The 72,089-nt window shown below is 41.4% G+C and overlaps 2 protein-coding genes across 6 annotated transcripts; both read right to left on the reverse strand.

Annotated features, from left to right (window-relative positions):
- Positions 1–1,829: 1,829 nt before the first annotated feature.
- On the reverse strand, positions 1,830–26,265 carry LOC115154354 (protein Wnt-11-like). Of its 2 annotated transcripts, XM_029700506.1 has the most exons (6): positions 25,985–26,265; positions 23,478–23,673; positions 20,217–20,461; positions 17,969–18,246; positions 14,746–15,038; positions 1,830–3,715 (listed from the first exon to the last, which is right to left on the reverse strand). In XM_029700506.1, exons 2-6 carry the CDS (start codon positions 23,558–23,560, stop codon positions 3,541–3,543), a joined length of 1,074 nt encoding a protein of 357 aa, XP_029556366.1. In that variant the 5' UTR covers positions 23,561–23,673; positions 25,985–26,265; the 3' UTR covers positions 1,830–3,540. The 2 variants fall into 2 exon arrangements, with proteins under 2 accessions (XP_029556366.1, XP_029556367.1); XM_029700507.1 differs by lacking the exon at positions 25,985–26,265 and having other exon boundaries at positions 23,478–23,810.
- A 19,748-nt stretch (positions 26,266–46,013) lies between these two features.
- On the reverse strand, positions 46,014–64,655 carry LOC115154355 (uncharacterized). 4 transcript variants are annotated; one of them, XM_029700511.1, is made up of 11 exons: positions 64,322–64,655; positions 57,430–57,550; positions 56,678–56,788; positions 55,856–55,892; positions 53,775–55,582; positions 53,504–53,537; positions 51,566–53,370; positions 51,377–51,425; positions 49,309–51,119; positions 49,046–49,082; positions 46,014–48,901 (listed from the first exon to the last, which is right to left on the reverse strand). In XM_029700511.1, the coding sequence occupies exons 1-11, from the start codon at positions 64,420–64,422 to the stop codon at positions 47,136–47,138; spliced, it is 7,680 nt and encodes a 2,559-aa protein (XP_029556371.1). In that variant the 5' UTR covers positions 64,423–64,655; the 3' UTR covers positions 46,014–47,135. The 4 variants fall into 4 exon arrangements, with proteins under 4 accessions (XP_029556371.1, XP_029556370.1, XP_029556369.1 ...); XM_029700510.1 differs by having other exon boundaries at positions 53,775–55,585; XM_029700509.1 differs by having other exon boundaries at positions 55,844–55,892.
- Between the last annotated feature and the right edge of the window lie 7,434 nt (positions 64,656–72,089).

Genomic DNA, 72,089 nt, shown 5'->3' on the forward strand with positions numbered 1-72,089 from the left:
GTTTATTATCTGTCACTTTATTCCTAGTTATACTCTATGTACATACAGTATCTACCTCAATTACCTCGTACCCCTGCACATCGACTCAGTACTGGTACCCCTTGTATAATGCCAAGTTATCATTACTCATTGTGTATCTACTATTACTTTATTGTTACGTGTTTTATTTGTCTATTATTTCTCTTCTTTCTTTGTCTCTGCATTGTTGGGAAGGGCCTGTAAGTAAGCATTTCACTGTTAGTCCACACCTGTTGCTTACAAAACATGTGACATATAGAATTATATAAAAGTCCCCCAGACAACAGTCGTGGTTTCAATACCAAGTGCATTTGAGTGATTGGCATATTACTTGGCATATTGTTTACATGTACATGTACATGTGTAGTATAATTATTGTCAAGTGTTTTACCCAGTAACTTATGCTATCACATGAGTGCTTTGTCATTCATGTGATTGAATAAAATGCTGTTCTTTACATGCTTACTGACAAAAGCAACAAAGGTTGAGAATTAAAGAAATTCACTGCAGTCTATAGTGATGATGACATGCAATCAATTACCATACAGGAATAATCTTTGTGGACTCCATTTAATCACATCTGTTATAATTCCATGTTGCACAATCACAAATAGTAATGAGGAAGGTACAGGCATGAAGTAATGGCAAGTAACAGGGCAGGTTAGCATTTTTTGGTGGGTATGATATTTGTGCGTCTGTAACTTTCTCACTCATCATTATTGACGATTCATTCAGGACTATCCATAATCATGGTAGCATCCACATTAATGTACATGTTTAGAAGTGTTTAGAAACATATGCTATTCTTATTTACAATGTAAATGATTCCAAAGTGACACAATACATTATTTACCATTAATTTCTATTGGGCACAAAATAATCTGAAACACAACCAAAACAAACAGCAAATGCATCCAACAAATTTGTAGTGTCACAAGCTTGATGCAATCATTGCGCGTTAGGAATATGGGACTAAATACTAAACTTTTGATTACTTTAATACACATGTGCAGTACCAGTCAAAAGTTTGGACACCTACTCATTCAAGGGATTTTCTTTATTTTTTACTATTTTCTACATTGTAGAATAATAGTGAAGACATCAAAACTATGAAATAACACATATGGAATCATATAGTAACCAAAAAAGTCTTAAACAAATATTTTATATTTCAGACACTTCAATGTAGCCACCCCCTTGCCTTGTTGATAGCTTTGCTGTCATTCCTAAATGGTTGACCCGATATGGATGAAAATAACCTCAAATTAAAGCTGACCGTCTGCACTTTAACCTCATCGCCATATAATTTCAAATCTAAAGTGCTGTAGTACAGAGCCAAAAGAAGACAAAATGCTTCACTGTGCCAATAATTACGGAGGGCACTGTATGTTCTCATTCTAGTAGCCTGTGCACTCACTACCTGCTAATATTTTGAGAAAACCATCACAAAAATATAAAACAAGTCCTGTGAATGTTAGAAAGAGCTTGGCATGGTATCTTATTTCCTTATCATCAAAATATTAATTCCTTAGAACATGTTGATCATGTTTAGCTTTGTGTAGAAGTGTAATTTTGATATCAACTGTATCGACAATAACAAAGGCGATTGCCATGTCTCCCATTCTAACGTTTCCCAGAAACAGCAGAAGTTTTCCGACTTGCTGTCAGTGCATTTGTACCTCCCCCGACTTTACTCGTCAACTTCCGGACTTTACTCGTCAACTTCCGTTTACAGTCGGCTACTTTCGCCTTACCACTCAAACGCGCCCAGTGTATCTGGAATCCACTCCGCTGTACATTTCTCATAATTCCTAAAATAGAAAGACTTTAATCAGTTAAAACATGCCTATCAACCAATTTGTTAGCAGTTATTGACCGAAGCAAACACAAACCGAGCTCATAAAAGGCCTTCCAAAAGCTCATGTAACAATGATTGCGTAAAAACATACTTCCCCTGCTGTTCTATATTGCTGTAGCTGTGTTGGCAGCCCCTGTGCCCCCATGGGCAGGCTAGGTCAATTGTGGTACATGTGTCTGGCTTGTGCAGGTTGGAGCCTCAATGTGTCAGAGCACAGAAATTGGCCAAGATGCTTAGCTTCAAGCCCTCGCTAGCTATTTGTGTCTGTTAAGAATCATGAGAACCACAGGGCAACACAAGGTTTGGTCAGAGGGTAATACGTCTGACAGAGTTCCTTTTAGTAACAACCTAACCCTTTGTATTCAAATAAATTCGATTTATTTTGTTTTTTAATTGGAGGTTTAACCATTTCCAAGATCTCACCTAATTCATATGAGCATTAGGCTAAACCTGTGATAGAATTAAAGCTTTCTTACAGTGGTCTTTGTGACAGTGAGGAATGTCCAAACAAACAGTTTCCCAGGTATTTTGTAATTGAGAGGTTGATCCCAATTGGCCTTGAGATGAAACACTTCAACACATCACAAGTGTGTTAATTTATCATAGCGTCACAGATGATTGTGTGAAATGTTTATTTTCTTAACACTTGGAGATTAAAACAGTAGTGCTTCGAGGGGAAGAAATATAGCTAGTCTATTCCAAAAACATCAGCTTGTGAGATTATGTAGTTCTCTTGACAAGTTTTTTCTAAATGACCAACAAGTTTTTCACCATGATGATGATGATAATGTGCAGTCTTGGGAAATTTTTAAAGAGCTTGGTAAAGATTCTTTAATTAGTTTATAAATATTTAATTATTTAATTCAGCATACAAAAAGACAGTATGTACATCCACTCAAGAGTGGTTCATAATAACACAGGATTATATGAGACCGATGTGTTCTGTTCACATGCTCTGAGTGTTAGGCTGTGGACTACCTGCATGTCAGACATTATAGGGATGATGTGCTGTTTCTAACACTGGGAGTTCTTTTTCCGAGGATGCACACAGAACTTTCTGTCTGCAGGCGAGTCCCCATTCGAGTTCAGGTGTCCTCAGTTCAACACCAGTTACTAAAAAGTTCCATGACTGAAAGTACTTGAAGTTCCCTTTGTGTGTTTTGTACCTTTTTCCTCTCTTTCTTTGCGTGTCTTTCTCTCTTGAAAAAACGAGTACCATTTGAGCAATAAAAAATAGGGATCCTTCAGAACCCTTTGCATTCCGTGGAAACGGTGAACGTCAACATCAGAGCGTGACCAGAAGTACAAAAAAACAAACATCCAATATAATTTATTTGAATAAAGGTATATGAAAATAGACTTTTGATATCCAAGTATGGCAAGTGTAAGGAAAGTGTAAGGAAAGAAAAAACCCTTGAGGACGGTGGTCTTCACGTAAACCGATAGGCATTGTCACAACACCCATTTGTCCACGTTCGTAAAAATGTTTAACTTTTTAGTCCAGCTTGTGGGTCAGGGTTTAATAAAAAATTATGAACAAAAATAAACTGTTTCTTGTCAAAATATACATGCTAAAGCTTAAGACAAAAGTAAGCCATCTTGGAAACGTAGTGCTTTGGTCGCCCCAGCCCAGAGACTGGATGGATGAAGTAGACAACATGGACTCATTTGCAGACGTATCGCTCCACAATCCTCTCACACTTCTTACATGTGACATAGCAGCACCAGTGGTACTTGCAGTGGCAGCGCTCCACCAGCTTCTCTGTGTAGGGGTTGTAGCCACGCCCACAGCACATCAGGTCGCAGCTGTCGCTGCCGATGGACGTCTTGTTGCACTGCCTGGAATGGACAGGGAGAGCGAGAGAGTGAGTTAAAACTAGGTTTAATCATTGTTTGCATCCATAAATGACACGGTCTGTCCCCAAACAAATGACAGAGAAACAAACCATTCTATACACCAAACCATTCTATACACGTGGTCCCGTGTGGCTCAGTTGGTAGAGCGTGGTGTTTGCAACACCAGGGTTGTGGGTTCGATTCCCACGGGGGACCAGTACGAAAAAAAAATGTATGAAATGTATGCATTCACTACTGTAAGTCGCTCTGGATAAGAGTGTCTGCTAAAATGTAATTACCTCTCCTTATAATACATTTTGGTCAATGGAAAGCCCTCAAGGTCCCTAACATATTTACATGCATGCACGCACACACACACACATACACACAGTCTCCCCAATGAATTCCCCGCTCAAACAACCCCATTGATCTTAGAATAGTTCCTCTCTGAAATATCAACCCCAAAAAAACGTTTCGTCCAACGTTTTGGACAACTCTGAGTCCAACCCAAGCCTCACAAATGTATTTAAAAGGGAGAGCTTGTCACGCCCTGACCTTAGAGATCCTTGTTATTCTCTATGTTTGGTTAGACCAGGGTGTGACACGGGTGGGAAATTCTATGTTTTCTGTTTCTTTGGTTTTGGGCCAGTGTGGTTCCCAATCAGAGGCAGCAGTCTATCATTGTCTCTGATTGGGAATCATACTTAGGCAGCCTGTTTTCCACCTGAGTTTGTGGGATCTTGTTTTCTGTTTAGTATCTGCATGACAGAACTGTGCGCTTTCGTTTTGTTACTTTGGTATTTTGTTGAAGTGTTTTTTGTGAATAAAATTATCATGAACACTTACCCCGCTGCGCCTTGGTCCACTTCTACCACCAACGAGAGTCGTTACAGAACTTGACAAATGCTTATTGTGCATTCACCCAAACATTCTCCCACGTGTTTTGTCTGAGGGCAGCAGATGCTTCGCTTGGGACCCTTTAATTTCTTAAGCCCAGGGGCATCTTCAGTGAGCATAGAATAGCTCTATCATAAATCATAGTGAATACACAGGGGAGCCCTCCCTTTATTTAACCCTCTCTCTCCACATAATTGCATTGATTTATAATAGCAGAGTGTTAATGGCCAGCGTGAATGGCCAGCGTGGTGGGAGACAGAGACACTAGGAGGATGGCTGAAGGCTGCTGACACAGAGGAGGAAAAGGAGGGAAGGGGTGGTGGGTAGGGAGGGAGGGAGGGAGGGTGAATCATTGGAATAAGTAGGACAGATTCCTTTTTTTTTTTTTTTTTTTACCTTTTTCTTTTTTGTTTATTTTTAGGGGGTTGATCAGCTTTAATGTTGAGGATAGATTGTTGCTTCCATCAATGTAATTGTCTAAATCATTTCCAATCCCCCATATAATTTTGGGGTAAATATATATATATCCATATACATACATACATACATACATACATACATACATACATACATACATACATACATACATACATACATACATACATACATACATACATACATACATACATACATATATATATATACGTAAACATTCATACACATACAGTTGAAGTGGGAAGTTTACATACACTTAAGTTGGAGTCATTAAAACTCGTTTTTCAACCACTCCACAAATTTCTTGTTAACAAACTATAGTTTTGGCAAGTCGGTTAGGACATCTACTTTGTGCATGACACAAGTAATTTTTCCACCAATTGTTTGCAGACAGATTATTTAATTTATAATTCACTGTATCACAATTCCAGTGGGTCAGAAGTTTACATACACTAAGTTGACTGTGCCTTCAATTAACTTGGAAAATTCAAGCAAATTATGTCATGGCTTTAGAAGCTTCTGATAGGCTAATTGACGTCATTTCAGTCAATTGGAGGTGTACCTGTGGATGTATTTCAAGGCCTACCTTCAAACTCAGTGCCTCTTTGCTTGACATCATGGGAAAATCAAAAGAAATCAGCCAAGACCTCAGAAAAAAAATTGTAGACCTACACAAGTCTGGTTCATCATTGGGAACAATTTCCAAACGCCTGAAGGTACAACGTTCATCTGTACAAACAATAGTACGCAAGTATAAACACCATGGGACCACGCAGCCGTCATACCACTCAGAAATGACGTTCTGTCTCCTAGAGATGAACATAGTTTGGTGCGAAAAGTGCAAATCAATCCTAGAACAACAGCAAAGGACCTTGTGAAGATGCTGGAGGAAACAGGTAGAAAAGTATCTATATCCACAGTAAAACAAGTTCTATATCGACATAACCTCAAAGGCCACTCAGCAAGGAAGAAGCCACTGCTCCAAAACCAGCATAAAAAAGCCAGACTACGGTTTTCAGCTGCACATGGGGACAAAGTTCATACTTTTTGGAGAAATGTCCTCTGGTCTGATGAAACAAAAATAGAACTGTTTGGACATAATGACCACCGTTATGTTTGGAGGAAAAAAGGGGATGCTTGCAAGCCGAAAAACACCATCCCAACCGTGAAGCACAGGGGTGGCAGCATCATGTTGTGGGGGTGCTTTGCTGCAGGAGGGACTGGTGCACTTCACAAAATAGATGGCATCATGAGCAAGGACAATTATGTGGATATATTGAAGCAACATCTCAAGACATCAGTCAGGAAGTTAAAGCTTGGTCGCAAATGGGTCTTCCAAATGAACAATGATCCCAAGCATACTTCCAAAGTTGTGGAAAAATGGCTTAAGGACAACAAAGTTAAGGTATTGGAGTGGCCATCACAAAGCCCTGACCTAAATCCTGTAGAAAATGTGTGGGCAGAACTGAAAAGGCGTGTGCGAACAAGGAGGCCTACAAACCTGACTCAGTTACACCAGCTCTGTCAGGAAGAATGGACCAAAATTCACCCAACTTATTGTGGGAAGCTTGTGGAAGAATACCCAAAACATTTGACCAAAGTTAAACAATTTGAAGGCAATGCTACCAAATACTAATTGAGTGCATTTAAACTTCTGACCCACTGGGAATGTGATGAAAGAAATAAAAGCTGAAATAAATCATTCTCTCTACTTTTATTCTGACATTTCACATTCTTAAAATAAAGTGGTGATCCTAATTGACCTAAGACAGGTAATTTTTACGAGGATTAAATATCAGAAATTGTGAAAAACTGAGTTTAAATATATTTGGCTAAGGTGTATGTAAACTTCCGACTTCAACTGTACATACATACACATTCATATATACATACATACATACATACATACATATGCACACTTTTTTAGAATATACCTTTATTATTCTCCGCAAACCCTACCACCCCTCTCACAATTGGAGTAAACTAATAAACAATAACACTTAGGCTTCTACCTTCAGTTTATACATATTATACACATTTACAGACACAATCTATTTTACAATAGTTATATATATTTGTTTAGTCCTTCCTCTATTTCTGATGTCCATCCAGTTTGATTTCTATTTGTAACTGTGCTATTTCAAAATTTCTGAACCTATATACATTTTACAGACCCTGTATGTTTTACGTTGGTTATCTTGTTGTTATTAGTCCCAACCAGCTCCATTCAACCCCTCCCATCTTTCTCTTAACACCATCCATTTTGGATTTCTATTTGCCATATATTTTTCAAATGTGCTGTGATTCTTCAGAAAAGTACTGAACCTTTCTATTCTCATAGCTTCTACAGATTGTAACTTAAAGATACAATTTTTGCTAAAATAATTATTGTATTATTGATCGATTGACTATGACTTTTCAAATCACCCAGTATTGCTATCTGCAGCGTTAGTTCTAGGTAAATGTTGCAATTCTTCAGCCATTCCTGGACCTATGACCAAAAACGAGCTACATATGGACAGTACCAAAATAAATGATCTAATGACTGCCTCCTCGTAGCAAAATCTGCAGAACTGGGAAGATTGTATCACCCATGTATATATAACATTATATTGGTTGCAAGAATTTTGTATAATAATTTCAATTGAAAAATTTGAAGTTTTGAATCTGGCGTTGTTTTGCGTGTCAGTTCATAAACCATGTGCCATGTAATCGGTACATCGAAAATCTCTCCCAAACAATTTATATGGCACAGCTGTCAATTTTTTGGTCCTTAAATGAAATTGGTATATATTTTTATTTATCACAATTTTCTTTAACCATTTATGGTCTTTAATGCAGGGTCGACAGACAAGTTCCTTACTTTTCCCCCCTTCTACTTGCCTCTTCCATTTTTGTGGTAATACTGCAATTAGTTGGTTGTAATTTTGGGTAGAGCAGACATTTCCATATGTCTGTGTTAGCGCATGTGTGACATAACTCCACCAGTCCTATTTATGATATAATTTACAAAAAGTATACCTTTTTTAATCGAAAAATACGTTTTTTCTATCAATTAGTATATTTGAGTTTAACCACAATATTTGTTGTATTATTTGTTCTGTCTTTTCAGGTGGATTAAACTGAAATTGCAACCAACTTTCTATGGCTTGTTTAAAAAATAACAATATTTTGGAGAGGATTTCATTTTCAAATAACCAAAAGTGAGCAGTTGTAATCTGAATAAAGGGAAAAAGGCCATTCTTGAACATGGGGTGAGACATTCTTACTAATTTACTAGAGAACCATTTCGAATTTAAGTATTACTTTTGTATGACTGATGCCTTTAGTGAGAGGTCTAATGCTTTAATATTTAATCATTTCTGCCCTCCAAATTGATATTCGTTACATAAATAGGCCTGTTTAATTTTGTCTGGCTTGCCATTCCAAATAAAATTTAATATTTTTTGTTCGTATAATTTAAAAAGCAGGTCACTAGGTGTAGGCAAAACCATAAGCAATTAGGTAAATTGTGATATGACTAAAGAGATTTTTTTCACAAATAGACAGGTGTTTTCCTTTCCATGGTAGCAAGATCTTATCTATTTTTGCTAACTTTCTATTAAAATATATTGGAGTGAGATCATTTCTTTCTTTCGGGATATGTATACCTAGTATGTCCACATCCCTGTCAGACCATTTTATTGGTAAACTACACGGTAATGTAAAAGTTGAATTTTTTTGTGATGCAATACATAACACTTGGTTGCAATACATAATTTGGTTCTAATCCAGAGATGTTAGCAAAAGTATCTAGATCCTCTATGAGGCTGTGGAGGGATTCTAATTGTGGTTATAAAAGAAAACATAAATCATCAGCGTACAATGACACCTTTGTTTTTAAGCCACAGATTTCTTAACCCTTAATATTATTGTTAGATCTAATTTTAACAGCTAACATTTCAATGGCAATAATAAATAGATATGCCGATAGTGGACAACCTTGTTTTACTCCTCTTGACAGTTTAAAACGTTCTGAGATGCAGCCATTATTTACTATTTTACACATAACTTTAACCCATTTTATAAGAGATTCTACAACATTGAAATATTCTAGGCATTTATATATAAACTCCAGTTGTACTTTATCAAAAGCCTTTTCAAAATCAGCTATGAAACCAGGCCTGGTTTCCCCGATATTTCATAGTATTCTATTGTTTCCAGTATTTGTCTTATATTATCTCCAATGTATCAACCATGTGAAAAACCTGTCTGATTTGGATGAACAATATCTGACAATACCTTTTTAATTCCATGCGCCAAGCATTTAGCTATACTTTTTGCATCACAACACTGAAGTGTAAGAGGCCTCCAATTTTTTTTATGGACTGGATCTTTATATATACCACTTGAATCCTGTTTCAGTAATAATTACATCAGACCTTCTTGTTGCATGTCCGATAATCTACTGTTTATATAGGAGTGGTTAAAACATGCTAATAATGGTCCTCTGAGTATATATAAAAAAAGTTTGGTATACTTCCACTTCTATGCCATCAAGCCCTGGAGTTTTCCCCAGACTTAAAGACTTTAATTGCATCATGAAGTTCCTCCTCTGTAATTTGGCCTTCACATGAGTCTTTCTGTACAGATGTTAATTTTACATTATTAATAGGAAACAAATCCATACAATTAGCTTTGATTAGTGGAGATGGAAGAGACTGAAACGAAAACATATTCTTAAAGTACTTTACTTCCTCTTTCAAAATATCGTTCAGTTAATCATGTGTGACTCCATCATCTGTAACAAGTTTCAATACATTTTTTTTGGTAGCATTTCTATATTGAAGATTGAAAAAGAATTTGGTGCATTTATCCCCATATTCCATCCAGTTCGCTTTATTTTATAATATATTACACTGGATCTTTCTTGAAAAAGTTCCTCCATTTCTTTTTGTTTATCCTTTATTCTGTGCCTCTATGGTACCGTTTTTATTGCTATCTAACTGTACTGTTAGTCCTTCAATATCCTTTGTTTATATGGACTCTTTATCTCTAAATTGCTTTTGTTTTATAGATGAGTACTGAATTGCATGGCCTCTAAAGGCACACTTAAAAGTGTCCCATACAATAAGGGGATCTGCTGTACCTATGTTATGTCGGAAAACGTCAGTTATAAATTCTTCTGTCCTAGTTATAAACAAGTTATCATCCAGTAGGCTTTGATTAAATTTCCAATATCCTCGCCCATGTGGAAATTCTGTAAGAGTAATATATATATGCCAATTATGTGATGATCCGACTGCATTCTGTCCCCTATCAACACTTTTTAAACTTTTGGTGCCAGAGAGAATGACATAAGAAAGTAGTCAAGACGACTAGCTTGATTAAGCCTACGCCATGTATATCTCACTAGGTCAGGGTATTTAAGTCTCCATATATCCACTAATTCCAATATATCCATGACGTTCATGATTTCCTTAAGTGCCTGAGGGTGATAGTTTGTAGTGTGATTTCCTTTCCGGTCCATAGAGGTATTTAAAACCATATTAAAATCTCCCACCATAATAATAGTCTAGTGTTGCTTGTAGAGTTGATAAATTCTTATATAAATTTTCAAAGAAGATTGGATCATCATTATTTGAAACGTATAGGTTAATAAGCCATATCTGTTTATAGTCCAATAACATGTTTAAAATAATCCATCTACCTTGATGATCTGTTTGCACAATGTGCACATTTAGATCAAAATTACTGTTAATTAATATCATCACCACTTTTCAATTTCTTTGCACATGAAGAAATATATTTCGCCCCGCAGTCCTTTTTCCACAAAACTTCATCTAAAATTGTTGAATGAGTTTCCTGTAAACAATAGATATTATATTCCTTCTCTTTTAGCCAGGTAAATACTGATCGTCTTTTCTTATTATCTGCTAAGCCATTACAATTATAACTGGCTATACTTATTTCACCACTTACCATAATGGGCCAAGTTTCAATTCTATTTATCATAATATATGTTTGTAAACGTACCATTAAAAATGAACATGATGATTGGGTGTCAATATAGCTGTACCATGATATTTGCATTGCTACTAAGTAAACCCCCAATTGGTCCCCACTATTCCACCCACTAAAACCCCTCCTCATTCCGAATTGGGTTGTCATCCCAATGCCCGGCAGACCACCCCCGTTCCCTGGATCCCAAGGCCCCGGAGAGACAGGGACCCATCCTTCGAAAAGAACACACAGTGCCACCCACAGAACAGAAGCATTTCCATCGCCCTCACCTCGATTTGTATTATATATAGCCATTAAATGTATATACTGTATATATATATTTAAATATCCTGTTTATCTTATTTTCCATAATTAGCTATTAATATTTGTAGTAATGTAGGTAATTTATGCAAAGGATTTTTACCTCTCACCAGTCTGGCCATCACCAAAATTACATTATGGCAAGCAATTATTATTTTAGCAAACAATTATTGTGATTCATCCTATATTGTCCCTAACATCTTTTACTCCCTCGCAACAGTTGGGACACACACACACACACACACACACACACACACACACACACACACACACACACACACACACACACACACACACACACACACACACACACACACACACACACACACACAACCCCTTTCCCCCACAACAACCATAGACTCAGATTCTCAACAGTTGCACTATCCTAGAGCCCAACTCAAGAAAGGTCTTGATTTACGAATGCATATACAGTTGCAGCTGTATGAGAAGGCCTGCAAACTGAGCAAAGAAATGGGGAGATTTGATTAACCATTGTCAGTTCCTAGGTGATGGAACACCCACAACATGGTCCCCCGTAGTGACCATATTCCTAAGCATCTCTCCTTGCAGTCAGACCTTTGATTTTGTGCCACCATGGCCACAATAATATGTCCCCTCTCTGAATGTCCAAGTGTGACCACCCTCCCCATGGGTTACTGCAGCTAGTGTTGCCAGCACTGCCACTGCCTGGGTGGGGGCACCCCAACAGAATCCCCACTGGCTAGGTACAAGGTCGTCAAGGTTCTCATTAGCAGCTTTGAGAATTTCCTTGTATATTATGTTCTCCCATCCTTACAATAATGGCCTTTGGGATAGGGCAATTAACAATAGCTCTACACAGATTTGTTTTGTCAGGGAAAATCTGCCCTATCTGGTGCAAGTTAATGGATCAAAAGGACAGCACAGTCTGTTAACTCCACATCACTCTCACACAGCTGTCACTCACAGTCAGAGCTACTAATCTCATTCTGAATTAAAACACATCCTTCAATGGTGCCGTCACACGCAAGACCCACAGTGCTTGTTGCCTTTGAGACACTGATCATCCCTCAGCTCTGGGGATATTATTGAAATGTAACTTGTTATTCATTTCCTATTATTACAGAACACATTCTAATCCCACAACGAACATCACTATAGGACACTTGTAAAGGACAGCTTTCTACAGAAGAGGCGTCCAACATTTCTGTCCCTAACTGAGTAGGCTTCATGTTTGCTGCTACTCCACTCCAGGTATTATCAATGGGCAGTGGTGGAAAAAGTACCCAACAGTCATACTTAAGAGATACCTTAATAGAAAATGACTCAAGTAAAAGTCACCCAGTAAAATTCTACTTGAATAAAAGTCTAAGTATTTGGTTTAAAATATATTTAAGTATCAAAGGTAAAAGCTTAAAACGTTTCAAATTCCTAATATTAAGCAAACCAGATGGCACCATTTTCTTTTTTTTTCTTTTTTACGGAAAGCCACGGGCACACTCCAACATTCAGACATCATTTACAAGTGAAGCATGTGTGTTTAGTGAGTCCACCAAATCAGAGGCAGTAGGGATGACCAGGGATGTTCTCTGCTTAGTAAGTCCACCAGATCAGAGGCAGTAGGGATGACCAGGAATGTTCTGTTGATAAGTGTGTGAATTTGACTATCCATGGCGAGGAGTATTGAGATTAGAATTCACTTGAAAAGTAAACACAGATAAGGCCATCCTGAAGTGTGCACCACTGAACATGGCTCCGTCAGGGTATCCCACTAGCTCTTGTGGAGTGTCTAGGGATCGTAGGGGTGAGGAGTATGGTGCTGGGATGAGGCCATGTGATGGTGAGGAGGAGGTGTGGGATAGGGCGGTTAAAACATCCCTAGACCTCTGGGACCCTCATGGAAGCACACACCACACGGCACATCAGTGTCACACGTCCCCTTGCAGACTGCCACCAACGATTGCAGGTGGCTGATGGTGCCTTAAGACTCGGCATAAAGGACTAAATAGTGTACATGCTATAGACCACGTGTGGTGGGACCCTTATCAGGTTGGGGGCAGCAAATGCATGGAGCACCGTGAGTGCACCTGAAGCGCAATATGTCTTCAGGTTACAGTATCTGTTAAGTGGCCTGCTGCTCAGTAGCTCAGGGCTAGGCACATGGCACTTGACATTTGGACTATAGCTGGCTCCAGGAACAGTAAAGAGACATTTGCATTAATTGTTTTCAATGGTCCACATATGTTCGTCTGAAATTCCAGCTCCAAGAACTGCAGACCATGAAACCGTACACCTTTTTTACATTTGTCATACGTCTTCTGCAGTCCAAAAGCAAATAGCAGAGATTCAGCTACGCTGCTAAAATGGATACCCATGGCAAAAGATGTGAAAGGAAGAAAATCCACTAGGCTGCCAAAGATGGCTAGCACATTTTTGTAGAAGGGGGGTGGCCAGACCTTTCTCTATATCTGGCCCTTACCTCAGACAAAGAAAATGCCCCTTACTTTCCGCTAAGTTCTCACAGTTGTCAGACCAACAACATGCAACATATATTTAAGCAATAAGGTCTGAGGGAGTGTGGTATATGGCCAAGGCTGTTCTTAAGCACGACTCAACGCGGAGTGCCTGGATACAGGCCTTAGCCGTGGTATATTGGCCACTTACCACAAACCCCCGAGGTGCCTTATTGCTATTATAAACTGGTTACCAACGTAATTAGAGTAGTATAAATAAATGTTTTGTCATACCTGTGGAACATGGTCTGATATATCACGGCTATCAATCAGCATTCAGGGCTCGAACCAACCAGTTTCTAATTCCTAATAAAACACTTCAGATGAATAGAGAGTCTTATTTTATCTTTGGGGACCATTACCTCTCAAATCTATATCAGCTGAATGCACTCAGGCCCTAAGAATAACCGTATTACTCACCCCTGTCTGATTGCAACACAAGGGCCCAAGTCACAACGGTCATGTCAGGGACACGTGCTCAGACATACCACAGACAGGCCAATCTCCGGGACCACTTTCTTTATCAGAGATTCTTAAAACAAAATGGTGTCTGCCACCAGAGTGGGTGGTAGCTAATTAAATCAACATCCTGGACAAACTACCCGCTTGAGAAAACAAACAGGATTGGTCCAGACAGAGCCAGGCCAGTAAACTGAGTATCTAGAGTTTTGCAAAAGAGGAGCTCTGATTTTATACGGTCCTACAGTATATACTTCCACTATGTGCCACCCATAACACCCTGCTTTTATGAACATAAAGCACACACACACACACACACACACACACACACACACACACACACACACACACACACACACACACACACACACACACACACACACACACACACACACACACACACACACACACACACACACACACACACAGCTATTGTAACAGTCTCACCTGTCCTGGGTGCCAATGGAGCCGAGCTTGTCGTTCTTGGCGCAGAAGTCCGGGGAGCTCTGCAAGTAAACCAGTTCGTTCTCCCTGACGGGCCTGATGTCGATGTCCTTGGGGACCAGCTGCTTGCGCGTTCCCATGGGTCTATGCACCACCTTGGTGGCTGACAGGTACTTGGTCTTCAGGTCCATGGCGATATCCTTCAGGTCCTGCAGGCCTCTCCAGCAGGTCCGTATGGAGCAAGAGCCAGACACACCATGACACTTACATTTCATCACCAGCGCATCCCTCAGGGCCTGGGGGAGAGATAGAGGATGTGAATGTCAAACACTGTTTCTACTGAGGCTGATGCTATGGCAGAAAATACGTCAAATATTCTACAAAGGCATTATAAATTACAAGAGCTATAAATGTACATGCTCATATGTAGGGCTGTTACGGTGACCGTATTACCACCACACCGCTGGTCAGGAGTCATGACGGCAGTCAAATTCCACCTGACCGTTTAGTCAGGGTAATTTGGCTTTCCCAAGCTCTGATGCTGCTGATGGTCATTAATAGCCTACCAAACTTGCTAACTGTCTGGTACTCAGCAATATATTGTCCCTCTAACCACTCTGACATCAATGCAAATGTAATCGAAAATCTAATCAAACACTTCATGAGAGCCCATTAGCTCATGTTGAGTAACATTCCTATTAAAAAGAGGAGGATCCTATCAGCTTTCTATAGGCTAGGCATACTATATTTATTTCTCAACTTTCGTAAAATTAAGCACATTGCTTCTTTTTACAACAGAAGTATAGCATACCTGGCTGTCATGAAAATAAAACACGGGAAAAGCTTCCTCCATTCTCTATTTAAGTGCATAGATGACATGTATTCTTTCCCTCTGCTCCTGTTTCCAGACAGGTGCATGATAGTGGTCCATTCTAAATCAAAACTAATTTCACACATATATATTATTTAGTATATGTAAAGACAAGATTAAATCAAGAATAGTGTGATGGGTGACAATGTTAGCCTATCACTTGTGAATTATATATTATCACTTGTGAATGATGCCCAGCTTAAAAGAGGTTAAGGCAAACGACGCATACATTTTTCACGACTTTTTCAAATCATAGTTGCACACCTCATGTAGCCTAGCCCATAGGCCAATATGTTTTGCTAAGGTTTGTATCACAACTAAAGTGTCCAAATAACTTCTCAAAATGAAGCACATTAATCTGCTTTACAAGGGGTGTAGAGTCTAAATGGCATACATAAGCAGCCTGTGAGTTTCAAGTTTGGGGAAGTTAACTTTTACCATAAAAATGCAGCTTTATAATAAAATAAATACATACATTATCACATTTGTGGTCACTTTTGAGAATGGTATTTTCCTGGTAATGGAACATTTGCGCTTACAGCCTACTGCCGTGTGTGCATTGCTGAGCTTATAAAGTGAAGAAATAGCCTAATAGTTTATCAACATTTTAAGCTAAACGTTCTGATCTGTTGCATCAGGCTCATTGCTTTTAAAACATTTTTTTAATGCGAGTGGTTGTATTAATTTGGGATCTATCGCATCCCACAACTGTCCCAGACTATATTTGGAATATTTATTTATCACACAGAATAGGTCAACTTTTGTACTATGGGGGATAGTAAATTGACATAGGCTAGTGCTTTTGCTATTTGGTAGGCCTACTCATCTTGTTGGCTGAAAAAATAAATGTGGACAGTTCTTCCAATATCTTCAATATGCACCTGGGAATTGTATAAGGATGCATGCAGTTGCGTCCTGGATGTGTCTGTCTTCACTTGTAGCCTGTGAGAAAGCCACGGCCACGTGACGGAGAGCCATGTGAGTGAGAGGTGGGAGAAGGGAATTAAAATTATTATATTCAGCCCAAGGGCACAACGGCCATTGGCCGCAAAAGGCTGGGAAATTCGAGGCATTATCACGTGCTTGTCAAATTGTGAATAAGAGACTGAAAGTGTGTACAGCCTGCGCAAAAAAACAAAGCAGAGCTCAGGGCTTTCATGCAATTCTTTTCAAATCATCATTAGAGTCGCATCATGCAGCCTTAGAATGTATTAAAAATCAAAACATATAGCCCAACATTTGTATCACAACTAAAGTTACATAAATAACTCTAAATTAAGCATATAGGAGTACCTGTTTCTTTGTTAACCGCTCAACACAGAATAGCCACATGTGCACTCCCTAAAATTGTTTGGAGAAAATATACTTTCTATTTTATTCAGCTATGTTCAATTGTATTCTTCATACTATAAAATAAAATAAAATAATGCCACGGTATTCTAAGCAAATCTTGTCTGCTAAATGAATTAGTGTAGCCCACAGCCATATGGCATATCCAGATCAGGGCCTAACATAAGGACAACTCAGAGTATGCTACCCTGTTCTTCTGAAATAGACTACATTTTTTTCATATAATGTTTCTTTAGACCTGTCTAAAATAAATAATGGATTTATTACATGGATTTATTAGACTTTTTAAAATGTAGAAGTTCACAAGGTCTGCATCACTGGCTTGTAGGCTATGCGTGGAAGCCAGGAGGTGCCAAATGTGTTTATGATAATTAACGGTAAATTAGTTTGAGACAGCAGTTATTTTCTTTACAATCACCTGCTGACAAAATGGCATGACCGCCAGAGCCCTACTCATATGTCCACCCGTATATTCATATATCCCTCTTTCAATCCAGATTGCTGTTACTACTACTACTACTACTATTATTACTACCACTACCACTACCACTACCACCGCTACCACTACCACAACCACAACCACTACTACAACTAAAACCACTATCACTACCACAACCACTAACACTACTACCACCACCACCGCTACCACTATCACGACTACAACTAAAACCACTATCACTACCACAACTACCACTACCACCACTACTACCACTAACACTACTACCACCACTACCACTACCACTACTACTACCACCACTGCCACTACTACACCCACTAATATCACTACTCCTACTACTATTACCACTACTACCACTACCACTACTACCACTACCACTACCACTACCACTACCACTACTACCACTACTACTACCACTACCATTACTACCATTACCACCACTACTACTACCACTACCACTACTACTACCACTACTACCACTACTACCACTACCACTATTATATCTGATTAGCATAAACAGTGAGTATATCCGTGATCTGCGTGTCTACCTGTCTCCCCACTTCACTGTTGTGCAGGTGCATCAGCTTGTTGGCGTGGGAGCCTGCCTTCTTCATCTTCATGGGGGCGTCAGAGAACTTGGAGCCCATGACCAGGCCGTAGTGTAGGTTGTCTGCACAGCCGCCCCAGCGGTAGCCTGGCTCAGGGATCTCTCCGGGGATGGGGCCACATGAACACAGCCGCAGGTCCCCCGATGTGCACGCCCGCGCGATGGTGTGGCTGATGGCTGCCGCGGACAGGGCGTACACGAACGCTGACTCCCTCGTGCCTGTTGAGAACAACAAGACAAATCCTTGTAAGTGAGGGAACTGACTTCTGTAGATGAACTGTTATTGTTTTTCATTCATGTAACCTTCATTTAACCCTAACCTGTACCGTTAGTGACGGTAACATGAAAAAGTCACTAGACTATGGATGTTATAAAATGAGTGTACAAAACATTAGGAACATGCTCTTTCCATGACAGACTGACCAGGTGAATCCAGGTGAAAGCTATGATCACTTATTGATATCACTTGTTAAATCCACTTCAATCAATGTAGATGAAGGGGAGGAGACAGGTTGAAGAATGATTTTTAAGCCTTCAGACAATTGAGATATAGATTGTGTATGTGTGTCATTCAGAGTGCCTTTGAACGGAGTACCGGTTTGAGTGTGTCAGGAACTGAACCGCTGCTGGGTTTTTCAAATCAACAGTTTCCTGTGTGTATCAGGAATGGTCCACCACCCAAAGGACATCCAGCCAACTTGACACAACTGTGAGACGCATTGGAGTCAACATGGGCCAGCATTCATGTGGAACACTTTCGACGCCTTGTAGAGTCCATCCCCCTGATGAACTGAGGCTGTTCTGAGGCCAAAGGGGGTGGGGGGGTGCAACTTAATATTAGGAAGGTGTTCCTAATGTTTCGTACACTCAGTGTATAGGTAATGAAGTGTGTACACACAGAGGGCATATATGTCAATGCTGGATGATGGAGGTAGGAAACAGGAAGAAAGAACCATTCAGGCCATCAACGACGTCCCTGTAAGAAGAAGAGCATTCGTCTAGAGTCTGCCAGGGGCTTCTTAAGACTGGTCTAACAGTTGACAGATGGAGCCTGTCTTCTCCTGAGGCGCATCATCGTGGAGCTATCTCACTAAACCTTTGATTAGAAGCCAGCTCTTTGTTGTGGGGTTTTTACATCTTCACCCAAACTCAGTAAAACTGGAAATGGCATTGGCTCTGTCTGGCTCAGCAGAGATCCTTTTGGCAATGGAAATGAACCCATCAAAGTACAAGTCCAGAACACGGAAAGACTCTCAAAACACTGCAAGGAGTGTGCATTTAATGAAACGAGGATCGATAGAAAAAAATGTAGGCACATTACTAATGCTTTGTACTGAAGGGAGCAACTAAGAGCCTGCCTATTCATAAGAAGTAGGTTCCGCAGAGATCGCTGGCAATATTTCATGCAGGTAATGTATGCCGTAAAAAGGATTTCAAACTGAGAAGGATGAGATGCCACAAAAAAGATATCTAGATCCCTTCTAATAGTCACTGTCCAACTCAATACTATCTCTTACATAGTGGAATCTATTGTGCAACAGAAAAGGCACTAATATTTGTATTTTTTTTAATTAACCTTTGTGAGGGCGACCTGGCAAGAAGGAAATACAGGGAAATAGCAGTGTACATAAAATATTACAACAAAAAAATACAAAATACACACAAAACACAAAGTGTCACAAGTTACAGATACATTTGAAGATGATCTGTAACTAAGCTATGAAGACAACCACATCAAGTACGTGGAATTTAAAGAGAACTTTGTAGCTCAGATATTATGGAGGTGAGTAGCTAGGGTGATAGTGGATGATTTTCTTTCTTTCAAGGAGGCACAAAGAAGAATGGTATCCTTTGCTTGTCACAGTGAGCTCTGCCCTCAGAGCACAAAAGACCACCAAGGACGATAATTAAAGCTTTAAACTCTCTCTTGTAAATAATCTCCTGCGACAGATTTTTGAATCCCACCAAGGACACAGAGTTTCTACTGTGCTAATAATTTGGTCAGAGATGATCACTCCTAGTTCGTTTGAAAAAAATGTATAGTTTGCACACCTAGCACAATGGATCTCACACCACCATTTCAGTCAATAGATCTTCACATAGTTTACTCCAGTATGCTGGAGTTGATTTCCTTATTTTACGCCTAGTTCTAACCACCATAAATAGTAGATTGTAACCAGTAGGCCTACCTCTGTCAAGGTCCGGTCGATACCTCGAGGAGTCACTGGGGATATCAATAGAGGAACAGTTCCAGCGCATGTCAGCGAAGGTCTTCTGGCAGGTCTTCTTGACCTCGCGAGCTGCAGCGATGATGGTCTGCATGAGCTCCAGGTTGCTCCGACACAGCTGGGCTTGTGACGACACCAGGCCCGGCAGCAGCTTGCAGTGGTGGGTCTGGTTGATGTGTAAGGACACAGGTGTGTGTGATAGGGCCCTGGAACAGAAACAGACATGCAAAAGCCAATACAAGGTCATTTTCTTACTTATGCCATATACTGAGCCACATGTTTTCAACCATTCAAACACATAATGAGAGCTGTTTGGAATTGGGAACATTTTTGGCATTTGAACCACTTGACTTAGGAGATACAATGGAAATGCCAATGGAAATCTCTCAAGAAGTCACGAACAGGTAAAACATAACAGACCACAGCTTGGCATCAGGTTATTCTCCTGATTCAGTTCACTAGAGGAGGTTCCAGAACATGCCAAACAATTTATTCATCATAGGCAAAAAGCCAAATCTGACGGCGCTACATCTATTCATCTATCATCATTTACATTCTTCATTGGTTTAAAGGATTTTATTCGACCCGAGACTTTACTGTGACATAAGTCATCTGAATATGGAAATCTAAAAGGGGGGCACACATACTTTGTTTTCACTTAGACTGAATAGAAGATTAGTTCATAGAAAAACCACCAGAGAACCTGGTCAGTCAGTCAGTTCCTGATCTCTGTTTTCTATGTCTTGCAGGAGCACTGCGAGGGAGAGAGAGTTCCGTGAGAACCAGCCAATGCCTCCAGCACCTTGGCCTGTTTGGGATTAGGAGGAAGGGGCCACTCCATGCCCAATGATAAGCTGTGACACCCCTGTGCTCCTGGTAACCCAGCGCTCACAAGTGTTTATGGCCCCATCTGGTTCATATCCAGGCCCTGTAGCAATATCAAGGCTGGGAGAGACCCTTTCTACGATAGGATTTAGTACAATGTCATGCAATCCCCAGTCTCACTCTCTCTCTCTGAGGCACATTTGCTGCTCAACGGTTATAGTGTAGAGAAATATTAACAACTCACTCATATAGGTTTCAGATGCTACAGATGCTAAATAACCATTACAAATCATGTGCAGGCTTAAAATGTCCATGACTCTATGAACAGAATACAAATATGTACCAAAATCACTAAAGAAGAGTGTGCAAAGCTGTCATCAAGGCAAAGGGTTTGAAGAATCAGAAATATAAAATATATTTTGATTTGTTTTAACACTTTTTTTGGTTATTACATGATTCCATATGTGATATTTCATTGTTTTGATAAAGAAAAACCCTGCTCCTCGCTCCTCCGCTCTCTCCACTGGCTTCCAGTTGAAGCTCGCATCCGCTACAAGTCCATGGTGCTTGCCTACGGAGCTGTGAGGGGAACGGCACCTCCGTACCTTCAGGCTCTGATCAGGCCCTACACCCAAACAAGGACACTGCGTTCATCCACCTCTGGCCTGCTCGCCTCCCTACCTCTGAGGAAGCACAGTTCCCGCTCAGCCCAGTCAAAACTGTTCGCTGCTCTGGCACCCCAATGGTGGAACAAGCTCCCTCACGACGCCAGGACAGCGGAGTCAATCACCACCTTCCGGAGACACCTGAAACCCCACCTCTTTAAGGAATACCTGGGATAGGATAAAGTAATCCTTCTAACCCCCCCCCCCCAAAAGATTTAGATGCACTATTGTAAAGTGGTTGTTCCACTGGATATCATAAGGTGAATGCACCGATTTGTAAGTTGCTCTGGATAAGAGCGTCTGCTAAATGACTTAAATGTAAATGTAAAATGAGTAGACCAAAACTTTGGACTGGTACAGTATATATATATATACAAAAGTATGTCGAAACCCCTTCAAATTAGTGGATTCGGCTATTTCAGCCACACCCGTTGCTGACAGGTGTATAAAATCGAGCACACAGCCATGCAATATTCATAGACAAACATTGGCATTAGAATGGCCTTACTAAAGAGCTCAGTGACATTCAACGTGGCACTGTCATAGGATGCAACCTTTCCCTGGTCAACTGTAAGTGCTGTTATTATGAAGTGGAAACGTCTAGGAGCAACAATGGCTCAGCCGTAAAGTGGTAGGCCACACAAGCTCACAGAACGGGACCGGCGAGTGCTTTGTGGCAACAGTTTGGGGAAGGCCCTTTTTTGTTTCAGCATAACATTCTGACTAGACCAAGCGCGCACGTGCATGTTCATTTTGTCCGCCCACACCAGATGCGATCAGGACACACAGGTTGAAATATCTAAACGAACTCTGAACCAACTATATTAATTTGGGGAGAGGTCGAAAAGCATTAAACATTTAAGGCAATTTAGCTAGCTAACTTGCTGTTGCTAGCTAATTTGTCCTGGCATATAAACATTGGTTTGTTATTTTACCTGAAATGCACAAGGTCCTCTACTCTACTGACAATTAATCCACAGATAAAAGGGTAAACCGAGTTTGTTTCTAGTATCTCCTCGTTCAGGCTTCTTTTTTGGACTTTATATGGCGGTTGGAAACCAACTTTAAGGTGCATTACCACCACCAACTGGACTGGAGTGTGGACCTCAGTTCATCTTTCAATCACCCACATGGATATATGCTCCTAAAAACCAATGAGGAGATGAGAGGTGGGACTTGCAGCGCGTCAAGCATCACAAATAGAACTTAGTTCTATTTTAGTGCCTGGCTATGCAGACCAACTCCATATTAATTCAACGAGCAGGTGTCCACATACTTTTGGTAATGTAGTATATATATATATATATATTATTTTTTTTTTTTTTTTTATATATATATATTTTTTTTTATTCATTTGTTTTTTTTCATTTTTGGAAATTGATCCGCCAGTTGCCCATCCTTGCTGTAGAGCATTAATTTTCCAATCTCTAATTCCAGTTCAAATCTTCTTATTAACATTCACCAGGGAACAAATTGAGAACCTCATGTAATCTCAGTACTCAAACTAAAACACACAATCTGCCTTTCTTTTTATCCACATAGACAATATGGCAAAAATGTTCATCTTCAGATGGACAATAAAGTTCTATTATATTCTGTTATTTTCTATAACAGATTAAGAATCAATAAAGTAAAAAACAAGAAGGATTTGGAGAGCCCCATCTTCTGTACAACATAGTGCACAATAAAGGAAAAATGCAGACACAAAAATAAGGAAAGAAAAGGTCCTTACAGCCATTTGATGCCGGAGCAGATCTGGGACAGCAGCAGAATGGTAAGCAGACAGAGCGGGAGGGTGTTAGACATTTTCTTCATGATGATAATGTTCCAACTTAGAGATGACGGTAATGCAGGTGAATGTTGGCTTCTAGGCTCTTCTAGATGCAATCACAAGTCAACTGTCATGGCACCGTCTCACCCTCTATCCCCTGTTTGGTGGAATAGAAAAATGCACCATTAAAATGCACCCCCAGTGAGAATCTCACATTTAAAAGTTAATATTCTGTTAACTCATACCCAAATAATGTTGTTGACTCATACTATACTCATATATGTGGCCAAAGGATAAATTGGAGAAGAAGAAAAAACACCTCAAACTTGTATCTCGAACAGACATACAAGATTGTTCTATTTCCTCATAGAGGATTATGTCATCCTGGCCTATCAGCGGTCTATTTGCGTGAATATTTTGAATGACCAGAATATGCCCACACCATTCCCACACAGAAAAGCTTCATTTTAACATAATTAATTACAAAAAATTTGGAAGGAAAACTTTATTACTCATATTGTCATTAATTATAGGTCATATTTATACAAATCTGGAAACACTGGACAGTTACTTTAAAGCAACATTCCACAGCAAATATTCAAAACAAAATGTCAAAAGATAATCTATACAATATTGGTTTTATTTATTATCACATTTTTTTAAATATAGTGGAAAAGTAATAGAGAAATCTAAAACTCTATTTCAATAAATGTATTAATTATGGAAGCCTCTTTCCCACTGCAACAACACCAAGACACATATTGAGCATAGCAAAGTTTATAGCAGCACATAAACTTTGCTGAGTTTGCTCATAAATTTCAATGATCCTTTTGGGAAACGCTGATCATGTAAATTACATAAACTCTCGCGAAAGTTGACAGAATCTCAAAAATTCTCAGAAGAATTCTCACAAAATTCTCACAATTGATAAAAGATGACCTTCCCAAAAGTGCTACCCTCCCACAAATGCCCAACTACGACCAATTCTGCACTAAATATCCTGTATATATATGTTTTGTTCTGTTTGTTTGTTTTTACAAATGAGCACTTAAAATGTAACTTAGGCTAGGTAGGATATAACCACAAACTGAACTGTAATTTCTACTAACTTTGGAGAAATGTCTGAAGGAATTTTAGATTGTAGGATAATCAGTGGAAGGCTACAACAAACCAGCACAGTAGACCTATAGCCTCCAGCAGACACGGTTGTAGGCCTACATGGCATTATCTGCATCAGATAGGGCCTTTTATTGTCCATGTGAATCTTAGAGCTTTACATCTATGCATAAAACAAAACACTCTGACTGATTGTAGTGATATATACAGTGGGAAGAGTAGTTGCTTAATAATTCTTATAACCACAAACAATAACACATATATCAATATTATCACCAGGGCCAAATATTCACAAGCATCATTAACCATGTGTGTAATGATGATCCATCCAAGTTTATAGTTTAAAGTGTATAGTTTCGAGTTGTCATCTAAATTGGGTTAGGACTATATGCTGTACAGGAGCGTAACAAGACACTTAGGAAATGTAAACTAAAACGCATGTGGTAGCCTATACGCGCTTGCAATCAACCATCAATTTAGACTAGAGAAGAAAATCCGATTCTACATTGTTAACATTTCTTTAACATTGACATTAACGTTTCACTACTCGACCCCTACAGTTGTGGTAGCTAGTTAGTAGCCTAGTTATATTAATCCCGAGCTCCCATTAAATGTTTACATAAGGTGCATTGGGTTTATGCGAGGGAAACTTCTCTATACATGCAGAGGTTAAATTGAGATTTGTGTGGGGTGAACTGTCAATTAAATGATTTGTTTTTCCATGATCATCTTCAACAAATATCAATTAAATTCCCTCTATTAGCCATGTCAGCCACTCAACCTAAAGCGGTGGAACTTTTTTCCACATCGTTCTCTTTCAATTTCCCACATGAATGCATGTTTGAAGCTGTCTTCTTGTTTCTAAGCCTTCTATTTCTATTCAGTCCCTGTGGGAACGGGAGGAAAATTCAAAAAGGCACTTGCACAGCTGAGTTATCTTTGTTGCAGGTGCACGCTAACAATTGAATAACACGAAAAGAAAGAGAAACCCGCACACTGCTCTTGCTAGTAGCACTGTTCTTTAATAAGCTCTACTTATCGGCCTCAAGGCCTTCTTCAGAGCTTTCTCGTCTGAGCTTTTTTTTGCGAGGCAAATAAAATGAAGTTAAAGTTAAAATGCAAATACTTTGAGTCACGTTCAACTTCATGAAATGGCCTGTCGAGTCGTTATTCCAACAATATATTGGATACAATCTATCCAAACTACAAGAGTAGAACTTGATCAAATATAAGCTTTAAATAGCCTAACTCGTGTTAAAACAAGCTTTAAAACAACAACAAAAATAAGCATGTTATCGATAACTTTAGACTATGATAGTCATGTCATGAAAAACTATGCCATTGCTCCTCACCTTTAATGATGATTAAGTATCAATTCCGTGTAGCCTAATATCCTTTTGAATTCAATATCTTCCACAAACACGTAGAAATCCACAATTTCGTAATTCGAATGAATCCCAAAAAGAGGAAAGCATCGTTTACTCCCCAGCAGCAGTGGCTCTCCTCTCTCGCAGGTTCCTCAGGGTGGTGTGCCTCGAGCTGCTGAATGTGTCTGACTCTTGGCAGTTGGGCAGCCTCAACTCATAAGTACTCCTGCACGGCTTTGATCTCACTGGTGATGTCAGGCACACTTAGCATAACAAAGCGCGTTGGATTTGGAATTCCAAGGAAAGGGGTAAGACACTCATTGTCCAATCTTGTTCTACACATGATAGACAATTGTGTTATAGGTGATGTTTGTTATATATATATATTTTTTGCAGTATTATTTTCGAGGTTGCCCACAACAATAGCCTAACGCTCACAATAATGATGACAATATATAATATAAATCACGAATAATAACATGTAGGCTATTTTTATTATGGTTATTATAATTATGATTATTATGGTCATTGTTATGCGTTTTATTATTATTGTTGTTGTTATTGTTATTATTATCATTATTGTTATTAATTAATTAGCCTATTATTATTATATTGTATTATATTATACTATCATTACCTTCATTGGGCCTATTGTTTTCTTATCAGCATCATCTATCTAATTAAAAACTGTTTTTAATTTATTATTTAACTTCTATATGCTGAGTTTTCTTAAATAAATTCGATAATAATAAACAAAATATTGAAAATATGTAACGCACATATGATTCCACCATGGTCACCTCGTAATTGTTTACAAGCAAGACAGGTAACTATTGCTTTATAGTTTCTCTTCATAGCTTCATGTTCCCATGCATCGCCATGTACATTTTATATACCTAGCTCTCTCTGCTCACTTCGCCACCTGCAGAGAATTCCGTAACGCTCAGTGCTCTCCCCGCAGTAAAACAACCACATACCCACGATCCGTAATAACCATACATTTAAGACACATTCATTAATAATGTTTCCACTGTTAACACTATTCCAGTGTGTTGTCTGACAGAGCGGAACCCCCGCCGGTAATTAGTGCGGCTGTTTGCTTTTATGGGGAAAAAACTTTATGAGAGAAAGGAGAGGATGGCAAAGTATAGGCTACCTATAGGCTACAATTCAAGTTCAGAAAGCTTGGTCCTAATGACTCAGATTAAAAAGAGGGATGGTATTTTATTAAACTGGCTTAACCAGCCCATAATTAAATTAATTCATTTATAATTGAACATTTATATTAAACGTTATTATTCTTTCAATTACTCAAACGTATTTATTCAAAAAAATGTGGACAGCAGTTATGTTATGGGACACTGCAAAATAGTTTAAACAATGTTGAACACCTGATACAGTCTTTGTAAAAACAAAAGACAAGCTGGAAAAGTATTTTTATGATATATATTAATTAAAGCAAGACCACAGTTATTCAGATTTTACAATGCCGTGCTTTCTGTTTCACTGGGGTATAAAAATGAGGTAACAAGCATGAAAAATCCCTGTGTCACTCATCACCATTGGAAAAGGCAAAGTGCTCAAAAACGAAAGAGACAAATGGTTGCTGACCTTCATAAATTAGGCAATGGGTACAACAAATAGCAAAAACATTTAATATGCCACTTACCACTATTAGGGCAAACCTTAAGAAGTTTAAAACCATTGGAACAGTGTTACACTTGCCTGGTAGGTCTATCTTGTCCCCACACACCGTGAGGAAGATGGTTCAGGAGGAAAATAAAAATCCAAGGGCCAAGGTTTGAGAATTATCATACCTACTGTAAAATATGGATGTTATGGGGCTGTTTTGCTTCCACTTGTCCTGGGCCCTTGTGAAGGTCAAAAGCATCATGAACTCTACCAAGTATCAGAACATTTTACAGTCCCTCCAGCATTTCACAGCGTTTTTTGTGATATTTGCTGGCAAAAATTGTTGATTTTGCTTTGGTAATTCAGAAATTTTTCATGGCAATATGCAATGATTTTGTCAAATTTTACATGAAAATGCTCTGATGGGGGAAAAGTTTGACCTGTGGCTTGATTGAACCCTATGATGCTGTAAATGTGTGATGTTTGGTTGAAATTGAAAGCCCTTTTTTAGTACTGTGGTGAGTTAGTTTGGTTAATTTTATGCGATAATAGCGCAATGATTGCTCAAATTTGCAAGCCCTCACACAATATGCAGGAAATTGTTGATTTTGCTAAACAAAATGATCGCAGAATCACAAAATCCCGGAGGGACTGATTTTAGCCAAATACTTGGTTGCCTCTGCCAGGAAGCTGACATTTGGCCACAGGTGGCTCTTCCAGCAAGACAATAACTCCAAGCACACATCAAAATTCACAAAGAAATGGTTAAGTGACCACAAAATAAAGAATGTGCAATCGCCATCTCTGTCTCTGGACTTGAACCCCATTGAAAACTTGTGGTTTGAATTGAAGAGGGCATTCCATAAGCGCAGACAGAAGGATATCAAAGATCTGGAAAGATTCTGTATCTCATAAAACCTTTTAGCAAAATACTCAGTGCCTTTATCCTCACAAGGGGAGGGTGCCGGAGCATTGAAAACAGGGGTGCCAATTATTTTGACACCCATCTTTTTTAGATTTTTTTTGTATTACTTGTTAAACAAAATCTCTCTCTCTCTGAAATTGTATGAGTATAAAATAATATATTTATTTAGCATACAATATAGTTTATTATCTTTATGAAGGGTGCCAATAATTTTGGACCTGACTGTATATATAGGATTTTCAGTGTAGAGAAAGTTCTATTGTCAAGAGAAACCAATTAACATTATCACAGCCACTTTTTCTCACTCCATCTTTTACTTACTCCACAGGAGTCCTCTAAGGATATATTCTGCCTTTTATGGTCAGATATCATGAAACTTGCTTGAAAGGCAACTATATGAAAGCAAATAAATGGATTGTTTCACAGAGACCCCCCCCCCCCCCCCCCCCACACACACACACACACACACACACACACACACACACACACACACACACACACACACACACACACACACACACACACACACACACACACACACACACACACACACACACACACACACACACACACAAAGCGGATGTTACACAAAACTGTCTGTTCTACAACCAGTAAGATCCTGTGTAGAGTGGGCTGGGCTCCAGATGCGCCTGCATGCATGTTTTAAACCACTGACTTTGCTACTCACCCGCGCCAAACATGCTAGCAGATCCTCTACTGGCTGCTCCAGAGGGAAGGGAGGATTAACCCCCGGTTTCTTACCACCGGTTTTATCAAGTGGGGTAGACACATTTACGAACCAGAACATGCTCACTTCCCCTCTGTACAGGACGATTCTGTGGCCCAAATCTGTTTGGCAAATGGTACAATCCAAGGTTGTTCTTTGACAGTCACATATATCTAGCCAACGGTTGGAGTTTGAATTAAAGGCTCAATGCAGCTGTTCATATCTCAATATTAAATAATTTCTGGATAACAATTAAGTATCTTTGTGCAATTTTTTAAAAGTTAAAATGGTCCAAAAAGAAACAAAAATAGCTTCTTAGCAAAGAGCAATTTTTCAAGCAAGAATTTAGCTAGGATTGTCTGGGAGTGGTCTGAGTGAGGATGATAATTGGATAAACCTATTGGGAGGGATATGTAACCTGAATAATAGCTGTTATTGAAAGAGAGGTTTGAACCCCTAATTTCTATTGGTCCATTAACTTACTGTCTATATATATACTTAACAAAAATATAAACTCAACATGTAAAGTGTTGGTCCCATGTTTCATGAGCTGAAATAAAAGATCCCAGAAATGTTCAATATGCACAAAAACTTACTTCTCTCAAATTTTGTCTACAATTTTGTTTACATCCCTGTTAGTGAGAATTTCTCCTTTGCCAAGATAATCCATCCACCTGACAGGTGTGACATATCAAGAAGCTGATCATCAGCATGCTGGGGACAATAAAAGGTCACTCTAAAATGTACAGTTTTGTCAAACACAATGCCACAGATGTCTCAAGTTTTGAGGGAGCATGCAATTGGCATGCTGACTGCAGGAATGTCCACCAGAGCTGTTGCCAGAGAACTGAATGTTCATTTATCTACCATAAGCCTCCTCCAACGTCGTTTTAGAAAATTTGGCAGTACGTCCAACTGTCCTCACAACTACAGACGACATGTAACCACGTCAGCACAGGACCTACACATCCAGCTTCTTCACCTGCGGAATTGTCTGAAACCAGCCACCCGGGTAGCTGATGAAGTTGAGGAGTATTTATGTCTGTAATAAAGCCCTTTTGTGGGGAAAAACTAATTCTGATTGGCTCGGTCTCACTCCTCAGTGGGTGGGCCAGGCTCCCAAGTAGGTGGGCCTATGCCCTCCCAAGCCCACCCATGGCTACGCCCTTGCCCAGTCATGTGAAATCCATAGACTAGACTGATTTCCTTATATGAACTGTAACTCATTTTCTACATTTACAGCATCATATGGTTCAATAATAGTGACTACATCAAAACTTTGAAATAACACATATGGAATCATGTAGTAACCAAAAAAGTGTTAAAGAAATCAAATATATTTTAGATTTTAGATTCTTCAACATAACCACCCTTTGCCTTGATGACTGCTTTGCACACTGTCTACTGTATATATACTTATACTACCTGTTGATGTCGCCAGACAGGCCAAAACTCCATCCCACCAAAACAGGCAGAAATTTCAGGCAGTCTTTTCAAACACCTTTTACACTAAAATGGCATTATCATCATTTTCACAATTTCACAGTATTATTCCAACCTCATCGTGTAGAAATATATATAAAACACAGGAAATCATGTTGTTGACCCCAATGGGCCTTTAATCATGTATCCTATTTGTAGTGTGACTGCACTATGCCATGTTTCTGGTTCTGGCAGAGTGGGCAAAATGGGTTTTATTGCAGTCAACTGTGAATGGGCATGGGTTGTACTGTGTGTGGGGAAGGAGGGGGCTTCAGCAGAGCATACTGTCACTGGAGCACTATAGCAGTGTCTCAGGGTTGATTGTTTTACACAGAGGCTCTCCATTCCTGTGTAAGCCAGGATCAACGCACAGGCCTTTTATTTCCCATCTCACCTTTTAACCAACACACAGTGGAAATTAAACCTTTTGGCTGTTCTGATTGGACACAAAAAAAATAACTCTTTGTTTTTTACCAGATAATAGTCAGCAAAGCTTAGATTTAGTACCTGCAAACCAGAATGGTGAGAGAGCATTACTTTGTTTTACCAATTAGCTACTCGTAGTTAGTTAACATCATGCTATATAATGGTGATGCAACTTGCCAACTGTGCACACACTGGTTGAATCAATGTTGTTTCCACACAATCTCAATGAAATGACCTTGAACCAACGTGGAATAGACATTGAATTGACGTCTGTGACCAGTGGGTTGCCATTGTACAATTATTCTCTGTATTTGTATAACAAACTCACAATGCCTTGTTCTACCCAAGAAAAATAGCCTAAAGTGATCTGAATACAGTGCTTAATCGTTTGGGAGGGGAAAATGTTAACATTTTCGATAGGAATGGCTCTTCCAGCTCACAATGTTGTCCCATTGTCTCCCCTATCTCAAGAGTATCAGATATATCAAGAGGCTGGAGGCTGGCCAGGAGAAGATAAGACCACTTACCTTTCACCTCCTGGGATCCAGGCCTGAATGGGTCCTGAGTCACAGCTACCGAACTACCCCATGAAAAGATTTACCTGTCTGGCATCCATTCAACACTTGCCTTTTATCCCTCTATCCCTCTAGTCCCGTGTTTCTAAGCACCACCACCAGACTGGAAGATTTCATCATGGTGTTGCATAAACGTGTTTTAACGCTCACATACTCCCATCTACTGGCTTACAAGATTGTTGTTAGTTCAATCAACTCACTAATGTGAATGCCGTTGCATTATTGTGAGAAAGATCTAAAAGTTGATATACAATGCAATTGAATGAAGTGTCCTCTTGTTGATGTTACAGGTTAGAAGCATATGTCCTAGCTTTTTCACAGAACATTTCTCACACACACAAACATACTGTAGCTCTTCCTGGCTTGTTACAATTAAGGCAACAACTTCAATTCAGAAATTATTACTCTATTATGCTATCTTTCACCAGTAGATATTATTGAACACACAACTATGATTCACAGCATAGAGATCAATAACCAACATAAAAAATAATCTGCCCGAGAAGAACAAAAACTTTAAAAACAATAGATTTCATACCCACAATTATTATTTTTTTGAATTGTTCATCAAATGTCAACCAACAAACACTAAACACTACATGCTATTGTCAGTTTGTACTGATATAAAGCATTTGTGTCTAAGACATCCTACATAAAACAGCACCATAACCAATGAAAGACATTTCCCTATAACGGGGTAGGCAACTAGATTCAGCCACGGGCTGATTTTTATTGGAGCTGATGGTCAGGGGTGAAACATAATTATAATAAAATGCACACTGCAAATTGACCACAACTAACTAAGTCTAGAAAGAGATTGTATTTGAAAATAACTATAATTTCATACCTTGAATTACATTGAAACACAATCAAATATGTTTCTTGGAAACAGATTTCCTAATTAAACATTTTTTTTGCTGAATTCCTGGTCATTTTACAAAAAAACTAAAACATATTTTTTTAATAAAAAGTTTGGGTACCCAAAAAAATCACTCAGACGGTTTTGGCCCGTAGGCCGCCTGTTACCGACCTCTGCCCTATAAACACCAACAAAGGGAAAACGCATCATCAAAGAGGATTTATTGAGTGCAGTTTAACAATGTGAAAATTGTATTTTGAAGTATGCATTTTCAGGTGCTCTTCTTGTGAAAACAGTCCAGAGTGTACCTCACAGCAGGGTCCACCACAGAAACAACGATTATCATCCAATGCTCTACACCCAGGAGAAGATTGGAGCACATCTTTTGTGTACGATTTGTCCTTAATCATTCTATACCTCTGCTTTGAGAAGCCTAAGTCCTTTCAAGTGACAGATGGGTGGCACTTTTTAAAACATTTCATGTGGTCTTCAAGGAGGAGTGCTCAGGCCTGCATCTACACAGTGTATAGGACTGTTTATCCATTCATGGAAAATGTAGGCCTCCTTCTCTGGATCCAGAATCCAACACCATTGGTTACTCATTTCAAAGGTCAAATTATGTATTTACAGATTCATTTAAAATTAAAAAGTGGAGGGTGCTCAACCAAGGTGCAACCAAAACATTTGATAATGATTAAAAAAGAAAAAACGTAATGCTCGCTGACCATTGAAAACTTGTTTTATTCAAGTTAAAAGATGAATGTTTAGGCCATCAATGGCCTTCATCAAAACAATGACACAAAAGCCCCCTTTATACCTCCTGCCTGTTGGCCTGATCTTGTACACATTCTGATTGTAGCCACATTTGGCGACAGGTGTAAACAATCAAAAGATGCATTGCGATCTGATTGTGATTAGATATTTCTGACCACCTCCGCAGGTAGTCGAAGAAGCATCTTGTACGGATAGCCTTGAAGTGTACATGCACCCTGACAACGAATGCTATAAAGTTGGCCAACGTTACGATGTTCCCGCCCTTTCAAATAAATCACACTGACCAGTTGAGGTATTAATTCTGGACAAGGATACCTCTGCAATTCCTCCAGAATTAGAAACCAAGTGCCTACTGGCACTGCGATAGGATTCCACAGTCGAATTAAGCAATAAGACCCGAGGAGATTTGGTATATTGGCCATATATCACAAACCCCAGAGGAGCGTTATTGCTATTATAAACTGGCTCCCAAAGTAATTAGAGCAGTAAAACAAAATGTTTTGTCATACTCATGGTATACGGTCTGATATACCATGGCTTTCAGCCAATCATAATTCAGGGCCGAAACCACCCCGTTTATAATCGAAATTAGATCACACATATAGAAAATAGACATTCATGAAAAGGTACTGTATCATCCAGAATGAGAGAAAAAGGGTCCCCGTTTCAATTCCCACTCCCAATGCCAGCGCAAAATCAAACATTTTGAAAAGATCATACCAAAAGGCCAAGGACTGTCATAGCAGTAGTGGGAATGGGAGAACCCAATGCCCATTTTATTCATAGCTGGACATGGTATTGGGTGACCATCCCATCACCCGCCCACCGTTCATTCTGGACAGTACTGTGGCAATATTGAGGGAAAGCTGCTGGGCGCATAGCTCATAGCTTTCTGTAAGCATGAGCGAGGCTGCTGTCCAATTTGATGTAAAATATTAAGGAGTCTTTATGCTACTTTTAGATTTACACTTTATTCCTTTATAAAGGCATAGTATTTGCATTATTTGCAAGCTCCTTTACACTTTTTATCCATTGCTGCTTTTATCCATTTTCATAATTTCACCACACATCTGGCTATAGACTTACATATGAGAGGTTCTTCAAAATACAAACTGTTAAAAATGCCAATTCTTTTAAGACCTGCCTAAACATAACCAATGCACCTAGGCCTACAAAGCCGTTTTACTGTTTTTAAAATATAAGGATATATTAAATATTTATTTGTACAGCTGTGGACAGGTCGAGGATATTGAGACAGTAGTATATTATGCCCAGTCTTAACTCGTTGGATAACAAATATAGGCTGTAATAATGAGAGTGTAAAACTATTGCTTATAAAAGTGTGCTGTTTTCAGCCAATTTATAAAGCTTGTGTCATAAGGAAAGTCCAAGGCAGGTTGGAATCATTTGCATACAGGGAGGGACCAGGGAATCTGGTCACAATATGGACACTGTGACAGAAAAGAGACATGTTATTACCAGGAGTAGATCCAACAAATCTCAATCAGATAGTGATCGGATCATCTTGATCAGATGACGACAATCACATGTTAATGCAAGGTATAACCAGGGCTAAAGGGAATGGACAAGTACATATGATGATACATATGATATAGTTCCATACTACAATCTGGCCACACAATATTTACAGATTTCTCGATTTGCTTTGCTGGGACTGTCAGGGTTTATTAACCACTTATAAAGCACATGCAGTGCATTTGGAAAGTATTCAGACCCCTTGACTTTTTCCCAAAATATTTTACATCACAGCTTAATTCTAAAATGTATGAAATCGTGTTTTCCCCTCATCAATCTACACACAATACCCCATAATGACAAAGAAAACATTTTTTTGCATCATATCACATTTACATAAGTATTCAGACCCTTTAATCAGTACTTTGTTGAAGCACCTTTGGCAGTGATTATAGCCTCTTGGGTATGATGCTAGAAGCTTGGCGCACGTGTATTTGGGGAGATCCTCTCAATCTCTGTCAGGTTGGAAGGGGAGCATCGCTGCAGCTATTTTCAGGTCTCTCCAGAGATGTTGATCGGATTCAAGTCCGGGCTCTGACTGGGCCACTCAAGGACATTCGGAGACTTGTCCCGAAGCCACTCCTGCGTTGTCTTGGCTGTGTGCTTAAGGTCATTGTCCTGTTGGAAGGTGAACCTTCGCCCCAGTCTGAGGTCCTAAGCACTCTGGAGCAGGTTTTCATCAAGGATATCTCTGTACTTTACTCCATACATCATTCACTTGATCCTGACTAGTCTCCTAGTCCCTGCAGCTGAAAAACATCCCCACAGCATGATGCTGCCACCAACATGCTTCACCGTAGGGATGTTGACAGGTTTCCTCCAGACTTGACACTTGGCATTCAGGCCAAAGGGTTTAATCTTGGTTTCCTCAGATCAGAGAATCTTGTTTCTCATGGTCTGTTATTCCTTTAGGTGCCTTTTGGCAAACTCTAAGCGGGCTGTCGTGGTTTCCGTCTGGCCCCTCTACCATAAAGGCCTTCTGGAAGGTTCTCCCATCTCCACAGAGGAACTCTGGAGCTCTGTCAGAGTGCCCATGGGGTTCTTGGTCACCTCCCCTTCTACCCTGATTGCTCAGTTTGGCCGGGCGGCCAGCTCTAGGAAGAGTCTCGGTGGTTCCAAACTTCTTCCATTTAAGAGTGATGGAGGCTACCGTGTTCTTGGGGTCCTTCAATGCTGCAGACATTTTTTGGTACCCTTCCCCAGATCTGTGCCCCGACCCAATCCTGTCTTGGAGCTCTACAATTCCTTCAACTTCATTACATTTGCCATTTTAGTCATTTAGCAGACGCTCTTATCCAGAGCGACTTACAGTAGTGAATACATACATTTCATACATTATTTTCATTTCATGCATTTATTTTTTATTTTTTTGTACTGGCCCCCCGTGGGAATCGAACCCACAACCCTGGCGTTGCACACACCATGCTGGCGTTGCAAACACCATGCTCTACCAACTGAGCCACAGGGAAGGTTTTTGCTTTGACGTGTACTGTCAACTGTGGGACCTTATATAGACAGGTGTGTGCCTTTCCAAATCATGTCCAATTAATTGAATTTACCTCAGGTGGACTATAAAACATATAAATCAATAAAACAAAATAATAATGAGAATTCAAATACTGAACAAAACAAAGGTTAGAAAAAGGTTAGGAAAATCAAAGGCCTTTTTTTCCGCCGCATGCACACTCAAAGAAAGGGAACAGAGAGACATTTCATCTAACATGAAAAGAGATGGCAGTGTTTGCTTCTGTACCATCATATAAGAGCATAATATTATTATGTCTGACAAGGTGTTACTGAAAGAGGAGGAAAAGGGAGAGCAGGTGATAAGGGCAGTGTCAGGATGGAGATAAATCACCTGGGTGAGGATGACTTATGCAGGGTTTTGCATGGTGCTTCCCTTCACAGATCAGATTCACTCTGCTAACAACTCTCAGGAACACTGACCCAGAGAAAGATGGAGGAGCCAACAGTGGCAAATGCTGCCACCACAGGACCATAGGCCTCTTGGCAGCACAATAGATAAATTGTGCAGCAGAAAGATACATCTGTTTCTTATTCTCCTTCTTAGAATGGGTGGAGTGGTATCAGAGTACTGGAGCACTCTTTATAAATGGGTGACGCTTAATTCTGAGTGGAGTAGCAGTAGAAAAAGGGGTTACCAAAGCAGTAACCTAATCACAAGGTAATCCTCCTTGCCCTCTGCTGGTAAAGGGGCACATTTTTACTGGGCCAACCTCCGTACAAGAGCAATCAGTGACCCATTGCTGATGCCTGCCCTGGCTTTAGGAAAGATTTGGGTTTGGGAAATATTAGCACTGCACACAGATTTGGAAGCAACAGGTTCATCAATGGTATTCCTATGCATGTCACAGAGATATAATTTCAACAGTATGTCTGTCGAGTGCATAAAAACGTATTTCCCGGGTCTGATCGGCAGACTTTGCATTGCAATAACTCAAACCAAATGGTCTATTTGTCGGTGGTTCTGAATTCTGGTCGGGCTGCCATTTCTTCCCTGCAAAAGGAACCTTGAAATAAAATCTAGTTAAGCCCGTCTGCGTTCCTCTCCAGAGTGAGGTTAAATACTAGCAGTGTATGGACATGATTAGTGCCACAGGTCTTACATCAGTGCAGAACCTTGACTTCCAACAGGAAACCAGCGCAGAAGATCAATTATGGCAATTCCTTGTTTTGATTGGAGAAGACATTTCTTGCTTGGTATAGCAAGGGGCCTCAAAAACAACCAACCAAAAAAAGATTCAACATTAGAGATCAAGAGAGGAGTACAACAGACCTGAAATGAGGTCCACCTTTATTTCTGCATGACAGGGGTTGAGAGGTATACCAAGAGGTTATGGGACTGAGTAGAGCTAACTTCCAGCCTGGTCTCATCGACTAGATGTAACATAGTAAATGGAAATCCGGATCATATTTGGTATGGTTACACGAGACAGATGGTTACTTAAGGCAAAAACAAAAGTAGCATGTTTGATTAGGGTGATTGCATAACATGCATGTCTAGCAACCCAAAGGTTGCGAGTTTGAATCTCATCATCGACAACTTCAGCATTTTAGATAATTAGCAACTTTTCAACTACTTACTACTTTTTAGCTACCCTTCCCCTAACCCTAACCTTAACCATTTTAGCTAACCCTTCCCCTAAACTTAACCCTTTTACCTAACTCCTAAACTTAACCATGACCTTAATCCTAACCCCTAGCCTAGCTAACAATAGGTAGGCTAACGCATACAAAGCAGAAAGAGGACCATTTCAAAATAATCTGTGGGACAACAAAAATATTTTCATCCCAAAGTTGTCTGTCTGACAGCCGCAGATGTAAAATGCAGACCATGCAGCAATGATCTCTGTCGGAACCTCCGCAGGCCTTTAGAGGGAATGCAGCCCTCCAGTGCAGTCAGTACACAACACTATGCTCATCATGTCTCAGCTAGAACAGATGGTGACAGGGGTCCCAGCTGGGTCAGACAGCCAGGGAAGACCAGTCTATGGAGCTCAGGTGAGTTTTGCAGTAGACCTACATTAACAATATCAGTGAATGATACAAAGCTCCATCTTGAATTGATGGGTAGACCTACAGTAGCTATGGGACAGCAGCTTAAGCTTCAAGCTACAGTCTGGGATCTGGAAATAATGTTCATTTCAATTATTGAACCATTGATTATATTCTTGGATAATATAATGTATAAATGTACACCAAGGTAATTATTTGTCATGCCTCATTTTAGGAGGTTCAGTTGGTGACATGGTTCTCAGCAGGGTCAGGCAGCCAGGGAAGACCAGTCTGTGCGGAGGTGAGGTGAATTTTTGCAAATACAACACTTTATTCTCTCTGTGCAGCAAACACTGGACAAGCCAGATGCAACTTCAAGGCAGTCTGACTAACCTCCAAAGTTGATTTCCAAACTGTATCAAGCGTTGATAGATGCTTTTCCCGATGACAAAATATGTAAAACAAAAATGTGAGGAAGACCTGGTAGAAGCTATTGATGATGATGAATGGATACAGATATGTTTGACTGCCCAGTCATGTTCATATCATCTCAGACATAAATTACTGCAATACTATATGCCAGTGAAACTGAATAACATGCACTCAGAAATGTCATTCCTCTGCTGGAGGTGTAAAACACAAAAGGGGACATATTTGCATATGTTATGGTCTTGTGAAGGCTGGCTTAATTCTGGCAAAGACTATGTTATTTTATCTCAGCATGTCTACAGATTCTCCCTTATCCCTGTTTTTGTTTTCTTGGAAATGTTGATACTGGAGACTGTTTAACCAAGCACTTATAGCGGCTAACAAATGCATTGCCATGAATTGAAGGTTGGTTATCCTCCCACAATGTCAAGTTATGTATCACTAGATTTGATTTATTACAAGATTAAGGGTATACTGGGCAACTTTCATAAGGTCTGGATGCCTTAAATGGAATTCAGTACGACTAAAATGAGTCTGTATTGAAAACATGCCCACGTCAGAGGAGGTACCTTTTAACATTCTCTGTTTCACGGAAACATGGCTCTCTCGGGATATGTTATCGGAATCGGTTCAGACACCGGGCTTCTCCATGCATCGCGCCGACAGAGATAAACACCTCTCTGGGAAAAGGAAGGGCGGGGGTGTATGCTTTATGACTAACGACTCATGGTGTAATCATAACAACATACAGGAACTCAAGTCCTTCTGCTCACCCAATCTAGAATTCCTTACAATCAAGTGCCGGCCATTTTACCTACCAAGAGAATTCTCGTCAGTTATAGTAACAGCTGTGTACATTCCCCCTCAAGCAGACACCAAGATAGCCATCAAGGAACCTCATTGGACTATATGCAAACTGGAAACCATACATCCTGAGGCTGCATTTATTGTAGCTGGGGATTTTAAGAAAGCACATTTGAGAACAAGTCTACCTAAATTCTACCAGCATATTGATTGCGCTATGCACATGAGCAATACCCTCGACCACTAATACTCTAACTTCCGCGATGCATACAAAGCCCTACCCCACCCTCCCTTCGGCAAATCCGACCACGACGCCATCTTGCACCTCCCGTCTTATAGGCAGAAACTCAAACAGGATGTACCAGTGACGAGAACCGTTCAATGCTAGTCCGACCAATCGGAAGCCACACTGACTCGGTGAGTGTGTTTATAAAGAAGTGCATTGGAGATGTTGTACCCACTGTGACTATTAAAACCTACACTAACCAGAAATTGTGGATGGATTGAAGCATTCGCGCAAAACTGAAAGCGCGATCCACCGCATTTAACCATGGAAAGAGATCTGGGAATATGTCTGAATATAAACAGTATAGATATTCCCTCCACGAGGCAATCAAACAAGCGAAATTCCAGTACAGGGACAAGGTGGTTGCAATTCAATGGCTCAGACACGAGACGTATGTGGCAGGGTCTACAGGAAATTATGGACTACAAAAAGAAATCCAGCCACATCATGGACACTGACGTCACGCTTCCAGACTAACTAAACACCTTCTTTGCCCGCTTTGAGGATAATACGGTGCCACCGTCGCGGCTCGCTAACAAGGACTGCACCCCCGCCTCCCCCCCCTTCTCCGTGGCCGATGTGAGTAAAACATTTAAACGTGTTAACCCTCACAAGGCCGCTGGCCCAGATGGCATCCCTAGCCGTGTCCTCAAAGCATGCACAGACCAGCTGGTTAGTGTGTTTACGGACATATTCAATCAATCCCCTATCCCAGTCTGTTGTCCCCACATGCTTCAAGATGGCTACTATTGTTCCTGTAACCAAGAAGGCAAAGATAACTGAACTAAATGACTATCGCCCTGTAGCACACACTTCTGTCATCATGAAGTGCTTTGAGAGACTAGTCAAGGATCATATCCCCTCCACCTTACCGGCCACCCTAGACCCACTTCAGTTTGCATACCGCCCCAACAGGTCCACAGATGATGCAATCGCCATCACACTGCCCTATCCCATCTGGACAAACGGAGACAGAAAATATTTACACAAGAAGCAACCTAATATTACACAGTCAAACTCTCAGTCATTTAGTAAGTTCACCATTCTGCCATTCTCACTGTTATACATCGCACAGTGTTTAACACAATGGCTGTAAGAATGCTGTTCATTGACTACAGCTCAGCATTCAACACCATAGTACCCTCCAAGCTCATCATCAAGCTCGAGGCCCTGGGTCTCAACCCCACCCTGTGCAATTGGGTCCTGGACTTCCTGACGGGCCACCCCCAGGTGGTGAAGGTAGGAAACAACATCTCCACTTCACTGACCCTCAACACAGGGGCCCCACAAGGGTCTGCAAACTTGATGATGGAGTTGAAGGCGTGCATGGCCATGCAGTCGTGGGAGAACAAGGAGTACAGGAGAGGGCTGATTCACACAGTTAACAGGTGCAGTTAACTCTAATGAACTTATCCTCTGCAGCAGAGGTAACTCTGGGTCTTCCTTTCCTGTGGCGGTCCTCATGAGAGCCAGTTTCATCATAGCGCTTGATGAAAGACATTGACTGACCTTCATGTCTTAAAGTAATGATGGACTGTCATTTCTCTTTGCTTATTTGAGCTGTTCTTGCCATAATATGGACTATGTCTTTTACCAAATAGGGCTATCTTCTGTACACCAACCTTGTAACAACACAACTGATTGGCTCAAACACATTAAGAAGGAAAGACATTCCACAAGTTAACTTTTAACAAGGCGCACCTGTTAGTTGAAATGCATTCCAGGTGACTACCTCATGAAACTGGTTGAGAGAATGCCAAGAGTGTGCAAAGCAGTCATCAAGGCAAAGGGTGGTTTGTTTCACACTTTTTTGGTTACTACATGATTCCATATGTGTTATTTCATAGTTTTGATGTCTTCACTATTATTCTACAATGTAGAAAATAGTAAAAATAAAGAAAAACCCTGGAATGAGTAGGTGTGCCCAAACTTTTGCCTGGTACAGTAAATCTAGCATATTGGTTGATATAGCCCAGTAATAAAATATAGGGATCATGTGAGACTGTGGTAATTGAACAGATTTGTTAATTAAGTTATTTTGGTGCATTTTATATTGCCTATTGGACGCACAATTGCTGGGACCACGGCTGGCAAGTGACCTACGTCACATACGCCTAAGTGGTTGTGTTTGGGACCAGTTCTTGCAGTAGCGGTAGCGGGTTGGAGTCGGACAAAGGTGGGAGCAGGATGAAGAAATAGGTCCTGCGCAGACCTCTGCTGTGCACCATGACAGTCAGGATTTTAATGTTAGAGCTGTTTATTACTGTGTCACTGTGAAAAGTAGGGAATTTGCTAGGGAAACTGACAGATCAATAACGTTACATTGCCACACTGACTAAAACTCACATTGCACTGATAAAATGTCAGAATATCAATATTCAATCCAATGGCCCATGGTTTCATTGTTTGATTCAGGTCTAGTCTGATTGAGGCACAAAAAGAATAGCTAACGTTTGCTAACCTTTGGGCAGCTCTCTCTCTCTAATGGTACATCAACTGGCAAAAGCTAGCCAAGTTCATTTACTTTTGAAACTGACAAAACATAGGCTACAAAACATTTCCATACAAACAACAGCTATTAGATAGTAATAATAGACATCTCATATCTCTATCTGACAGATAACTAGAGGCTAGAGCTGACCTGGCTGTGGTATCTAGCGTGGCTTATTCAGTCGACAGGGGATGAAACATTAGCTAACGTTACATGTCAGTTACAATACTAGCTCAACACCGCGAATAAACACTAGTTTATTTTTTTTCTGTTAAACAGCAGTTACAGTGAGGGAAAAAAGTATTTGATCCCCTGCTAATTTTGTACGTTTGCCCACTGACAAAGAAATGATCAGTCTAGAATTTTAATGGTAGGTTTATTTGAACAGTGAGAGACAGAATAACAACAAAACTATCCAGAAAAACACATGTCAAAAATGTTATAAATTGATTTGCATTTTAATGAGGGAAATAAGTATTTGACCCCCTCTCAATCAGAAAGATTTCTGGCTCCCAGGTGTCTTTTATACAGGTAACGAGCTGAGATTAGGAGCACAATCTTAAAGGGAGTGCTCCTAATCTCAGTTTGTTACCTGTATAAAAGACACCTGTCCACACAAGCAATCAATCAATCAGATTCCAAACTCTCCACCATGGCCAAGACCAAAGAGCTCTCCAAGGATGTCAGGGACAAGATTGTAGACCTACACAAGGCTGGAATGGGCTACAAGACCGTCGCCAAGCAGCTTGGTGAGAAGGTGACAACAGTTGGTGCGATTATTCGCAAATGGAAGAAACACAAAAGAACTGTCAATCTCCCTCGGCCAGGGTCTCCATGCAAAAGATCTCACCTCGTGGAGTTGCAATGATCATGAGAACGGTGAGGAATCAGCCCAGAACTACACGGGAGGATCTTGTCAATGATCTCAAGGCAGCTGGGACCATAGTCACCAAGAAAACAATTGGTAACACACTACGCCGTGAAGGACTGAAAACCTGCAGCGCCCGCAAAGTCCCCCTGCTCAAGAAAGCACATATACATGTCTGAAGTTTGAATCATTCAGATGTTCATTGGCAGAGGACAACTGGGTGAAAGTGTTGTGGTCAGATGAGACCAAAATGGAGCTCTTTGGCATCAACTCAACTCACCGTGTTTGGAGGAGGAGGAATGCTGCCTATGTCCCCAAGGACACCATCCCCACCGTCAAACATGGAGGTGGAAACATTATGCTTTGGGGGTGTTTTTCTACTAAGGGGACGGGACAACTTCACTGCATCAAAGGGATGATGGACGGGGCCATGTACCGTCAAGTCTTGGGTGAGAACCTCCTTCCCTCAGCCAGGGCATTGAAAATGGGTCGTGGATGTGTATTCCAGCATGACAATGACCCAAAACACACGGCCAAGGCAACAAAGGAGTGGCTCAAGAAGAAGCACATTAAGGTCCTGGAGTGGCCTAGCCAGTCTCCAGACCTTAATCCCATAGAAAATCTGTGGAGGGAGATGAAGGTTCGAGTTGCCAAACGTCAGCCTCGAAACCTTAATGACTTGGAGAAGATCTGCAAAGAGGAGTGGGACAAAATCCCTCCTGAGATGTGTGCAAACCTGGTGGCCAACTACAAGAAACATCTGACCTCTGTGATTGCCAACAAGGGTTTTGCCACCAAGTACAAAGTCAGGTTTTGCAGAGGGGTCAAATACTTATTTCCCTCATTAAAATGCAAATCAATTTATAACATTTCTGACATGCGTTTTTCTGGATTTTTGTTGTTATTCTGTCTCTCACTGTTCAAATAAACCTACCATTAAAATTATAGGCTGATCCTTTCTTTGTCAGTGGGCAAACGTACAAAATCAGCAGGGGCTCAAATGCTTTTTTCCCTCACTGTAAGTGAATGTAAACTTCCGACTTCAACTGTAAACTGAACAAGTTCCACAGACATGTGACTAACAGAAATTGAATAATGTGTCCCTGAACAATAGGGGGGTCAAAATCAAAAGTAACAGTCAGTATCTGGTGTGGCCACCAGCTGCATTAAGTACTGCAGTGCATCTCCTCCTCATGGACAGCACCAGATTTGCCAGTTCTTGCTGTGAGATGTTACCCCACTCTTCCACCAAGGCACCTGCAAGTTCCCGGACATTTCTGGGGGGATTGGCCCTAGTCCTCACCCTCTGATCCAACAGGTCCCAGCCGTGCTCAATGGGATTGAGATCCGGGCTCTTCGCTGGCCATGGCAGAACACTAACATTCCTGTCTTGCAGGAAATCATGTACAGAATGAGCAGTGTGGCTGGTGGCATTGTCATGTTGGAGGGCATGTCAGGATGAGCCTGCAGGAAGGGTACCACATGAGGGAGGAGGTCTTCCCTGTAACGCACAGCATTGAGATTGCCTGCAATGACAACAAGCTCAGTCTAATGATGCTGTGACACACCACCCCAGACGATGACGGACCCTCAACCTCCAAATCGATCCCGCTCCAGAGTACAGGCCTCGGTGTAACGCTCATTCCTTCGACGATAAACGCAAATCTGCCTTTCACCCCTGGTGAGACAAAACCGTATTGAAGAGCACTTTTTGCCAGTCCTGTCTGGTCCAGTGACGGTGGGTTTGTACCCATAGGCCACGTTGTTGCCGGTGATGTCTGGTGAGGACCTGCCTTACAACAGGCCTACAAGCCCTCAATCCAGCCTCTCAGCCTATTGCGGACAGTCTGAGCACTGATGGAGGGATTGTGCGTTCCTGGTGTAACTCTGGCAGTTGTTGTTGCCATCCTGACCTGTCCCGCAGGTGTGATGTTCGGATGTACCGATCCTGTGCAGGTGTTGTTACATGTGGTCTGCCACTGCGAGGACGATCAGCTGTCCGTCCTGTCTCCCTGTAGCGCTGTTTTAGGCGTCTCACAGTACAGACATTGCAATTTATTGCCCTGACCACATCTGCAGTCCTCATGCCTCCTTGCAGCATGCCTAAGGCAAGTTTATGCAGATGAGAAGGGATGCTGGGCATCTTTCTTTTGGTGTTTTTCAGAGTCAGTAGAAAGGCCTCTTTAGTGTCCTAAGTTTTCATAACTGTGACCTTAATTGCCTACCGTCTGTAAACTGTTAGTGTCTTAACAACCACTCCACAGGTGCATGTTAATTAATTGTTTATGGTTCATTGAACAAGCATGGGAAACAGTGTTTAAACCATTTACAATATAGATCTGTGAAGTTATTTGGATTTTTACGAATTATCTTTGAAAGACAGGGTCTTGAAAAAGGGACGTTTCTTTTTTTGCTGAGTTTTTCTTGGAGGTGCATAATAATATGTATTGTATGCTTCCTTTGGCTACGAGGCCAGGCAGCACCCCTCAACATATTCAAGACATTAGATATTAACCATGTTATTGACACGGGAGTAATAACGCCATGTAGGAAGTGAAGAAATAAAAGTGACCACTGGGATGAAACAGTTGGAAGATGGAAGTGCATAGGCCTACAGTACAATAAGCAATTGTGAGAATAGAGACATTTCCCTTTGCTGTAGTTGTCAAGACCTGTTCATTATGTTTGATTGATTTGTCTTTAATAATATCCATTAAGCAGTAGACACCATCACTCAATGAGTATCTATTTAACACCTTCATGACACTAAGATTGTGATATTCCCATTAAAGATGGTAAACCGGTAAGATATACAGCAAGCTTCATGGTTTATATGGCCTTGGATCCCATATCAAAGGTGTGGCAATTCTTACATTCTCCAATCCTTAACAGAGCGGACAGCTGTATACAGCTGGTCTGACAAAAAAAAAACATCCAATTACTTCATTAAAACATGCTTTATAATCAAACATTTTCTATATGAATAAAGACAAGGGTACTCTTAATATAGCCTAATTTAAATGCCAATAGAATTTCCTCAAAATAATTAAGGCTTATAGCACCATCTTGTGACTCAAATCAATTTACTCATTATCGTAGGCCTAACACTGCAATGTGAAAAGTCATATACAATAAGAACGTTGGGTCTTTTTATAACTTTTTATTATTTTTTTGGACAAATATATGAATGTTTAACTCTTAAGGAGACAGTATTTGGAGAATTCTTTACAGAAAATGAACTCTCCTAAATAGACAGGAAACCTAGGAAATCATCATAAAACATCTACATGATAGAACTAACCATTTCGATTTGTGCCAAGGAAGAGAATGATACAACTTATTAATTGACAGTGAATTGATGAAAGTGATTCTTAAATTCAGTCCAATGTTATTTGGTGCTGACAAAAATAAACATTCTTTCAAAAAGCCTGATGGGACTGTGTCATTTTCAGACATCTGAATTCTTATGGTTCATTGGGTTGACTGTTAGTTATGCATAAAGGCACACACACGCATTGGTAACCCTCAGGTGAGCATTGCTATTTTTGGCAAGACATTGGTCCCATTAGGCAGTACAATTATCCAAACAACTTAAAAAATATATACGCTTGCAGGAAAACAAATAAAATGATCAAAATATTTAGATCATTCATGTATGCAGGGAAATGTCTTCTAGTAAGTTAAAAACTGTATTGAGACCTAAATTAGGTTGGATATTTACTCAAGGATACAGTGGGTCAGCAGTATAGGACACCAATTCAGAAACCTGCTTTATGCTAATGAGAGCTTGAGGGAACACCTACTTTTTACAGAGGATGAAGTTCCGAAATTGACCTGGTCTCCTGCTGTATGAACCCCTGGAGGCTTCTCTTTCCCTGCCTGAAGGTACTCTCCCTCCGGGAAAATGGTAGTATGACAAGGAGCCTTAGGAGGGTTTCAATGTTACTAAAGCTCCTAATGTCTGATGCCTTCAGAGTGTCTAGCACAGTGGCTGGAAGATACCCGGACATGGGATCCAACCACTTCTCTCTCCAAGATTTCATCTCTGTGGGGAGTGAGGCCAGGTCAGGCATGTCATCTTTGTACATGCGGAAAACGTGGGCATTTACACTGCTGTTTTCCACCTTTGACATGGCATAAGGCACAATCTCCAGGCACCTCAGGGTACTAAGGACCTTCTCTGTGAAGAGCTCACTGACCTCAACAATGGAGTGTTCTACCACTTTCTGACTCACCGCCATTTTGTAAAACTGACTCAGGGGTTCTAGTAGCCCAGAGTGCAACAGCGTTATCTGCAGCTTGGAAGCTAAAGCGACAGCTTCCTCATACCAGGCCTTGTGATGTGTGTCGATATCGCTCTTCAATTCATTGAGGGAAGTTAGCAGGTCAGGCAAGCTATTCATAGCTAGCAACACATCTAGAGGTTTGCCCTGAAGAGATTGGCTCAGCTTTTTGGTCAAACTCAGGACATTCTTCAGCACGACAGCCGAGAAGATGAACTCAAAACTTCTGACTTTATTAAAGTACAGCAGTGCTTGGCCACTCCCTGAGCTACTCTCCTCACTTTTCTGCTCATTCAAGCACAGCATCACTACCTCAAGAAGCTCTACCATCAACTCATGCATTTCATGACTTTTCTCCCAGTTCTTAATAAGCTTGTCCCTATGCTCATTACCCTTCCCCTCATCATGTTGGAACATGGCAATGATCATGTCCTCCAGTTTGGTCTGTCGTTCTGTGTCCTCTGTGAGCCATTGTAACATGTTTTCTACAGACGCTGCACAGTCCGCTGCTGCCACTGCAGGAGATGACCTGGCTAGCCACACATTCAGAGACAGAGCAGAGCTGACTGTTCGCATGGCCAGGGGGTATTTCTGGGATATTACAGCAGAAACAGCCCTCATCTGAGACCCTACCTCACCAATACTTAGCAAAGCCTGCCCTCTACAGTACTCCATGTTGAGCCCCAATTTCTCTGATAAGGCTGTTTCAATAGCATCAGCCAAGACAGCAGTGTCCTGGCTGAATGGGATGAAAGCTACAGTCTCCTCGCACTGAGTGTCCTGTTTGTCCAAGTACCTGATGCACAGGGGGACGTAGAGCTGTCCCTCAATCTCAACTGCCCGTTCCGTTATTATTGTAAAGAACTGTGAGTCCCAGAGTTCCTTGAGGATTTCTTCACGCACAGGTGGGTCGTAGAAAGACATGGCCTGCTTCTGACCTATGACCCCATCCTCTACTATCACAATACCGTCCTCTGCCTTCACGCCTTCCTCGGCTAACACAATGTCCACTGCTTTAACATCGTCCTCTGCAAACATGACTTCCTCTGTTATCACGCAGACTTCTACTTTCCCGCCGCCCCTGGCCCCCACAACGTCCTCAGCGATCACAACGTCCTCAGCGATCACAACGTCCTCAGCGATCACAGCATCTTCCACTTTCACATAGTACTCTGCCTCATCCTCTGCCTTCAGCTTTCCTGCAGGGAGTTGATCTGACATACCAGCTTGGTGTTCCTCAACTGCCTGCTCATGTCTTCCATCAGGGTTTACATCCAAAGATCTAAAATCTAAAACGCACACACAGTTAATCCACCTCCCCCCTTTCCCTCATTTTCACTCCCCTAAAACATGTTGCTTTATGATACCATATTCTACATGAACCATGTAATAGTATGTCATGAATGTTCATATGATTTAACATTTTCACTTACCACCTTCCAGCTTCAGACCTTCAATTTGTTTCTTCACCTAAATCATAAAATAGAAATCAGTACATTTACAACAATGTTAAATATGTATGTCTTGTCAAGGGGTGAGTAGTGGTGTTGATGAATTGTTTCCTGTTATTATCTGTCTGTTTGTAACTGAAAATGTATGAATAAAATATTGAAAAATGATGCATACCTATACCAATAAAATCTGTTATATATACATCAGCATTGGAATGATAAAAGGAGTATTGCTGTTAATGTACCTGCTCAAGACATGGGCTGCTTTCTGGGTCAACTTCGATGCACTTCTCAATGACCTCCCCTAGTCTTTGAACAGTTGGGTAATGCATAAGAAGCATCACAGTGTCTGTTTTACTGCCCTTGCAGACCGTGTTCTTCAGCAGAGCCCTCATGGAGTTCAGGGTGGTTTTCATCAGGTCCCACTCCATACTGATGCTCGGTAGAACAGCCACCAGTCTAAGCAGTCTGGTCACTGTGGGATGGCATTGAGACTCAGCATGAAGCAGTATCTCAGAGATAGAAGCTGGTGGTGAGAGGTCTTGATATTTCTCTTTCCAGACAGAGGCCCAGTTACTGATATCCTGCTCTGCTGTGTCAGGGTCAGGGAGGTCAGACAGGTAGAGACTGTATAGCTTGTCTGTTGACTCTGCGCGGATTGGCTCTGAAATGGGCTGTGGATTGCAGGTGGGGAGCAGAGACAAGATCTTCAGGGCTTTTAAGTGACTGTCGGAGAAGTTGTACTTCATTTCATCAACAAGGCTGCTCAGTAGAGGAACACTCAAGTTGTCCCTGTAGTACATCTCTGGAGACTCATAAGAGTTAGCTTTCTCTGGGAAACACACTTGCTGAGGGGCCACCTTGGATGCTAGTTGAAATGCTTCCTCAAACCAAGGTGAATGTACAGTGCTTATGTTATCCAGCATCTTGTTCAGCGTCTCTATGATCGGTACTATCTTCTCCACTTCACAGATGATGTCAGCAGGGTTACCACAGCGGAAGACAGTGCTGCAGTTCCGAAGGGGAGAACAGGCATTCTTCAGGATCACAAGTGTGACGACAAAATCTGCATCTCTCAAAGCAGTGGCGAGGACCTGTGCATGTAGCGACATAGTTCCAGCATCATGGGCACTAACTGAATCCAAGCAACTCAAGACTCCCTCCAATGTGTCGACTAGGAGATCAAAAAAGTCCTCCCTCTTCTTCCACCTGGAGCAACAGGTTTCTGGAATCTCTTCCAAGGCCTCTCGAGGCGTATTCAGTAACCCATCCACGGCCTGTGCTAGCTCTGCCTCTAGCCCAGGTGACTGGTCAAAAAACAGTATGAGGTCTTCCACAATTCGCAGCATCTTTGTGACAGGTGGGCAGTGTATGCTTCCTGCTAGCCAACAGGCAAGACCACAAGACTCACTGGGTGTGATGACAGACAGAGGATAGCTCTCAAGGAACTCCAAAGACATCTTCTTCAGGCTGTGACAACCTGAGCCCATGCGCATGATTGCTTGTCCACGACACTGACTCATCGGCAATCCCCAGTCTTCAGTTAGAGTCGTAGAGAGATTCTTGGCTTGAACATCAACGTCACAGGTTTCAAAAAATCGCAAAAAACCAATGAGCTCTACCTTGGGGGCACATTGCCCAACATATCTGACAAAGACAGGCAGATAGCTCTTATTAGCAATTACAACGGGTTTATCTGTGATAAGAGAAAAGAAGGGGGACTCCTGTATTTCTGAGAGTATGACTTCCCTGATGGATTTTGTAAGAAGCTGTACCATTTCCTCCTCTCCTACGTTACACGTGAACTTTCCATCTCTTCCAAACCAGTGGCACATGCCGAGATCCTGGATGAGAAGGTCTTGATCTTCTTTGGAGAGTTCGGAAAGCTGGCACTTATTTTTCCCCAAACGTGCAGCCTGTCTGAACACTGCTTCTAAACTCTGTCGATTATCGCCAGTGTGCCCATTCTCATCCACTGCTTTCATTTCCTTGTCTTTTTTCTTGTCAGAAGACTGTTGATCCTCAAGCTCCTCTGTTCCATCTTTGTCATGATCCACTGAAAATATGAAAAAGATGAATCAGTCAATTAACTCTTCTACCATAGAGTTCATGTCATTAAAGTGGAAAAATAATTGAGAATAAAATTAATGTGATCGTAAGGTGAATGAGAACAAGTGTTTCACTTGACAAAACCTGAGCCCATCCCTATTACAAAAATATACTAAATGGTAAGTGTTATTACATAGTTATTAGCTAATAAATACTTAATGATCACATGGGGATTAACTGAAACAAAGCTTTGCCATCACATACCTTCCATGTTGGCTTCAGAGTTCTTCATCAGACTTTTCGATTCCTTATCCTGTGAATTTTTTTTCAATAGACATTATTAAAAGGAAATAATCTATTTAAAAAGGACATCTCTGTACAGGATGCTCTGAAAGACTGCATTACATATAAAAAATATATATATATTAATGGAAATGTATTTTGAAAACTTACCAAGCAGATACCCTCTAAAGCCTGGGGAGTGACCTTCAAGCACTTAGTCACCATCCGGTCCAGATCTCTGCTGAAGTTGGTTCCCACCTGCAGCATGGCCAGACATGGGGACCTGTCCTTGGAGCTGGTGTTCCTCAGGTATTCCTGGAACATCTTGTGGCGCATCGCTTCCCCACAGTTCTCCAGTACCGTGCTGGGCAACACAGACATGATCCTCAGCAGTGTGTTGATGTTCCCAAAGTATTGCATGAGTGGCAGACGGAGAGTCTGAAAGATGGTGTCTGGGATGGTCACTGACGCAACTTTGGTCTTCCACTTCACCCTCCAGCAGCACAACTCTGTGAAGAAGTTGTCAGAGTCAGGCAGATCACTGGCGTAGAGTGGAGGCTTTGACCTCAGGATCTCAAACATGTAACTCACAGTCACAGAGCTGGGAACCAGGGATAAGAAGTTTAGGGCCTCTTTGTGGTCCTCAGAGAAATGATCCTTCACAGCATTGGTGAGGTTGTCCACTAGGGGCACACTCAGTGAATCTTTGTAATACAGAGCTGGCTTGATCATGCCATCCCTGGACGCAGATGAATTATCAGGCACTTTAATCTGCACAACCAGACTCTGGGCAAGGGCACAGGCTTCGTCAAACCAATTCTGGTGAAAGACCTTGATGTTTGTTTTGACCCTGTTGAGAGTAGCCACTATACCACTGATCTGGCAGAGCTGGGATGCTGCGCTAAAATGATCCTTCTGGAGTCCTGCACTCAGCTCCCTGGTAAAGGACGAGGCATTCTTCAGGGCTACCATGGGAACAATGAAATCAAAGTCCCTTATCAAACGCAGCAGTGCTCCAGCTTTTAGAGAGAGTGAGGATTTCCATCTCTGTGGGTTGCTCTTGATTTTCTCCAAACATTCAACAAGGGGCTCCAGCATCTGCACAAAGACTTCATAGGAATCGTGCTTCTCCTGCCAGACGGTACAGAACTTCCCCTGCAATTCTTGAACCTTTTCATAGCTTTCCCTAAGACCAAATGCAATGACATGATCCAGCTGTTTCTCAAGGATAGGCGTGCTCCCAAAAAACATCAACACCTCTTCAAAAACATCCAGGGCTCGTTTGACTGACGGCACAGGGGTGGACTTTGACCACCATGTGTTAAATGAGTAACAAGAGCTGTGTGTGCATATTGCAAGGGGGTACTTTTCCTGGATTTTGCAGGCAAAGGCTTTCAGCTTGTAGGAGACATCACCGGATCCTAGGTAGGCTTGACCTCTGCAGTAACACAAATCGAGACACCACTCTTTGGTGACAATTTCCAATATGCGCTCTGACATGGCATCGCAGTCAAGATCCACATCCAGAAAACCCATGAGCTCCAATCGCATGACATCAAAACTGTCCACAAACCTGAGGAAGAGGGGAAGATATTTTTTCTCCCCTAACTTCACAACGCGGTCGATGAACAGAGAGAAAAAGGAAGTGCCCACTTCCAAAAGTATTCCTTCTCTGACTGCATCCTCACATACTCTGAGAACTTCTTTCATCTCAGACTTCGAAACATATTTCAATGTGTCTTCAACCTCGCCATCCTGTTCAGCAGAGGCCTCACCAGGCTGTCTGCTCTGGCTGTTATATGCAGCTGTCACAGCCGCCTGCAGAGCAGATTTGAGTGCCTCCTTATTAGTCTCTGAGGCTACGCATTTCGGTTGCTCCACTCTCTCCATCTCTAAGGCCATTTCCTGTGGTTCTTTTTGTGTTTCATCAACATTCTCCTTTAGAGTGTGTTTTCCATCATTCTCAGAGACTGGTTCTGAAATAAAGCAGTCAAGAGCATGAGCCATGAATGATGAATGAATAAACATGGGTATTAAGGCAAATATTTGTATATACACTATGGTGCAATAAATACTATATAATATATATTAATAATATTATTTCCTTACCAGCTGCAGAGTGCATCTCCATCACCTCATCATCCTATGAACATAGAAAATAAAAGCATTAGCAAAATAAAGCTTTTGTTCAGTTACAGAGATCTACAAATGCAAATATTAGTAAAAATAACAACACAAAAGTTAAGAAATATTCAACATCCACTTAGGGTAAGTTCATTTTATGTTTTTCAAATGATTTGAAATCTTCAGTTTGTGTTATTGCTAGGCAAATACTTAAATTAAATACACATGAATAACTTTTATATTAAAATAAACTTACCATATGCAACAACTGCAATATGTCAGGATGCTTCTCCACATAGGACTCCACCATGTCTTCCACATTGAAGTGCACATCTTGATTGACATAGACAAATGCCATGTTGCACAGTCTCTGATCCTCCGGTGTGGCTTTCAGGTAGGACTGGTACCGCTCCAGCACCATGTTGTACTGCCCATACACGTCTGCCTCTGCGTTCACACAGGGGATGGTGCCCAGAACTCTCAGCAGGCTCTGCACATTTGGGTAAAATGCAATGTCTGGGATTTTTAATGTTGCAAACACTGTTGTGGGCAGGATCCTCCGCTTGCTAGCATGTCTCCACTTCACCTCCCAGCAACCAAGCTCATCGTAAAACGTGTCGGGCCGAGCAAGGTTGTTCAAGTTCGCATCCGCCACTTTATCCCTGCGGATACTGAAATTGTGGTCAGCCATATAAGACGGCACCAACGAGAGCCATCTCAGAATCCGAACCATCTCAGTGCTAAACACCCTCTTCACCTCCGCAACAAGGTACTGTAAGATCTGCCTGCTCAGAGTCTCTCTGTAGAAATCCTCTAGAGAGGTTTCAGTTGCACCTGCCTCGCCAGTATCAGGTGAGCTCTCCTCCGGCCTAGCGACCTCCACTCCCAGCTTTTTAGCCCTGCCCACTGCATCAGAAAACCACTTCCTGTGGAATATTGCTATCTCCTGCAGATGTTTGTTGACCAGCTTTAAGGCGTTGGAGATTGTGTACTGCAAGGTGCTGCTGATGCTGATGGCTCCCCTGAGACTCGGGTTGAGGATGCTCACACAACAGAGGGTATTCTTCAGAACAACCAGGGTGATGAGAAAATTGAAGTTTTTTAGGATCGGCTTGAGCTTGGCCATCTGCTCACAAGTAGCAGTGTCTGCGTTCGCAGCCGAGCACACCTCATTGATGCAGGCGAGGAATGGCTCAAGAATGTCCAACATGGTATGGAAGGCATCAACACCATACTCCCAGGTGTTCTGGCAAGCCTCTGTGATCCTGTCCACTTCACCTTTAAGGTGGCCGTAAGATGATTTGATCTTCCCTTCCAGTCTTTCCCAAAGATCTGGGGACCCTCTAAGCATTGTGGCGACCTCCTCCACGGTGTTCACAACCTTCTGGATGGAAGGCATGGGCATGGAGCGGATGAGCCACATGTTAAAGGCGTATGGGTCACTAGGTGCTAGCACTACCTGAGGAAACTCCAGCAGAATCCTGCTGGTGAGATCTTTCATTTTCTGACATAGAATGCCTGTGGTCAGGTAGGTGAGGCCTCGACAATGCTCCATCCGCAGCCCCCACTTATTCCGTATTTCTGAGAGCAGCATGTAAAACAGACCCTCAGCATCTGCATCACAGGGCAGGAACCCCATGAGGTGTTTCTGAGGGAAACCTGCCACAGTGACGGACCTGATGAAAACTGGGATCTGATATTTTCCCTCTATGTTTGTGACATCTTGCAGCAGAATGGAGAAAAAGCGTGCCAACCTTAAACTGTTCCGGATCTCCTCCCGCATGAGGTTTTCACTGAACTGGAGGACTTCTTTCTGGTCAATTCTTTCAACACAGATGGGGTTGAGAGACTGTTGTCCCCTGTGGCCTCCCATCGGCTTATCAGTGTTTGGGTTTGCATCGTTCCCTATGCTGAATCCAGTGAAGGCAAGAGTTTCCTTGAAGTAGACTTTAAGGATTTCCTTTGCTTTGGAGTTGGAGACATCCTCTCTCCTTTGGTCCTCTTGCTGTAGATCACATGTTGCACTATTCTCTCCTGGCTTATCTTTCACCTCAGTTGGAGCATCTTCTGAAGTAAAGGAGAAAACATGGACATGTGATTTACATTTTTTTATTGAATAAATATGTTGAGACATTTCTACAAAAATCCTATTAAAAGGGTGTACTTTTCTTAGAGAGCTATCCTAATAGAGACCACATGACTATGCACTGCCATGAAGTTATGAACCAATTACTTAAATGTCATTTTTGGTAGGAAAATAGATTGCTAAATATGGGAATCTTAAATTGTTATGGTAAAACAAACGAGAAAAGGATATTGATTTACCAAACCAATCACCTTTAGCTTTCTTCAAGGTTGCAAACTCCGCCTCACTCTAAAGGAATAAAATATATAATTAGCTGTAGACTGGAGTTAATGCAATAGGATCAGATAATACACAGATCAGGTTAGGATGACTATATATACACACACTTACTGAGATCAGGTTAGGATGACTATATATACACACTTACTGAGATCAGGTTAGGATGACTACATATACACACACTTACTGAGATCAGGTTAGGATGACTACATATACACACACTTACTGAGATCAGGTTAGGATGACTACATATACACACACTTACTGAGATCAGGTTAGGATGACTACATATACACACACTTACTGAGATCAGGTTAGGATGACTACATATACACACACTTACTGAGATCAGGTTAGGATGACTACATATACACACACTTACTGAGATCAGGTTAGGATGACTACATATACACACACTTACTGAGATCAGGTTAGGATGACTACATATACACACTTACTGAGATCAGGTTAGGATGACTATATATACACACACTTACTGAGATCAGGTTAGGATGACTACATATACACACACTTACTGAGATCAGGTTAGGATGACTACATATACACACACTTACTGAGATCAGGTTAGGATGACTACAAATACACTTACTGAGATCAGGTTAGGATGACTATATATATACACACACTTACTGAGATCAGGTTAGGATGACTATATATACACACACTTACTGAGATCAGGTTAGGATGACTACATATACACACTTACTGAGATCAGGTTAGGATGACTATATGGGGTACAACATTGTGTGGTTTAAACATGACAGAATACTTACAGGTTCTCTTATTCTCTTATTCCCGTTGCGGCCTGATGGATTGTTCAAATGGCTTGTAAAATCAAATATGGTTGGCATAGCACCCTCTTTCAAGGATGTTCTTAAATTGCTCTGAAAAAGAAAAAAGCAAATCCTTATTATGACTACTTTATTGCCACTGTTGCATGCCTGACAGTAAGAACCTCCAGGGAGAAGCAGAACCTTTTAATACTGATAAAACCTTATTTTCAATGACGACCTACTTAGTGGCCTTCAGAAAAACCGAGTGCATTATGATTAAGCTAGTCGTTGGGACTACATGACTACAAGGTCTACATGACTTAAACCTCACATCACACAGTACGTGGGAGACATATTCTACTACAGTTTTTTATTATCCTAAGCACGTGAGAAGACGTTATTTGGGGTGTGCAAGAGTTTTTGTTCTGAAATCCATTAACAAAAGAATATGATATATTGCACAAGCTAGCTTAGCTAGCAAGCTCGGGAGGTGTTTCAATGGAGCAACTAAGCTAGCTTGCTAATGAGCAATAACATAACTTTAAAAGTGCAGTTAATAAGGGATTGCACACTATTTAAGCCAGCATCCCAAACCCGCTCATTGGGTCTATTGGCTAATGCATAGATGAGTCAGCTCCTGAATAGATAGTCTAACTCAAGTCCCCACTATTACTGAACAACAAAACAACTGAATGAAAGTATAAAAGGAATGCTTTTTGTAAATATAAATGGTTTCTTCAGTAGATACTTACATCACAACAGATCAAGGAAGGCTCAAAATGATTTGCACATATTCTGAAGGAATTGTGCAACTCCTCAGGGGTTTTTGGCTCCAAGTCAGTTCGATGACAATTATTCAACCATTGTTTACACCTGAAAGGAAGAATTAACAGGATAAAATTTCAGAACTGCAATATGGATAGGCCTGCCCCTAGCCCATGTTATACACATTGATGAACGAGGTCAATCTGCATATCACTAGCAAACCAGGTACCCGTTTTGCGAAAATGGAAGGTATCTCCGTAATCAGTAGAACATTGTGATTAAAAAAGGCATCACCGAGCAGTGCCCAAGAAAGAATTCAATCCAATTGTTAGATGCTACCACCCCACCCCAAACCAAAATCAAATATTCTAATCTAATTAGTGTTTTCAGTAGTTAATTACTTTTTTTGCCATGTAACGGTGGAGCCAACTACTGGAAACACACACCACTTTTCCTTTCTTTAATCAGCATCAGACCTGCCTAATTCTCTCTAGAGACAGTTTGTGTTTAACGGGCTAAATTACGCATTCTGTTAACATCTGACCCCAGACTGATTTGTTCTTGCAATGTAGTCTGCTAAATTACTAAAATGTAAATCTGAAACGTCAGACACTTATCCAGAAGATGTTCTCATTGCAAGTTAAAGCATACTGTTTGCTAGCTTGATATGTGTAGTAATGTTATTCAAATCAGAAATCTATTTGCATTGCATTCTGGATAAATTGCACAGGTTTGATGGCACAAGCAGGGAGCCCAGACAACAGAGAATTGCTGTAGTCCAAACGGGATATGACAAATGCCTGGATTAGGACCTGCGCAGCTGCTTGTGTATATTTGTAAACAACAGCTGGTTCACGAAATCTAATATTAAGCAAGTCTCGAGGTTTTGCTCGCCTGAGGTAGAGTATCTCATGATAAGCTGTAGACCACACTATTTACCAAGAGAGTTTATCTATATTTTTTCGTGGCTGTCTATTCACCATCACAAACCGATGCTGGCACTAAGACCACACAATGAGCTGTATAAGGTCATAGGCAAACAGAAAAACGCTCATCCAGAGGCCTAGTGGCCGGGGACTTTAATGCAGGGAAACAAATAAATCCGTTTTACCTAATTTCTACCAGCATGTTAAATGTGCAACCAGAGGAAAAAAACTAGACCACCTTTACTCCACACACAGAGACGTGTACAAAGTTCTCCCTCGCACTCCATTTGGCAAATCTGACCATAACTCTATCCTCCTGATTCGCGCTCACAAGCAAAAACTAAAGTAGGAAGCACCAGTGACTCAGTTAATAAAGTGGTCAGATGAAACAGATGCTAAGCTACAGGACTATTTTGCTAGCACAGACTGGAACATGTTCCAGGATTCTTCCGATGGCATTGAGGAATACACCACAGTTACTGGCTTCATCAATAAATGCATCGATGACGTCGCCCCCAGTGACCGTACGTACCTACCCCAACCAAAAGCCATGGATTACAGGCAACATCCTCACTAAGCTAAAGGGTAGAGCTGCCGCTTTCAAGGAGCAGGACTCTAACCCGGATGTTTATAAGAGATCCCGTTATGACCTCCGACGAACAATCAAACAGGCAAAGCTACACAGGCTCCGACACGCATCAGACATGGCAGGGCTTGCAAACTATTACAGACTACAAAGGGAGGCACAACCGTGAGCTTCCCAGTGACACGAGCAAACCAAATTCGCTAAATTACTTCTATGCTCCCTTCGAGGCAAGCAACACTGAAGCATGCATAAGAGCATCACCTGTTCTGGATGACTGTGATCACGCTCTCCGTAGCTGATGTGATTAAGACCTTTAAACAGGTCAACATTCACAAGGCCACAAGGCCAGACGGATTACCAGAACTTGTACTCTGAATGCACTAACCAACTGGCAAGTGTCCTCACTGACATTTTTCAACATGTTCCTGGCTGAGTCTGTAATACCAACATGTTTCAAGCAGACCACCATAGTGTTCTTGGGCACAGGGACTAAGGTAACCTGCCTAAATGAATACCGACCCATAGCACTCACATCTGTAGACATGAAGTGCTTTGAAAGGCTGGTCATGGCTCACAACAACACTACTACCCCAGAAACCCTAGACCCACTCCAATTTGCATACCACCCAAACAGATCCACAGATGATGCAATCTCTATTGCACGCCACACTGCCCTGTCCCACCTGGACAAAAGGAACACCTACTTGAGAATGCTGTTCATTGACTACAGCTCAGCGTTCAACAGCATAGTGTCCTCAAAGCTCATCACTAAGCTAAGGACCCTGGGACTAAACACCTCCCTCTGCCACTGGATCCTGGACTTTTGCCACATCTGCCACACTGATCATCAACACAGGGCCCCTCAGGGGTGCGTGCCTAGTCCCCTCCTGTACTCCCTCTTCACCCATGACTGCATGGCCAGGCATGACTCCAACACCATCATTAAGTTTGGCAATGACACAACCGTGGTAGGCCTGATCAGCGACAACGATGAGACAGCCTATTTGGAGGTAAGAGACCTGGCCGTGTGGTGCCAGGATAACAACAACTCCCTCAATGTGATCAAGACAAAATGAGACGATTGTGGACTACAGGAAAAGGAGGACCGAGCACACCCCCATTCTCACTGACGGGCTGCAGTGGAGCAGGTTGAGAGCTTCAAGTTCCTTGTTGTCCACATCACCAACAACCTATCATGGTTTAAACACACCAAGACAGTTGTAAAGAGGGCACGACAAAGCCTATTCCCCCTCAGGAGACTGAAAAGATTTGGCATGGGTCCTCAGATCCTCAAAAAGCTCAACAGCTCCACCATTGAGAGCATCCTGACTGGTTTCATCACTGCCTTGTATGTCAACTGCTCAGCCTCCGACCGCAAGGCACTAGAGAGGGTAGTGTGTACGGCCCAGTACATCACTGGGGCCAAGGTTCCTGCCATCCAGGACCTCGATACCAGGCGGTGTCAGAGGAAGGCCCTAAAAATGGTTAAAGACCCCAGCCACAGACTATTCTCTTTGATACCGCACGGCAAGCGGTAACAGAGCGCTCACAAGGTCCAAAAGGCTTCTTAACAGCTTCCAACCCCAAGCCATAAGTCTCCTGAACAGCTAATCAACTGGCTACCCAGACTATTTGCATGGAATTGGGACTTTAAAAAAATCTGTTCCCAACAATCTGGAATTGAATGCTGCATAGTTGTCAAACATCTCAATTTTAAGTGAAACTGATACATTTTACAATTTATACCAGTCATTTTAGGCCATGCAAGGTTTTCATTGGAGCTAGGCAAAACAATGAATTCCTTTCTCTTGAGCAATTGTCTTGTCCATTTTTGTGGCAGAGCTGCAGTGAGTTGGTTATACTTTTGTATTGTACACACCTCCTTACACCTTGCTTGTGTGACAATTTTACCGTCCTTATTTACAATGCCATTCATAAACGTGATACCTTCCTTATAGTTTTCCCCCTCTATTAGTACATTGGAGTTCAGCCATATTATTTGATGTAATATTTGTTCTGTCTGGAGGATGAAATTGTAATTGTAACCAACTCTGTATGGCTTCAATTAAAACAGGGATTCATTATCAATTCACCAGAAATTGTTGGCTTTAATCTGTAGAACAGAAAAAGGCTACATTTTGAACATTGGATGTGCCTCTCTTAGTAGCCTGCTGGAAAACCAGTTTGGATTTAGATATACAGTGCCTTCATAAAGTATTAACACCCCCTTTACCGTTTAAAATGTGTATTGTGTTACACAGATTTTAAAATGTATTACAATTTAGATTGTCACTGGCCTACACAATAGCCCATAATGTCAAACATGGATTTTTAAAATGCATTATATAGATATATATTTTCTAACTATTAAAAAATGAAAAGCTGAAATGTCTTGAGTCAATAAGTATTCAACCCCTTTGTTATGGCAAGCCAAAATAAGTTCAGGAGTAAACATTTACTTAAGTCACATAATACGATGCATGGACAGTGTTCAATAATAGTGGTTAACATGATTTCTGAACGACTACCAGGTTCAACCACAAAGACCAGGGAGGTTTCCCAATGCCCCCATTGGTAGATGGGTAAAACAAAAATGAAAAAGACATTGAATATCCCTTTGAGCATGGTGAAGTTATTAATTACACTTTGGATGGTGTATCAATATACCCAGTCACTACAAAGATAAAGGTGTCCTTCCTAAATCCGTTCCCAGGGAGGAAGGAAACCGCTCAGGGATTTCACTATGAAGCCAATGATGACTTTAATACAGTTACAGAGTTTGTCTGTGATAGAAAATGGAGGATGGATCAACAACATTGTAGTTACTCCACAATACTAACCTAATTGACAAAGTGAAAGCCTGAACAGAATACAAATATTCCAAAAACATGCATCCTGTTTGCAACAAGGCACTAAAGTAATAATGAAAAATATGTGGCAAAGAAATGAACTGTCCTGAATATAAAGTGTTATAGTTGGTTTAAATCCAATTAAACACATTACTGAGTACCACTCTCCATATTTTCAAGCATAGTGGTGGCTGCATCATGTTATGTGTATGCTTGTAATCGCTAAGGATTGGGGAGTATTTTAGAATAAAAACGAAACCGAATTAAGCTAAACACAGGCAAAATCCTAGAGGAAAACCCGGTTCAGTGTGCTTTCCACTGGGAGATTAATTCACTTTTCAGCAGGACAATAACCTAAAAACACAAGACCAAATCTACACGAGTTGCTTAACAAGAATACAATGAATGTTCATGAGTGGCCGAGTTACAGTTTTGACTTAAATCAGCTTGAAAATATATGTCAAGAACAGAAAATTGTTGTCTAGCAATGATCTTGCTGAATTTTGAAAATAATAAATGTGCAAATATTGTACAATCCAGGTGTGCAAAGCACTTAGAGACTTACCCAGAAAGACTCAACTGTAATTGCACCCAAAGGTGAATGTAACATGTATTGACTCAGGGCTGTGAATACTTATGTCTATTTCATTTAATACATTTGCATAAATGTATAAAAACATGTTTCCACTTTGTCATTATGGGGTATTGTGTGTAGATGGGTGAGAGAAAAAAATCTATTTAAATCAATTTTGAATTCCGGCTGTAACAAAATGTGGAATAAGTCAAGGGGTATGAATACTTTCTGAAGGCTCTGTAATTTTGGTATAATGGAGGCTTTAGCGGTTTAATGCCTTAACATGTTCAACATCATAAAAAACTGGTTTTCCCCAACTCCTAAAAATAAATATACTAAGCACCTACTAAGTAATTAAGTAACAGGTTTAATCTTAAAATCACCCATAAATCCCCTTTTGAGATGGGGAATGGAAGTGTTTTGTGTGCAACAGTGAATTGCAATTGAAAGCATGCTTCACAAAAAAATATGAATTGTTAAAACATTTCTAGTCTGACTATCTATGGGTAAAACTAACAGGGTTAGTTATCCACCACAAAACATCAAATTGCCAAAAAGAGTAGAACTCACCTTTTATGCTATGATTTGACAATTAGATGTTCAATGTTTCTTTTGAAAAATATATTTTAAAATGAATAGTTTCACCATATTAAAATGAGAGTTCCGTTCACATAACAGGGTTGACCTTAAATTGAGGGACAGACGTAAACGCATCACTAATCACAATAGATAAATAATAATATTGAGAAATGACTGTCAAATCAACAAAATAACTACGGCTTTACAATGATGGTTAAATGCTTGTGTTAAGTGGGTTAAAATCGTCATAGAAGTCACAGAGGGTGCACGGAGGGACATAAGAAAAATATGTTTTACAGCTAATTTCCTGCAATACTACACATTGTGCCATAGGGTGGAGAGAAATGTTTGCAGTTTTCAATATTATATCTGAGTGAGACTGACTAACAAAATCAAATGGGGGCACCCCGGCCGGTATTTCGACCATGACTACAAAGTTCCGGTAGCTGGCTGCTAGACTAATTTACCAATCTCAAAAATGTTAGCTAAATGGTCTAATTGAGTGACCATCAGTGAACGTAACAAGAATAAAACAGATGACGCACAACCAAATTTCAAAATTGCACCTTGTGTGTACTAATATTCTAACTTGCTACTATTCTAAGTTGAGACCCCGACTGAATTGTTTCGTTGTTTTTTTAATCCAAGGGCCTGGTCTATACTTTGGTGAACCTTGGGGCTGTCCCACACAAGATTTCTGTCCCCAACACGAAAACTTAAAACGAAATAATAAAAACAATACGTATTTTTATACATCTGAAAATAAATGCAAATCAGCTCTGAAAACAAACTGAAACTTAATTTCAAATAGAAAAACGAATAGAAAAAAATGACAACCTTGGCCCCATGAACTTACTTCTGTAATATTCAATTTCTAATCACTATTTTCGGGGGATTTATATTCATGAACCTCACACTCATGGACTTCAAATGCATTGTCTCAACATCAGCATATTTGGACCATAATCAACATGGGGAGGTTGTTATTACCTGCTAGCTACATCAAAGCCAGATAGTATGCTAGCCAATTGTGTTATTTACACAATTGCAAGAGGAAGTTGTCAGATTAAAGATAGTTTTCATAACTTTGTGGGCTCAACAGAGACTACCCTCTCACTAAAACAGACTTTTCGTGGATCCTTAGATAAATAATACTGCATCCGATTCCTCAAACAGAATGTAGCCTTTTAGCAAGCTAATTGGCTAGTTCCATCATTGACATTAACTATTACCATCAACGCTAGCACAAGCTAGGTTAGCTAGCTAGCTGACTCCGTACTGTTTCAATGCTAATGAGGAATACAAAGATAACTTTAAAAGTAGCTTGAGTTAATAAGGGATTGAAAACTATTTAACATAACTTACCCCTCCGGGTCCAAAGGGAATCTGAAAAAGGGGACGTCTGATTTATCTGTGTAGATATTACAATTTGGTGCGGCACAGCGCTTGGGCATTTTGGGATCCATGCACTCACTGGTCGTTCAGAAGTCGTGCATCGTGAAATTAATCAGAAATCCACCCGTTTTGAATCTTTAGCTCAATATTAGCACAAAGTCTTGAAATTAACTTTGTAGCTAAGTTCATTATTTAATTCAGGGAAAAGTTGATTTGTTGCGTGGTGTAGTAAGTTGCCTGTGTGTTCATAAATCAGGAAGAACATCAGTCTTGTCAGCCACACCAGAAAAGTACTTCCGGGTCATGGAATTTCGAAAACGTTCAAAATCAAAGTTCTCTACGTAGCAGAAAATTTTCATTAAAATGTTTTTATTAAGTTGAATGAAAAATAATAATCTTAACATTAATAATGATTCTTATTTGTTCATATTTAAGTGACAATTGCATTAAATGTGTTTTAAAACATATTCCAAGGTCAAATACACTGCTCAAAAAAATAAAGGGAACACTTAAACAACACATCCTAGATCTGAATGAAAGAAATAATCTTATGAAATACTTTTTTCTTTACATAGTTGAATGTGCTGACAACAAAATCACACAAAAATAATCAATGGAAATCCAATTTATCAACCCATGGAGGTCTGGATTTGGAGTCACACTCAAAATGAAAATGGAAAACCACACTACAGGCTGATCCAACTTTGATGTAACGTCCTTAAAACAAGTCAAAATGAGGCTCAGTAGTGTGTGTGGCCTCCACGTGCCTGTATGACCTCCCTACAACACCTGGGCATGCTCCTGATGAGGTGGCGGATGGTTTCCTGAGGGATCTCCTCCCAGACCTGGACTAAAGCATCCGCCAACTCCTGGACAGTCTGTGGTGCAACGTGGCGTTGGTGGATGGAGCGAGACATGATGTCCAAGATGTGCTCAACTGGATTCAGGTCTGGGGAACGGGTGGGCCAGTCCATAGCATCAATGCCTTCCTCTTGCAGGAACTGCTGACACACTCCAGCCACATGAGGTCTAGCATTGTCTTGCATTAGGAGGAACCCAGGGCCAACCGCACCAGCATATGGTCTCACAAGGGGTCTGAGGATCTCATCTCGGTACCTAATGGCAGTCAGGCTACCTCTGGCGAGCACATGGAGGGCTGTGCGGCCCCCCAAGAAATGCCACCCCACACCATGACTGACCCACCGCCAAACCGGTCATGCTGGAGGATGTTGCAGGCAGCAGAACGTTCTCCACGGCGTCTCCAGACTCTGTCACGTCTGTCACGTGCTCAGTGTGAACCTGCTTTCATCTGTGAAGAGCACAGGGCGCCAGTGGCGAATTTGCCAATCTTGGTGTTCTCTGGCAAATGCCAAACGTCCTGCACGGTGTTGGGCTGTAAGCACAACCCCCACCTGTGTACGTCGGGCCCCTCATACCACCCTCATGGAGTCTGTTTCTGACCGTTTGAGCAGACACATGCACATTTGTGGCCTGCTGGAGGTCATTTTGCAGGGCTCTGGCAGTGCTCCTCCTGCTCCTCCTTGCACAAAGGCAGAGGTAGCGGTCCTGCTGCTGGGTTGTTGCCCTCCTTCGGCCTCCTCCACGTCTCCTGATGTACTGGCCTGTCAGCTGGTAGCGCCTCCATGCTTTGGACACTACGCTGACAGACACAGCAAACCTTCTTGCCACAGCTCGCATTGATGTGCCATCCTGGATGAGCTGCACTACCTGAGCCACTTGTGTGGGTTGTAGACTCCGTCTCATGCTACCACTAGAGTGAAAGCACCGCCAGCATTCAAAAGTGACCAAAACATCAGCCAGGAAGCATAGGAACTGAGAAGTGGTCTGTGGTACCACCTGCTGAACCACTCCTTTATTGGGGGTGTCTTGCTTATTGCCTATAATTTCCACCTGTTGTCTATTCCATTTGCACAACAGCATGTGAAATGTATTGCCAATCAGTGTTGCTTCCTAAGTGGACAGTTTGATTTCACAGAAGTGTGATTGACTTGGAGTTACATTGTGTTGTTTAAGTGATCCCTTTATTTTTTGGAGCAGTATATATGCCCCCAAAGCAATTTGTGCATACATTACATATTGGGTTATAGAGGGGAAAAAAAATATTTGTGCCTATGTAAAAGTGGGGTGGGGAGTACTCAGTGGGTACTGTAAAATCTATATATGGGGCTCTGAATAATATGGAGTGTTGCTGGATATGCACCACACAGTGCCCAAGAATACGAAGGTAACCTGCCTAAATGACTACTGCCCCGTAGCACTCTCGTCGGTAGCCACGAAGTGCTTTGAAAGGCTGGTCATGGCTCACAACACACCATCATCACGGAAACCCTAGACCCAATCCAATTCGCATACCACCCAAACAGATCCACAGATGACACAATATCAATTGCACTCCACACTGCCCTTTCCCACCTGGACAAAAGGAACACCTATGTGAGAATGCTGTTCATTGACTACAGCTCAGCGTTCAACACCATAGTGCCCACAAAGTGCATCACTAAGCTAGGGACCCTGGGACTAAACACCTCCCTCTGCAACTGGATCCTGGACTTCCTGAAGGGCCACCCTCAGGTGGTAAGGGTAGGCAACTCATTGATCCTCAACACCCTTAGTGGTGCGTGCTTAGTCCCCTCCTGTAGTCCCTGTTCACCCACGACTGCGTAGCCAAGCACGACTCCAACACCATCATTAAGTTTGCAGACGAAAACAGTGGTAGGCCTGATCAGAGACAATGATGAGACACCCTAAAGGGAGAGGGTCTGAGAACTGACAGTGTGGTGCCAGGACAACAACCTCTCCCTCAACGTGAGCAAGACAAAGGAGATGATTGTGGACTACAGTAAAAGGAGGGCCGAACAGGCCCCCATTAATATCGACGGGGCTGTAGTGGAGCAGGTCGAGATTTTCAAGTTCCTTGGTGTCCACATCACCAACAAACTATCATGGTCCAAAAACACTAAGACAATCGTGAAGCGGGCATGACAACACCTTTTCCTCCCTCAGGAGACTGAAAAGATATGGCATGGGTCACCAGATCCTCAAAATGTTCTACAGCTACACCATCGAGAGCACCCTGACCGGTTGTGTCACCGACTAGTATGGCAACTGCTCGGCATCCAATCGTAAGGCGTTACAGTATAATCCAAGATGGCGCAGCAGTAAGACGTGTTTGTTTTCGTCCCATGTAAATATAGTCTTTTTAGTTTTTTTCGTAAACATTTCAATCTCTTTTTTCCATTTTCAAAAATAAATATACATTCCTGCAACCCGCCTCACCCAATGTGATAGATGAGCTATTTTTTTTTAGACCTTATACCTGGAACATCCATCAGGAAGCTGTCCAGCTAATTAGGTACTAGCTATTTAGTCATTGTTAGCCCCTGCTAGCGGTCTATACCTTTAGCTCGGACTCATGCCGCTTTAGCCTGGATAATACCTGACAGCGCGACACCAGCCATGAGTATATCGGACTGCTCTTTTCCACTACATCACCGGAATCCTGCCTCAAGCTCTGAACCATTACACCGGATCTTCGTAGCTAGCTAGTTGCTACTGAGGAGCTATTGTGGCTAACGCCCTTGTCCAGAAGCATGCACCAGTTAGCCCCGAGCTTGGCCCATCTCCCGGCTAGCAAACGAAGTACACCAACTACAACCCTTCTCTTGCCTATTGGCCTAGACCCTTTGTCAACACGGAGCCCCGCCGATCCATCACAACTGGTCTGCTGACGTAACTCGGCCAACGTGCTCTCAACCAGCCTCTGGGTCGTGGATGTTTGGTGATGATCCATCTGCTAGCCCCGGCCTGCTAGTTCCCTGAACGCCCTGTCTCCCGCTCGCTTAACATAGTCAACGACTACCGAACTGATCCCCGTTAGTGCTGCTCATTGGACCCTATGATCATTCGGCTACACAGCCGATGCCTGCTGGACTGTCAATTAACACGAACTGGAACCCCCAACAGAAGCTAGCCAACTAGCTAGAGGTCAGTTAGCCACTGCTAGCGGTCATCAGCTAACATGGAAGCTTACAAGAAATCCTGCTATGCCCTGCGACGAACCATCAAACAGGAAAAGCGTCAATACAGGGCTAAATACTACACCGGCTCCGACGCTCATCTTATGTGGCAGGGCTTGCAAACTATTACAGACTACAAAGGGAAGCACAGCCATGAGCTGCCCAGTGACACGAGCTTACCAGACGAGCTAAATCACTTCTATGCTCGCTTCGAGGCAGGCAACACTGAGGCATGCATGAGAGCATCAGCTAAGACCTTTAAAGAGTTCAACATACACAAGGCTGCGGGGCCAGACGGATTACCAGGACGTGTGCTCCGGGCATGTGCTGACGAACTGGCAGGTGTCTTCACTGACATTTTCAACATGTCCCTGATTGAGTCTGTAAAACCTACATGTTTCAAGCAGACCACCATAATCCCTGTGCCCAAGAACACAAAGGCAACCTGCCTAAATGACTACAGATCCGTAGCACTCACGTCTGTAGCCATGAAGTGCTTTGAAAGGCTGGTAATGGCTCACATCAACACCATTATCCTAGAAACCCTAGACCCACTCCAATTTGCATACCGCCCAAACAGATCCACAGATGATGCACTCTATTGCACTCCACACTGCCCTTTCCCAACTGGACAAAAGGAACACATGTGAGAATGCTATTCATTGACTACAGCTCAGCGTTCAACACCATAGTACCCTCAAAGCTCATCACTAAGCTAAGGATCCTGGGACTAAACACCTCCCTCTGCAACTGGATCCTGGACTTCCTGACGGGCCGTCCCCAGGTGGGGAGGGTAGGTAGCAACACATCTGCCACACTGATCCTAAACACTGGAGCTCCCTAGGGGTGCGTACTCAGTCCCCTCCTGTACTCCCTGTTGACCCATGACTGCATGTCCAGGCACGACTCCAACACCATCATTAAGTTTGCAGACGACACAACAGTGGTAGGCCTGATCACCGACAACGATGAGACAGCCTATAGGGAGGTCAGAAACCTGGCCGGGTGGTGCCAGAATAACAACCTCTCCCTCGACGTGACTAAGGAGATGATTGTGGACTACAGGAAAAGGAGGACCAAGCACGCCCCCATTCTCATCGACGGGGCTGTAGTGGAGCAGGTTGAGAGCTTCAAATTCCTTGGTGTCCACATCAACAACAAACTAGAATGGTCCAAACACACCAAGACAGTCGTGAAGAGGGCACGACAAAGCCTATTCCCCCTCAGGAAACTAAAAAGATTTGGCATGGGTCCTGAGATCCTCAAAAGATTCTACAGCTGCAACATTGAGAGCATCCTGACCGGTTGCATCACTGCCTGGTACGGCAATTGCTCGGCCTCTGACCGCAAGGTACTACAGAGGGTAGTGCATTCGCCCCAGTACATCACGGGGCTAAGCTGCCTGCCATCCAGGACCTCTACACCAGGCGGTGTCAGAGGAAGGCCCTAAAAATTGACCCCAGTCATAGACTGTTCTCTCTACTACCGCATGGCAAGCGGTACCGGAGTGCTAAGTCTAGGACAAAAAGGCTTCTCAACAGTTTTTACCCCCAAGCCACACGACTCCTGAACAGGTAATCAAATGGCTACCCGGACTATTTGCATTGTGTGCCCCCCCCCAACCAACCCCTCTTTTACGGTGATGCTACTCTCTGTTTATCGTATGCATAGTCACTAACTATACATTCATGTACATACTACCTCAATTGAGCCAACCAACCAGTGCTCCCGCACATTGGCTAACCGGGCAATCTGTATTGTGTCCCGCCACCCACCAACCCCTCTTTTACGCTACTGCTACTCTCTGTTCATCAGATACGCATAGTCACTTTAACCATATGTACATACTACTTCAATCAGCCTGACTAACAGGTGTCTGTATGTAGCCTCACTACTTTTTATAGCCTCGCTACTGTACAGTATATAGCCTGTCATTTCATTCCTTTACTTACCTAATACCTTTTCTTGCACTATTGGTTAGAGCCTGTAAGTAAGCATTTCACTGTGCACCTGTTGTATTCGGTGCACGTGACAAATAAACTTTGATTTGATTATAGACCACCTTCAGCCCCCAGCTGTGCCCTGGAGACCATATGTGAATTGATTGCCCCCCATTTATCTTCAGAGCTCAAACTGTTAGGTGACCTAAACTGTGACATGCTTAACACCCCTGAACTAGATGCTCTCAGCACGGGGGAAAAAAAAAAATGTATGAAATGTATGCATTCACTACTGTAAGTCACTCTGGATAAGAGCGTCTGCTAAATGACTAAAATGTAAAATGTACACAGCCTCATTATTGTTATGTAATCTTGTGTTACTTTTTATTTAAAAAAATGTTGACTAGTTTATTTAGCAAATATTTTCTTAACTCTATTTCTTGAACTGCATTGTTGGTTAAGTAAGCATTTCACGGTAAGGTCTACACCTGTTGTATTGGCGCATGTGACAATGAACAAGTATGAATGTTCATTCAAGAAAGCCCCTTTTTTAATGGGGGGGGAGGGGTGCTGTGTGATTATTAAATATACTCTAAGGAGGTAGGGTTTTGGATGTTTTCAGAAGATGGGCAGGGACTCTGCTTTCCTAACTTCAGGGGGAAGAGGGTTCAACCAATGGGGTGCCAAGACAGAGAAGAGCTTTGACCGAACTGAGCGGAGGGCCAAATAAATAAAATGAAATTTTACTGGTCCATACACATATTTAGCAGATGTTGCGAAATGCTTGCTCCAACAGTGCAGTAGTATCTAACAATACACATTAATCTAAAAGTAAAATAATGGAATTAAGAATCTAAATATGAAAAACAATGTCAGAGACAGGAGTATACACACACATATGTATATGTTAATGGGATGCCAAGAGACCAGAGGCGGCAGAATTACTACTTTCTTGTATAAAAAGTAGCACTTTTTAATTTTGATTTGTCCCCCCTTTCGACCTGTCCCCAAATTAATATAATTGGTTCAGTTTGTTTTGATATTTTAACCTGCGTGTCATGATCGCGTTTGGTATGGGAGGACAAGATACATTTGCACACGTGCGCAGCCGGTTTTGGTTCCGTGATGGTGTGTGCCATCGTGCATAAATGTATTTTGTCCCCACACACCAAACGCGATCACGACACGCATGTTAAAATATAAAAACAAACTGAACCAACTATATTAATTTGTGGACAGGTCAAAAAGCATTAAACATTTATGGCAATTTAGTCTAGCTAGCACTTGCTAGCTAATTTGTCCTTTTTAGCTAACTTGCTGTCTGTAGTCCAAAACGGATTTGAAAAACAAAACTGATTTGAGCATTATGGCCTGCAGTATGAACAAGGCTGTAATCGCTGCCAAAAGGTGCTTCTACAAAGTATTGACTCAGGGGTGTGAGTGAATTAGCGATGCACCGATATGACATATTTTGGCCGATTACGATATTTTCCTTGCCAAAAAACCCGATACCTACAATTTTAGCGTCCTTTTAAGCATTCTAGTAGTTAACTATTGAAAACACACACACAGCGGTCTAAGACACTGCATCTCAGTGCAAGAGGCGTCACTACAGTTCCTGTTTCGAATCCAGGCTGTATCACATCCGGCTGTGATTGGGAGTCCCATAGCGCGGCGCACAATTGACCCGTCGTCGTCCGTGCCGTCATTGTAAATAAGAATTTGTTCTTAACTGACTTGCCTAGTTAAATAAAAGGTTAC

The sequence above is a fragment of the Salmo trutta genome, chromosome 19 (genome assembly GCF_901001165.1).
Source record: "Salmo trutta chromosome 19, fSalTru1.1, whole genome shotgun sequence".
Lineage (NCBI taxonomy): Eukaryota > Metazoa > Chordata > Actinopteri > Salmoniformes > Salmonidae > Salmo > Salmo trutta.

Coding starts and splice junctions, on each gene's coding strand:
- LOC115154354 (XM_029700506.1), bottom strand. CDS start 23,560: ATGAAGAAAATGTCTAACACCCTCCCGCTCTGTCTGCTTACCATTCTG. Junction 18,247..20,216: donor TCGACCGGACCTTGACAGAG/GTAGGCCTACTG, acceptor TGTTCTCAACAG/GCACGAGGGAGTCAGCGTTC. Junction 15,039..17,968: donor ACAGTGAAGTGGGGAGACAG/GTAGACACGCAG, acceptor TCTCTCCCCCAG/GCCCTGAGGGATGCGCTGGT.
- LOC115154355 (XM_029700508.1), bottom strand. CDS start 64,422: ATGGATCCCAAAATGCCCAAGCGCTGTGCCGCACCAAATTGTAATATC. Junction 56,789..57,429: donor CTTCCTTGATCTGTTGTGAT/GTAAGTATCTAC, acceptor TTTCTTTTTCAG/AGCAATTTAAGAACATCCTT. Junction 48,902..49,045: donor AGGTCTGAAGCTGGAAGGTG/GTAAGTGAAAAT, acceptor TGTGCGTTTTAG/ATTTTAGATCTTTGGATGTA.